At 38.6% G+C, this 72,089-nt stretch overlaps 1 protein-coding gene across 1 annotated transcript; it reads left to right on the forward strand.

Annotated features, from left to right (window-relative positions):
• The first annotated feature begins 11,787 nt into the window (after positions 1–11,787).
• LOC149223034 (glyceraldehyde-3-phosphate dehydrogenase A, chloroplastic-like) lies at positions 11,788–39,973 on the forward strand. Its single transcript, XM_089387763.1, has 6 exons — positions 11,788–12,140; positions 12,537–12,766; positions 37,587–37,687; positions 37,784–38,085; positions 38,899–39,143; positions 39,347–39,973. The coding sequence occupies exons 1-6, from the start codon at positions 11,788–11,790 to the stop codon at positions 39,850–39,852; spliced, it is 1,737 nt and encodes a 578-aa protein (XP_089243889.1). The 3' UTR covers positions 39,853–39,973.
• Positions 39,974–72,089: the final 32,116 nt, after the last annotated feature.

A 72,089-nucleotide genomic window follows, 5' to 3' on the forward strand; every position in this document is an offset into this window, starting at 1 on the left:
GACTCAAGACATGTATAGAAGAAAAGAATAGGATCATTGATACTCTACAATCTCAAATTGATGAAAAAGAAAAATATCTTGAAAAGTTAGAAGGTGAAATTGTTGGTCTTAGAAAAGAGATCGAGAAAACAAAGGCTATTAATCTTAATTTTGTCAAAGGATCTGAAACTCTGGATGAGATCATCAGTGTACAACGTTCTCCACTAAACAAGACAGGTTTGGGGTATAATAGAGAAACTTCTCAAGCATCCACCTCAAAGAGTTATCTTGATGCAGCAAGAATGAATGAGAAAAAGCACAATGGAGATCACCAGGTAAATCAGGGACGAATTACATCAAGAACAAACAAAGACTATCAGGTAAACCAGGGGCAATCCGTCTTAAGAATGAACAAAAGCTACAACCATCCACAGGTAAAATCATCTCAATTTGCTTCAAGAATGGATGACAATAGAAATTACAATCATTTGGCTGGAAGATTTGATAACCGCAAAAGTTTCTTCAATGGACAATGCTTCTCTTGCCATAACTTTGGTCACAAAGCAGCGCAATGTGTTGCATATAAAACAATCATGACTAGAGAAGCTCAAAAACAAAGAAGTATGATCGGGATTACAAAAAGGACCTATAACAACTTTTCGGCTCTTGAAAATGAAGTTGAATGTTCTATTTGCAATAACTTTGGTCATGAAGATTCTGAATGCACGAGCAGGTTTCAGCAGACAAAGGAACAAGCCTCAAGCACCAAAACATGGAGAATAAAGGAACCACAAACAGAAAGATGTGGGATAGCATTTTATGCAGAGGGACAGGAAAATCTATGGTACATTGACAGTGGATGTTCGAAGCATATGACAGGTGATAAAGAAAAACTTGAATCATATTCTGCTTTAGAAAAGGGGAAGAAAGTTTCTTTTGGAAATGATACTCCTGCAGCTATAAAAGGAAAATGCACTGCTCGGTTAAAAGAAAAGGTCAAATCTGGAAATGTTTTGTATGTTGATGGATTGAAGCATAATCTTCTGAGTGTCAGCCAGATGTGTGATCATGGAACTGAGGTGATATTTAGATCAAATGGATGTCTTGTTCGTGATCTTGATACAGGTGAAACAGTGATCAAAGGTAAAAGAACTCCAAATAATCTATACATATTTGAAGAAGGACAACAACAATTCTATCTGAGCAAGGATGATGAGCACTGGTTATGGCACCGAAGGTTGGGGCATCTAAGCTTTTCACAAATAAGGAAAGCATGCAAATATCAGGCAGTTCGCGGTCTTCCAAATATCAAAATTCCAGACAACACCATATGGAAATCATGTCAGTTTGGAAAGCAAACCGGAACTAACTTTTCGGAGAAGGAAGGATCAGCTAGCATGCCTCTTGAGCTAGTACATACAGATGTATGTGGTCCATTCAGGAAAAGGACACCTCGAGGAGAAGAATACTTGATATTATTCATTGAAGATTTCTCCAGGTTTGTCTGGTTAGGACTTATGAAGCACAAAGATGAAGCATTCGAAAAATTCAAATCCTTTAAAGCCTTGGTTGAAAATGAATCAGGATACAAAATTAAGTGCCTCAGATCCGACAGAGGTGGGGAGTTTACCTCAAATGAATTTTTCGATTTCTGTGAAGAACATGGGATAAGAAGAGAATTCTCTATAGCTAGAACTCCTCAGCAAAATGGAGTGGTGGAAAGAATGAACAGAACAGTCCAACAAATGGCTCGTGCTATGCTTGATGAGTCTGGAACTCCCGCAACTTTCTGGGGTGAAGCAGCATATGCTGCGGTTGTTATTCTCAACAAAACAAATGTCCGGGTGAACAACACTCAAACCCCTCATGAGCTCTGGTATGGTGAGACTCCTTCGGTAAAGCACTTCAAAATCTTTGGGAGCAAATGCTATATTAAGAATACTGATGAGCAACTTGGCAAACTTGAACCTAGAGCAGATGAAGGCATTCTTCTTGGTTATTCTCCACACAGCAAAGCATACAAGTGTTACAATAAAAGACTTGGAAGAATTGTTGACAGCATTGATGTAGTGGTTGATGAGAAGGGATACATTCCTAGGCAAGTAAATCATGAAGATATCGAAGAAGATGAAGACTACCCTCAAAGACAGAATGATGAAGAAGAAGAACCTCAAGAAGAACCATAGGAGAAGATAAGGATAGAAGAGAAGACTCCATCCAGATATGTTCAGAAGAATCATCCAGAATCTCAGATTTTGGGGCAAAAAGAAGCAGGTGTACAAACAAGAAGAACAATTGCAGAAGCTTCAAGCTATTTGGCATTACTCTCTTCCACTGAACCACAAAATGTGAAAGAGGCATGCAAAGATGAATGTTGGGTCAAAGCAATGGATGAAGAACTTGAGCAGATCGAAAAGAACAACACTTGGGAGCTGGTTCCTAGACCAAAGGATAAGAATGTTATAGGGACAAAATGGGTCTTCAAAAATAAATTGAATGAAAATGGAGAAGTAATTAGAAACAAGGCCAGACTTGTTTGTAAAGCGCAACAAGAAGGAATAGATTTTGAAGAAACTTTTGCTCCTATTGCAAGACTTGAGGCCATCCGAATGTTCCTTGCTCTCTCAAGCTTTCAAAACTTCAAAGTATTTCAAATGGACGTGAAATCAGCCTTTTTTAATGGAGACTTGGAAGAAGAAGTATACATTGAGCAGCCAGATGGTTTCATTCTCGGAAATGATCCAAATCTTGTATGCAGATTGAAAAAGGCTCTCTATGGTCTCAAACAAGCTCCAAGGGCTTGGTACTATCGTTTGGACAAATATCTTCATCAACAAGGTTTTTCAAAAGGATCAGCAGATAGCAATCTTTATATAAAAGTTGAAAATGACAAATTGCTAATACTTGTTGTGTATGTAGATGACATTATCTTTGGCAGCAATGAAAAAGCTATGAGTCAAAGCTTTGCCTTGGTAATGCAGAAAGAATTCGAAATGTCCTTGCTGGGAGAACTGACATATTTTCTTGGTTTGCAAATCTAACAAAAAGAAGGAGGGATCTTTTTGTCTCAAACCAAGTATCTCAAGCAGATTTTGAAGAAATATGGCATGGAACACTACAACAAAACCAACGATTAGCGTCCCTTTTTACTTTTTTTTTTGCATCTAGAGCCCATTTTTGGTGCTATTTGCATCCATTTATCAAATATGGTGCAAAACTTGACACAAAATTTGCATCAAGTTTTGCACCAAATCTTACACCAAGTTTAGCACCAGGTATTGCAATAGGTTTTGCACCACGTTTTGCACCAAATTTTATGCCAAGTTTTGTGTCATCCTTTACACCAGGTTTTGTTCCAGGTTTTGCATCAAGTTTGGCACCTAATTTTGTTTGACATACTTTTGCATCCTCATTTGCATCCACTTTTTGCACCTACACTTGCATCAACTTTTGCATCCTTTTTTGCATCCTTTTTTAAATCATTTTTTGCATCCATTTTTTCATCCATTTGTGCATCCCTTTTGCGCCAAGTTTTACATCGAGTTTTGTTTCTAGCTTTGCATATAATTTTGCATCTACTTTTGTTGCATCCACTTTTCCATCTTGTTTGGCATCCATATTTACATCCTCTTTTGCATCTATTATTGTACCCACTATTGCATCTAATATTTTTGTGCCACAATTAGCGCCTAGTTTGGCACCTCCTTTTGCACCCACTTTTGATTATAATTTTGCATCCACGTTTGCATCCTCATTTGCGTCTAGGTTTTCATCAACTACTACATCTATTTTTGCATCCCTTTTTGTATCCAATTTTGGACTAGGATTTGCATCGGGTTTTGTGTCTCGTTTTGCATCTACTTTTGCATCGACTTCTATTGCATCCACTTTTGCACACAATTTTGCATCCACTGTTGCACCCATTTTAAATTTCACTTTTTGCATCCCTTTTTACATCTTCATTTGCATCATACTTTGATTCTTTTTTTTCATCTATCATTACATCCACTTTTGTTATGCCACAATTTGCACCATGTTTTGCACTCACTGTTGTATCCACGTTTGCTTCCAATTTTGCATTCATGTTCACATCCTATTTTGCATAAAATATTGCATCTATTTTTGCATCCACTTTTGTGTCAGGTTTATGCATTGGGTTTTGCATCTCGTTTTGTATCTACTTTTGCATCTACTTACATTGTATCCATTTTTTGCATCCAATTTTGTTTTGCCTGTTGCATCAATGTTTGCTTCCACTTTTACATCCATTTTTGCATCTTATTTTGCATATTTTTTGTCTATTGTTACATCCACTTTTGTTGCACCATATCTTGCGCCTACCATTGCAACCACATTTGCTTCCACGTTTGCATCCCCTATTGCATCCAATTTTGTTTCATCCATTTTTGCATCTGCTTTTGTGTCCGTCGTTGCATCCACATTTGTTTCACCACAACTTGTGCCAAGTTTTACACCTACCATTGGACCCATGTTTGCTTCCACTTTTGCCTTCATGTTTGCATCCAAGTTTGCATTGACAACTGCATCTACTTTTGCATCCACTTTTGTGTCAGGTTTTTCATGTTGTTGTGCATCTACTTATGTTGTATCCACTTTTCATCCAATTTTACTTCTATTGTTGCCCCCATTTCTATGTTCGCTTTTGCATCCCTTTTCCAACACTCATCATATTTTCTGCATTGATGATATTCCTTATGGCATTGACAATTATGAACAATTGATGACAATGTCAATAATATTGACAATGATGAAAATGAAGATGATGGCGATGACATGAATTGTGATTATGATGATAAAGACGATAGTGGTTACAATGACAATGATGATGATGGCAATGATTATGATGATGACGATGCTAATGACGTTGGCGAATCTTCCCAATTTTAGATGTTGTCATTGTCATAATCATAAGCATTATCTTTGGTGTCACCATCATCATTTTCATCTAGGTCATCATCAAAAACAATAATGGCATGAATGATGATGATGATTACAACAATGTCGATAGAAATTACATTAATGATGATGATGGGGATGATAAAAATGACAATGACGATGATAATGGTGGTGATGATGATCATCATCGATCATCTCTCAAAAATAGAGTTGTTATTTCTCTTACGTATATCAATGTGTCCTAAACAACCCTTTTCTAGCACTGATCACATTTTTTGGGTTGATGATATTTCTTACAACATCTACAATTATGAACAATTGCAAACAATGTCCATAATGATGATGATGATGGCATGAATGGTGATTATGATGATAATGTAATGATGGCAATAACAATGACAAGGATGATGGTGATGATGATGACAATGATTATGATAATGAGAATGACCTTACAATCTTATGGATTCGTGAACAATTACTAGTTTCAATACCATCTTCTGAATACGTATTACTATCATACTTTTTAGATTTTTTGTCTCTCTTGAGGTATCTTACTATAATGGTGTTGTCAACACTAGAAAGATATCTTGTTGTAATGGTGGTTCTAATGTTAGCACTAGCAAAGTTTTTGTTAAGTTTTGGTTAAAAAAAACCAATTTATGCAATTATTTTGACAATCTATATAAAAAAGTAAATAACATCCAATTATTTTGACTGTAGTCCCGTTGATTATCATGAATTCACCAGTCTGAAGACCATCTTCTACATACATATTATTATTAAACTTTTTGCATTATATCCCTCTTATATCTTGTTGTAATGGTAGTATTAGCACTAGAAAATATCTTGTTGTAATGGTGATGTTAGTATTAGCACCAAAAAAATCACTAAATTTTGGTAAAAAAAAGTTTATCATTTATTTATTTTTAATTTGGGAAATTTTTGTTTTTATATTTTTTGTTTTTAATTCTATTTTTATGCAGTAATATTTTTTTTGGTTGAATTTTGGTAGTAACTAGTTTTTGGTCTAATCATATGTATTAACCATGTTCTTTATGCTACAAGTCTAATTGTTGGGACAAAATTGCTCTTTCAAATAAGTTGCAAAAAGCATATAAATGGCACACTCCATCCATTGCAAGTCCTAACCTAATACTGCGAGGTTCATCCTTGAATTTTCTTGGCCATTTTTCCTCTATATGTTTCATTGCTTTGGAGTCCATAGGAATTCGCATGAATCCATCTTTACTCCTATTCTTTGCATGCCAATCCATCAATTGTGCAAGAGATTTACAACGAAACATCCTTTATAGTCTAGGAATAATTGGCATGTGTTGTAAAACCTTATTTGGAACTGTAGAATCTTGTACATCCGTACGATATCTTTTCTCTTTGCAAACAAGGCATTCTTCATTGTCTTTATATTCATCTCTATATAAGATGCAATCATTTTTACATGCATGAATTTGCTTATATTCAATCCCCAACTTGACTAACAATTGACGCGCTTCTCTACAAGTTGATGGCAACACATTATCTTCAGGGAATATTTTATCCTTTAGAGCCCTGCAAGTTTTTTTTTCAAACCTACACGTTAGAAATGTCATTTATAACGTTGTTTATATACCATAATGTAAAATCCACCTCAAATTAAATTAAATGAAGTTAGTACTTATATTCTAATTGAGGACACAAATTGACAGTGCAAAACTAGAAAAATAATTCAAATAATTACTAGAGTAAGGTAGTGAAGCTCTTGTCTGACCAACCAAATAATGACTTGATTTCCAATAATATTAATGTGCATGAAAGCTTGGATATTCTACTTGCACCCGATTTGAACACCACTGTCTTTGCTGCTTGCTTAATTGATGCATTGATGTTGATATCATCATAATTATGTTGGCGGTAGTTTCCCTCTATATCAGCATCATCATTATTATGCATAGGATCATCACCCTCATCATTGTTTCCATCCCCAAAGAAACTTGTGAGCATTTCGTTCAATCCTTCTTCATGCATTACATTTTCATCGACATCTCTACTCTGAGTAGTGGATGGCATGTCATCAATGTATGCTAATTTCATCAATTCCTCAAATTTTTCACGTGGTAGTGCTCTCTTCAATGCTTCTCTTCTTCTCCTAGTATGGTTTAAAGGATGAATTGGATCATCTCGTTGAATTCTTAATGGTCTAGTTGGATCTTGATCATTAATAGGTGTATCATCAACATCGTTTACCTATAATTAAATGCAACCATTATGTAATGTTAGATAGCAATTACTGTATAGAACATGGATCCATTTCAAAGATATACGCAATAAATTACTCAACAAAACAACATTATACATATATACAATAAATTAAAAATATTATTTTATCCTAGGGCAGAGGAATTGTAGACATTCTATTAGCTAGCCACTTCTAACAGAAGAAATTTGTGATTATCTGAGACAGTTATTGTATCCTTTAACATTGGAAAATACCTTGGAACCTTTTGCCTCCCATTAGACATAGTTACTGGTTGGTTCTTTAGGCTTTGTCTCTAGAAAATCTGTCACAGCTGGCATCATATAGTGAAGGTCAAGCACCTGGGGAATGCAGTGAGGAGAAGCTTAGTTTTAAATGATGTTTAGTAAAGTCACATCTCACTAGTTAATGGTGAAGCTCAAGAAGATGAATTGAGTGATTCCAAAACTAGCGAAGGATTTCATGACTCTGTATATCAAAGAAAGGATCATTATGAACTTGCTTCAATGGCTGAAACTCAGGATGTTGAAGAAACTATATTTCAAAAGCAAAATGATGGCTCTCCTGATGCAGTTTGCATGAAAGTGAGAAATCCTGAATAGGTAGATATGTCCAACGAACTTCAAGGAACATATGAGAACATTCAAGCTTCAGAGGATGAAGTGCATCAAGACAACTTTTCAGACAATGGAAATGAGTTTTATAACCTCAATGAGTTGTATGGTTCAACTCCTCAAAAGGAGGAAGATATAATTGAGCAGATCACCAAGAATGTTCAAATTCCCTTAACAGATGGTGATCAAGTAGAACGTGGATCTTACAATGTAGCTCTGGAAAAGAATGCAGTTGAAGATGAAGCATATCAAGAAAGCATTAGTATTGTTGATGGCATAACTGATGCAAGTCCTATTAAAAAAAATTGTTTGATATGGACAACCATGGAAAACATGAGGGATTCATTGCCCCTGACAAAATTGAGGGAAAAGAGGATGACGAGGAAGAACAATCTATACAGAACGGAGCTGAAGAGACACAACCCAGCTACTAATGATTTGCTGCAATAATTTTAGAACAAATTAAATGAGCGAAGCTTCCAGATAATAATGATATGTTCCCTTGTTCAGGTATAACTAATTCTATTCTTGAAACAAAAGCAGACATTTCAATCGATTTTGTAGACTGCAAGAATGTGTTCTCTCATCAAGATATGTATGATTTTGTTCCAGATAAAAGATGGATTGTCTCAGTAATGATAGTACTGATGTGTTGTTCCCTCTGATGTAATGACTGGTTACAAATTTTGTAGGTTTTTTTACATGACTCTCGCCACAGGAAGTCTCTCGCTCTAAATCTTTATTGTTCTTAAGGGACCTTGTTATTGCTCTCAGTTACAGTCTCCCATCTCTTGTATACTACATTGTACACTGTTCATCCATTCATCAATGATCACATTGACATAGAGACATTGTTCCTCTGCGACATAGTAGGCTTCACTGCACATATGTGTCTCACTATCCTCTGTATATATATAGATGTGTCTTTGGCTCTACACAGTTCATATGGCTCATGATGTATAAGACTTTGTTCCGCTGCATTATGTATAAAATTAACACACAGGTTGACTAACACGTTCCTCTATAGCAAAGTCAGTTTGAATGAATCTACATTGCTTCTCTGCGACATATGTTGGCACTGATGCATAGTTAATATGGAATCGATACTCCATATATATGTAATCTAACCAATAGCATCAAATGGTATCATCTTATATGACCATGGAAATAACTCCTAATGAAGACTGTAATCTTACAGAGACCAGCATAAATAAACATGTTGAATTTAAGATCCATAAGGCATTGTTCAGTATTTTTTAAGTGACAAGACACCATTGTTGAGAATTCGATGTTTATATGTAATCTAACCAATAGAATCAAATGGCATCATCTTATATGACCATGGAAAGAACTCCTAATGAAGATTGTAATCTTACAGAGACCAGCATAAATAAACTCGTTGAATTTAAGATCCACAAGGCACTGTTGAGTTTCTTTTTAAGTGACATAGAGATCAGTGGTAAGATCGAGTCTGACACCAACGACACATTTGTGAGAGGTTCCTAGCCATGTAGTGAAGAAAAACTCCTTGCTACCTCGTGTTGTATGCTCAAATCTGATGGCTTTCATACAAATCCATAAAGAAATCAATGAGTTATTTTGCCATAGTGAAGGATATATATACACGCACACACACATGCTGACTGGGAATGTGAAGAAGGCATGCCATTAATCAATGAGGAGAATGATCCATCAAAAGAAGCTGGAAAATTGAATCCGTCCTAAGAGTATAGAGGACCCCATAAGCACTGTGTGAACCCACAAACTGAGCACTACTTCCTCGCCAAAGGCATCTGCATTTTTGGAGAATCTCTTGACCCCCCATTTTTGTCTCTTAGAGCAAGAGGATTAATGGGTTTTCTTGTTTGATAAGACTTTTCACTTCTACAATCCTTTTTTAGTCTAATTCCTTATAGTTCTAGGAGATTATCTTCATTATTTACTATGAGATTTGACCCCCCATGAACAAGGGGAGGGCTGCTTCATTTTCAAGTTGTTTTTGTCCCTTTGGAGAAGGAAACATCCATTCTTTGTTGAATCCCTAATTATACGTCCTTGTCTACTCAATCCTTCATCAAATATTTGTTTGATTCCCTTCCAGCTTTCTTAGAAACACAACTTTTTCCTTTCTCTTGTTCACATTCCTCTTCATATCTTTCATCCATAAAACTTGCTAGAAAGGGTCCCTGGTTTGTTTGCTGAGTTTTGGGAGAGATAAATACTTCTTCCTCTTCTGATTCAAGTTCTTCCTCATTTCATTCCTAGGTTGGAATATTGTCTAATAGTGGCATCTCCTCATTTTCTTTTCCATGGTTTTTTTTTAATGAATTCATATAAGTTATCTTGGATGATGACATCTTGAATTTCTCCTTCTTTAACATGCTCTAGAGTCTCATATCGGTTACCAAGTTGGGATGGATTCTTACTTTTACTTGAGGAAGAAGATTGAGCTCCTTTAGGGGAAATGGTCTTTTTGGGGGATTGGGGGGGGGGGGTGTGGGTGGCAGAATTTTATTCCCCCACTATTTTTCTCTTGGCCTCTAGCTGCTACATTTTGATCACTTGCTCTTCTTCTCTGGTTTTTGCCATTGATCTCCCTCTTTTTCCTAGTTCTGTTGCTCCTCAAATTGTTTACACTTCCTCACAAAATGCCCATATTCATGGTAGAGTTTGTTTTCACAAGGCAATAGGTCATAATCCATCTCTTGGATGAAGGGATAATTATCTAAGGATAAAAGAACAATGGAAGGAAAACCTTTATTGAGAGCCACTTCAACGCAAATTGAGCATAGGCAAGCATTCCTTTACATTGTTTAACTTGATATATATAGTTTCCCAACACATTCCCAATAGATTTGAAGGTTCCATTGTTCCAACAATGATGAGGGAGATAAAGAAACTTAACCCAATCTGAAACAATTGAGGGAACGCCATTCTATAAATTAAAGTTTGGAATCTAACGATCCAAGTATAACCCTCGAGTGCCCAAGAAGTATGGACAATTGTAGACTATTAGATCTACCTTATTTTCAAAGAGGAAGATGAAAAATCCATAGCCACAAAATGAGACAGAGAGTTGGCCTTTAATGAGAGGCTTCCAATTTTTGTCGATCCATGAATTTAGTGATTTGGGGGAGGGCCAAATGCCCTTAAACTAGCCAACCAGCCCCTATTTGCCAGTTTGAGATTCACCAAATGCGATTGAGCAATGTGCACTAATATCTTGGGAATTTCTTCAAGCTTTTTGACAAATTGATTGAGCTTAGCCCAATAATCTTGTGAATTGCCCAAAACTAACACATTGAAAGTTGCAATGTCAAGATGCCCTACCAAGCTTGAAGCCAAAAAAAAGTCATATTTGCAACAAATATTTAACAAAGCAACAAACCTTAACACTGAAAGTGCAAATAAATTCCAAAATTAAAGTAATTAAAATTTAAACATCACACTTCTTTTGCTCAATCATTCATATTCAATGTTAGGATTGCTCAATCATTCATATTCAACGTTAAGAGTGGGCCTAATAGTTAAGAGCATGTATTTCCTCCTAAAAAATCACAAGCTCAAAACCAGAAAAAAATAGAATATGTATGTCTTTATAAATTTTTAACTGTGATGTTAAAATTAGATAATAATAATAATAATATATTTAAGGTTATATGATTTTTTCACTACTATTAATTAGTAACCAGTATTAATTAGTAATAAGTATAAGAAAGAAACTTTGCCCAGCAATCGGTCGTTGAGCTAGATTTTACCTTTCTTCATAATAAAGAAAGTCCGCCGAGCAATGGTGTCTTTTCATTGATCCTTGCCCTGGTTGGGTTGATCCGCGTGTGGGTGTGTTTGTGACGTCGATGGGCTCTTGCGAATCTGACGGCTGAGATTCATTTGGCGCCAAAGTCATAGGAATTTGAATTTTCAGGTGGATGCGTGACCATAAAAGGGGTGAGCCGGAAGATTTCAAAGCATTACATTGAATTGAATCTGTTGTTGAAGAAGAGGTAAAGAAGAAAAGCAGGAAAGATGTCTGGTCGTGGAAAAGGAGGGAAGGGTTTGGGAAAGGGAGGAGCAAAGAGGCACCGTAAGGTGTTGAGGGATAACATTCAGGGTATCACAAAGCCTGCCATCAGACGGCTGGCTAGGAGAGGCGGAGTCAAGCGCATAAGCGGTCTCATCTATGAAGAGACGAGGGGAGTTCTCAAGATCTTTCTCGAGAATGTTATCAGGGATGTCGTCACCTACACTGAACACGCCCGGAGGAAGACAGTGACCGCCATGGATGTCGTTTACTCCTTGAAGAGGCAGGGCAGGACCCTCTACGGCTTCGGCATATGCTACCCTGTGAACAAAAACTCGGGTGTGATTGGATGCTTCGCGTAGAAGAAACATTCAATTCCGACTGCAGACTTCTTGTAGATCCGTTGCTGTATTCAGAGTGTCCGCTACCCTGCGAAATGAGAAAACTCTCGTGCGATTTAGTTTCCGTCTCTATAGTATTGAGTTTCATACCTGAAGAATCACTGGTGTTCCGTGACAATAAGGCGCTTGCTCTAAAGGAGGAGGACATATTGTCAAATTGAAATTGAAACCCCCTTGCTGGGAGCCGGAGATAAGAAGGTGATCAGAGTTGAGTAATCCTGTTGTTGCCGGACACATTGCCTTTCCCTTTAAGTTTCTCAGCGAAACTTAGTATTAATGTTTTAGACGTTGGACCACGGATGGTGACATTATTTAATATTATCAAGGTTGGAATATTCTCATTTTCATATAAGGCACCGTAAGGTGTTGAGGGATAACATTCAGGGTATCACAAAGCCTGCCATCAGACGGCTGGCTAGGAGAGGCGGAGTCAAGCGCATAAGCGGTCTCATCTATGAAGAGACGAGGGGAGTTCTCAAGATCTTTCTCGAGAATGTTATCAGGGATGTCGTCACCTACACTGAACATGCCCGGAGGAAGACAGTGACCGCCATGGATGTCGTTTACTCCTTGAAGAGGCAGGGTAGGACCCTCTACGGCTTCTGCGGTTGATTGAATCAATTCTTCAAATGGATTCATCAACTAGGTCTGTTGAATTTTAGTTGTTTTGATTAAAAATAATACTGATTTTATTAGTATTATGTTGTTATTTTATACATGTTTTGAAAATTGTTAATGACACATTGTTATTTTTTTGGATGGATGTTGTCAATTTCTCTTAAATTTTTTTACAAATGATTTTGAATTGTGATATCTGCTTTAATGATATTTAGAAACTATCATATATTTCACTATGAATCTATAAAGGGGGTCATATATGTAAAGAAAAATATACTCTATATAAGAAGTCAAATGTGGATGTAACCATGGATGCAAAATTGAAAGTAAAATTGGATGTTAAACTAGGAATTAATACAAAATGCAAACAATTGACATACAAAGTGTTTTAAATTAGAAGTGAAAAATTGTGCAATAGTTGACACAAAGAAGGGAACAAAACATGGCATACAAAAGGATATCAAATTGGGCAAAAACAAGGACACATAAATGGGCACCAAATTAGATGCAAAAAAAGACAGCAACTAGATGTAAAATAAGATGCAAAGTTGATCGTTAAAAAGAAGCAAAAAATGTTACAAATTAATATGCCAAATGATGATGCAAATAATGGTGTAAATTTGGGATGCAAACTTGGGCGCAAAAAAGGAAAAAAAAAAAAGATGTAAGAAAAGACATAAAACAAGATGCAAAATGGGGTTGAAAAAAGGTGAAACCAAGGATGCCATATTGGATGTAAAAAATGATTCCTAATCAAATGCAAATTTAGGCTCAAACTCAGACACAAAATTATATGCAAATGTGGACACAAAATGAGGCAAAAAAAGATGCAAATTTGGATGGTGAAAATGATGTAAAACTAGACACCAAAAAAATGCAAAATTGGATGAAAAAGTGGGTGTAAATAATGGTGCAACATTGGACACAAGTAGACACAAAAAATGGTGCAAAAAGGGGCATAAAATAGCTTAAAATTGGATGCAAAACTTGGTGCAAAAACAAATACAAAAGTAGACGTAAAAAATGGCTCTAAATTGAATGTACCATTAGACACAAAATAAGATGCAAAGGTGGACACAACACATGACTCAACATAAGATGCAAATATAAATGCAAATTTGGATGCTCGAAATGATGTAACATTAGATGCAAGAGATGGTGTTAAAAATGATGCAAAATTGGATGAAACAAATGACGCAAAATATGGTGCAAAATGAGATGGGAAAAATGGAGACAAATCAAACGTAAATGTGGATGTAAAAAATGGTCCAAAAAAAGATGCAAAAATGGGCACAAAAATGGATGCAAAATTTGGTGCTAAATCAAATTCAATAGATGGTGCAAAGATAGGCACCAAAGCTGGTGCAAAAATAGAAGCAAAAAATAGTGTAAGCCTAGATACAAAATCTGGCGTAAGACTAGATGCAAACACTGACACAAAATGGATGCATAAAAAGACGTTAAATTGGATTCAAAATACAGTGTAAACTTGATGCAAATGATGGCGCAAAAATGGAAGCAAAGAATGACACAAAATAGGAAGCAAAAGAGAATGAAAAATAGATGCAAAAAATGACACAAAACTAGAAGCAAAACCTGTCATAAAATAAGATGCAAATATTGGTTCAAAATTTGACGCAAAAAATGATGCATAGTTTGGTGTAAAAAATGATGCAAAATCTACCGTGAAAAAGGATGCAAAATCAGGTGCAAAAAAGGACGCTTTAAAAATTGTACAATAGAGCCAGATTTAGCGCCAGGTTGCTCATCACAATTACAAAAAAATTGCACTAAAATCTGGCGCTAAATCTGGTGCAAATCGCTGGTTTTGTTGTAGTGGAAGATGCAAAACCAGTATGTACACCCATGGTCACAGGATGTAGCCTCAGTGCAAATGATGAATCAGCAACAGTGCATCAACCAACCTACAGATCTATGATTGGAAGTCTACTTTATTTGACAGGTACCGGACCAAACATAATGCATGCAGTAGGAATAGTTGGAAGATTTCAGGCAAATCCAAAGGAAACTCATCTTCAGGCAGTAAAGAGAATCTTCAAATATCTTCAAGGAACTCAAAACTATGGATTATGGCATCCTAGAGATACAGATCTCACACTTCATGCTTATACAGATGTAGATTGGGCCGGAAGCGTGGATGACAGGAAGAGCACAAGTGGTGGTGCATTCTTTATGGGTTCCAGATTAGTATCTTGGTTTAGCAAGAAACAGAGTTCGATTGCCTTGTCTACAGCTGAAGCGGAATATGTTGCTACTGCATCTTGCTGCACTCAACTCCTTTGGATGATGCAGACCTTGCAGGATTTTCAAATCAGTTGTATACCACCCATCTCCATCTTATGTGATAATACAAGTGCAATCAACATTTCAAAGAACCCAGTCATGCATTCAAAGACCAAGCACATACCGATCAAGTATCATTTTCTCCAGGAACAAGTACTTGAACAAAAGGTCAAGTTGGAGTATGTTCCTTCTAAGGAACAAGTTGCTGATATACTCACCAAACCATTGCCCAGGGAGACCTTTGAATACCTCAGGCAAAAGCTGGGGGTTGTTGATGCATCATCTTGTTGTTGAATCTCTTCTGATGGTTGGTTGTACGCAAGGCTCATCTGGGGTATATGCGTACATGTGCTGGGTTGCGGATTGATCGAATATCGAATGGCACAGGTTCAGGGGGAGCATATAATGCATTGTTGGCATTATGGAGGAAGTACAGAAGGAGATCATGGATGCTGGTCTGAATATTGCTGCAATATGTCTCTATCTCTTTCATGGTCATTTATGGTGTTTGGTGGATTATGGTTCTTCTTTGCAGATCTGGTTTATAGTCAGGGGGAGCATGTTCTTAGGGGAGCATAACCCTTTGCCCTTGATGTCAAAGGGGGAGAATGACGTTGAAGATCTTGAGGTTGCCATCAAGTCCAAAGGGGGAGATTGTTGGCATTATGATTCTGGTATGGCTCTATGTTACAGGTGTTGTACTTGATGGCAACTCTCTTAAGTGGCAATGCTCTGTTCAGGCTCTCAAAATGTTGGAAAATAAGAGGTACGCAGGTACACTGTACAAAAGCTGCGGACCCGCGGGAATATCATAGATAAAGTGTGTACATACCCGTAGGTTACCCGTTCATGAGGTGCGGACCCCAGTTCACTCACTTCAAGGCAGAGAAGCGAGCTCACGTGGGGTTTCTTATATTTGGCCCATGGTATTTAGCCCGCCGTTCTTAATTCTATGGTTTTGGCCCGTGGTATAGGATCTAATTTAGCCCCGGTTTGGATCCCTTGTATTGGTTATTGATGGTTTTGTCCCATGGTGTGAATAAGGGCTTGACTATAAATAGGGAAGGAGATCACTTGGCTAATGTATCTTTTGCAAATTGAATATCTTAAGATCTGAAATATTGGGTTTCCACCTTATATCTGGTGTTCTTTGGTGTGACTATCTGTTTTTCTTGTTCATGCTCATTATTTTATGGTACTGACATGCAAAAATAATTCAAAGTATAAATAAGGAAGATTTATTAAAAGAACTTGATAATACTGATTCACCCCCCCTCTCAGTATTATTTCCAACAATGCAAATACCATAGTTACCAAATTCAATATGATATGGGGAAAAACAAAGGGAATGCATAAAAACTGGTATTGAATAATTTGACACTATACATCTCATCAAACTAAAACATTATATAAATTTTTCAAAATTCAGGTCTTAATAGGCTAATCCTAATTCCTTGCCTCATTCAAGGCCACCATAAAGGGATCAAAATCATGCCCACTTTCACGCCCCTTGGTAAATTCTGAAATAGCCTTTTGAGAATCCTCGGTCCCTCCTTGAGGTGACTATGGCCAATGCAGCCACTGCAAAATTGAGGAAACATTAATGTTTTCTACATCGTTGTTGGACTCTCTTGTTAAAGGAAATATAATCCTAGAACCAAAGTTTCAAGGTTCTAAAGAGAATGAAATAGTTTTATAGTCCATTACAAAAACCAATGAAAAGATTAAATTTAAAAAATTAAAATTTGGAGATCAAAATTTTTGCACAGGCTAGTAGTACATGAGAGGATAATGGTACTAGACCCACAAAAAAATGAAAGTAAAATGAAAAATTAAAAGAGGTAAAACCAAGACAAGGAAATCCCAAATAAAGTAGAGATATCCTACACAAGAAGAAAACCTTGAATAACCTCATCGGGTAGCTCAAGTGGTCATAAGCCAGATGTGAGATCTCTCCCCCAAAGTTGAGCAGGTCATGAGTTCTACTCTCTTGATCCCCCGGCATTAGGATCCATAATCAGGGCCAATGATTTACCCCATTTACCATCTATAGCTCATAAGGAAGTACTCAAAAGCACTTTCCGTGAAGTGTTTTGCTTGGAAAAAAGGAATCAAACCCTAATTCAAAGATGAAATTTGAAAAAGAATGTGATTGTAGAATCTTTAGAACATAGTGAGGAAGACAACCAATGGTGTCAATATCTAGCAGCAAAGAGCATGTGATAGTTGTGGTTCCAACAACCAAGAAGAAATTTGCAAAAACTTAGAATTAATGATTAGGACATCTACAAACATCAACTACCTGATACATCACAAGCTACTGAGCTAGAAGTAGGAAACACAGAAGCTGAGTTTGTCCATCACAAAAGAGCTCATCAATTGCCAACAATAATGATGCCTTTTGTCTTTACAAACTATACACTCAACTCAAAATCTTTCCATGAGCATTCACAATATTTATCTCCCTGCCACCAAATTTTTACATTGATTACACATACCATCCAAAGTAAATTGCACCAAATAATTCGATTGTATGATTTTTTTCCAAATTTTAAATTATTTGGCCCAATTCAGCGAGATTTTGTAATTATGGCAAATACTCACATAAAGGTAGAAGAATGAAAGTTGTATCAAAAGAAGATTTTCAAATTGTGCATGACCTGATGTACACTCTACATTCCATTACCTATATATAAGAGTCTAGAGCTACAATAGGTGGAGGTAAGTCAAGAGATCAGTGGAGTAGGTGGATTGTTAGATGAGTGATCTTTGACCAAGCCACCTTTACAATGATGTACATAAAATATTAAGTACAAGATTACAAACAATACAATTTTTTGACTTATTCTTTGTTAATTTGGGGAAAATACTGTAGAGGACTCCATGGGAGGTCATGTGTTTACAGGTGCTGCACATGGAGGTTTTGTGTAGCATAATTTTGCACCTTCGATGGAGATATTGTGATGAGTTGCTTTTGTAGTTTTCAAAATTCAAGAGCTCCACGGAGAGTGTTTTTATTGGTGTCATTTGAAGCCATACCTTTTCACAGTTTGATTGAGGATGACTGAAGGGTTTCAAAGTTGTTTTGGTAGCATGTATGTAGAAGGGGAGTTTAGGCTAGTTTCATAGCCTACTTGATATTGGTAGCATTTTTGTGGAAGGCCTCATTGCTACTATGCATCTACTACATTGTGGTTGTTTACTTTTTCTTGTTCTGTCAAAGGTTGGTTGTTCTTGTACAAAATCATTGTTCTGGGATTGTGATGACAATTTCAATGGGCTAAAGAGGATAATGCCCTACCATTGGGCTTACAGATATCTATTACAATGGAGCACTGGTACAAAATTAGCTTAAATATGGCCTCAGGGTGTATTTTTCTTCGCACATTTCATTGGCATTTTATGGTAGGTCAGTTTATGTTTCTTCAAACAAGTACATATTACTTCCTTTCAAGTTGCCTGAGAACTGTAGGGGTACCCTTGCACCTGTATATTTATTCTCCCTTTCTCATCATTTCTTCAGAAAGGGGGTTTGACAATATTTTCATGATTCTGGTCAATTGTGTGCTTCAAAGGAATCTGTTTCTGATAGGATCTTGTTTAAAGTTGGGGGCCCTGCAGGCCCTTGCTTAAATTTGTTTAAGATACAAAGAGAATATTATAGAAAGGGATGTCAATATATTTCAAAAAAAATATGAACCAGAAATTAGACAAAACTATTATCATTGTAGTTGTTACGTGTTTTTGAGAAGCAAGAGAGCCCCATAGGTCGGATTTGGTAACTAAGTTATCATAATAATGTCTCATTTCCAAAATAAAAATAATTAGGAATAATTTCCAACAGAAAATTGATAGGAATCTTGATATAGATAGGAAAGATTTCTTTCGACTGGCATCATCTTAAGTCTAGACACACTTCTATTCTAATACCTTGTGGTGCCACTTTTTTGTTCTATTTCAAATATGAGTGCTAGTAAGAAGTTAGAACCTTTGTGGACATGATTATTTTGTTTCTCAGCATTGAGAACACTGACCTGACAAGGATGAAACTGCACCTAAAGAAAAAGGACTAGCAGCAAGTCGCAACTATAACAACAACAATATTTAAAAGGTTTACATTTTCCAGCAAAAGTATGTACTACTTAACATTCACATTGTTAGCATGAGGTTAGGATTAAATATATAGATGGTAATCTTTCCATTAGTGACTTATTAGCGTGAGTAGTTATTGTCCATTAATTGCATGCTTCGCAGGAGAAATTAACACTATAAGGCTTTTAATTTTAGAAGGGACTGTGTTTTTTTGTCTGTGTTTTTTTTCCACTACGACAAGAAGGATACATGTGGACAACATGAAGATAACCATAAAACAAGCCCTGAAGATAACTAAATTAGGCATGATGGTTAATAACGAAGGTATTTATCTTTATAAAGGCAAAAGCAAGGCACCTAAAGGCTAAAACTAAGCACATGTTTCTCACAAAATCAACCATTGTAAACTCAGGGGGACACAGTTGACGGTAGTGTAATATTATAGAACCAAGGGGCACTGATGTGGGTATTTAACTGCTAAAGAGAAAGAACGGTAGTATCATTGCTTTAAGAGCTGTTTATCAAAGAATGATGGCCTCATTAACTGCAATATTTGCACGCTATAGTTTTTCAATTTCACATACTGGAATTGATATTTTAAGGTTAGTGTCAAACTTTTATAATATTTAGGGGAATGACTCACCTAGAAAGAAGCTTTTTATGTTCCCACTTGTTCTTGTGCCTCCTGCAAAGTTTGTGTAAGCCATCCTAGCTTCTCTGCTAAACTAGATTGTAAAGAGGCCCCTATTCCTTCATCAGAACCTTGCTGATATGAACCAGATTTTCTTCTTCTTTTAATTAACTTTTGGGACAGCCAAGCTTTTCTCCATCAACCTCTACAAAGTGGCACTTGAGATTAAGAGAACAATGTATCCACATCAAATTTAACAACTCTACTCACCATTGTCTTCTATTGTGTTGGAATATAGAGCATAAGCGCATAACCACTCCATAGTGCAAATGACCAAACTGCTTGTGCCACATCTTACACAATTTGTCATTTTAATGCATTAAAGCACAATGCTTCATCAAATCTACTAGCACACTATAAAGGCCACTCCTCTAGCTAAAACTCACAACCAAGATCATGATTGTGACCTCTAATGATGATTTGTTGATCATCAAACTCAATCACACAATTTAGATCTGTCATGCAAGTAAATGAAATAAGATTCTTATCGAAGTTGAGAACATGCAAGACATCATACAACTCGAGAACATCACCTAAAGGTATGCAAAAATAGAAGGGCCCCATTCCAATAACATGATATGGGGCATCAACACCCTACTCCACCTCTATGCCATCCTTGCATTCTTATAGTTTGCAAAAATACTCCTTGTTAGAGTCCATGTGTCTAGACACTAGATGCTCCATTGTCCACCTACCACCCTATAACACAAATGGTATTAGTAGAAAAGCACAACATGGAGAAAGTTACCTCAAGCTTGGATGCTAACTCATTTACTCGGACTAAATCTTTTGCACTCCTTGCAAACTATGTTTATTGTTGCTTGGAATTCTTCTTCTCGAAACATGGAGATGCATAGTGGCCCATCTCGTATGAAAAAAATCTTTCTTTCCCTAATTTGAAGAATCAAATTCTTTTGTGTTCCTCTTCTGACTCTTCTTGGATCATCCTTTCTTACCTCTTCTCCTCACCTTTCCAATGAGGACTAGGTTTTGGATCTTCTCCAATCTGGATGCAATTGTCTATTGTCTTGTCTCCTTTTGGATGAAATAAACGTCAATATCAAGAACAAGTAAACTTAAGAAAGACCCTTTCATAGTCATTGTACACCATCGACCCACACACTAAACATTGTTTGCAAACAAAAATGAATGAGACAACAATCATTCTGAGGTGGACAATTCCAACATGTGTAATGCTTTCCACATTCAAATTTCAGATTGAGAATAGATTGCAAGCAAATCAATGAATTAATTAATTGTGAATTGAATTAACAATGAAGTGTTTATGGAAAGCATGAGAGTTTAGTCCAAGCAAAGTTGCTTCAGTAGTTTTGTCATATATGGTCAAGAATTCACTGCGGTTGATTTGTGCCAACACTACATACAAAACTATATAACTATGTATATCCCACTTCCATAGGTTGATGTAAAAACCAAGAGCCTAGCCCTCTATAATATTCTCTTTTACCATAATATATATTATACTATTCACGGTATACTTCATAGTTCTAAACAAAGATAGTCGATCATCTATGATGTTAGCAAGACCAAAACTTATCAGGGGAGGAAAGTGCATTCGTAAAAGTTGACAACCATTCACAATACAACGTTGGCTGGTAAAAGACACTCTCCAGATCCATATCAGACTCTCTCTATCCAAGCCACGTACTATTGCAAATGACATAAATATTTACTCCAATGTCTAACATAATTTTTTTCTATAAGCATTTTCAACCGGTGATTCACACTACACTATTCTACTATCATGAAAAGGCTAGCTGCTTCCATTCAATAAATTTTGCATGGATTTAGGAAATTACGATTTAAGACTATCCACCCACTAAATTTTCATTATCCTCATCTCTCACTTTAGAAGAATCATACCTTGACAACCATGGTTCCTACGTGTCAGATTAACTGATCTATCCGGGATTGCTCGCCCTCCCTAACATTGAAGGTTACCTTGTTGATGGGCATAATAACCTAGGGCTCAGCATTAATGGTATAATGTGCACTCCACCCTTATAGAAGCTCTAACTATGTGGGTTTTGTGGGCCAAATGGGATAACCATCAAGGGTTGGGAAGAGTTATGGAAGCACTATCACTGTTGCAACATCTGTTGCAGCCTTTGTGAGATTAAATGTTTAAGGGTGGGTCTCCCACCACTGTGAGAAAGATGTTGTAGAGACATAAGTGAATGCAACATTATCAGGGGGCAAGTGAATTCGTAAAAGTTTCTAGCCATCCGCAGTACAACATTGGCTAGTAAAATACACTTTCCAGATCCATATCAGACTCTCTCTATCCAAGCCACGTACCTAAACAAGAATCCAACTACTCAACTTGCGTGAGTGGGAGTTAGAGACTCATGCCTCCATGACTATGCTAAAAGGGGAATAGCTAGAAATGGCCTTTGCACTAGCCACATTGCAAATTCTAGTTGGGCACATAGTGGCTTGTACAAAAAACCTCCCTGTAGAGGCCCTGTAGCGACCTTTATGCTGACATGAAAAAATAATCATGGACGCAAATCATCTTCTTTGTTTGACAGTCAATTGCTGCAGTCAGTATCTTTGAATTGTATAAAAGATATCATGTTTCATTCTAAGGTAGTATCAGCCAAAAGTAATGTGTGAACAAGTAAGGCAAAGCTTTATGAACGCCATGGTTGCAGTAGTCTCAAGTTATTGCTGATCAAGGTTTTTCACAATAATTTTGGAATATTTTTTGCAGTAATGTAAACATTATAGACGAAGTAAAATTAAAACCCTTCGATAAGAACCGAACTTAGGAGATGACAACTAAACTTGCCAAAATCATAAAAGTTGTTAGCCATCCACAATACAACATTGGCTGGTAAATACACATTCCAGATCCATATCAAACTCTATCTATCCAAGCCACATCCTGTTGCAAATGACAGAAATATTTACTTTAGTGTCTAACATAATTCTTTTCTATAAGCATTTTCAACTACATGGTTCTACTATAATGAAAAGGCTAGCAGATTTCATTCAATAAATTTTGCATAAATTTGAGAATTTATGCCTACAACGACATAAGTTGTTGGTTCAGGAACCATCCAGCAAAATCTGCTCCGTTTAAAATATAATTTGGCGGTATTTGCACAACAAGCAATTCATAGACATGTGCTATTAATTATCATCGGAATATAACAAGCAATTCATAGACGTGTGCTGTTAATTATCATTGGAATTTCTCTGATCTATGACTACTGATTACGACTAGAGATCATGGGCACTGCCACTATTTTGTGCATCTATCCTTTCCAATTATTAAAATTAATAGAAACCCTCATGATGGATCGAAATGGTAATAGCCCTAAGGACGGGCTCCCCATTTTCTTAAAAACCTTGTTTTTATATCTCATGTTTGACCAAAATGTAAGGAAATTAGCATTCGGAGTTCACAATTTCTAATGGATCAAGAGAGGGGAAATAAAATCTTACGTACCCGACATCGTCCTGATAGAGGCAATTGATGAGAATGTCACCTCGAAGATTCAAGAAGTAAATTGCAGAGGCAGCCACCGGCATTGTGATTTGCCCAATTCCACAACCTCAAATCTTCAAAATTCAGCAATGGCTCTTCCTCTTCTTTTTCTTTAGAGTAAACCAATCATTTACCTTTGCAGCTACAGCCAAATCAACAATATACACTTTGTTTCGACCATGTTATTCATCCATGGCTCACAAAATATGTTCTTCCTCCTCAATCTTCTTCTCTGCGGCTACTTTCATTCTCTTGTTTCTTCTTCTTCTTGGCTGCTCCTTTCATTCCTTCATATGACCTCTCTCATATGTCACCCTCCTCCTTTTGGGCTCCTTTCATTAAGTTAGCAATGCGGTGGTTGACGTTTCAAAACATAGGCCCACCACATTTTGTGTCTGTTTGGGTGTTCATTCTCAGTTATCATAAGTGCATAAATCATTTATAAATACACAACAAGAGGGAGTCATCTATGGTTCCAGATGAAATTTATAACCCCACCTTTCTTCTTGTTTGAGATGGTTATTTTCATTGGGGTTAGGTACATGAAATGGCTTATAAGTAAAGGGGTTTTGGTTATGTTGTTTTTAGGGAATTTTGGGAAAGCATCAAATAATTAAGTAGAAGTTTATGGCTTGCATCAAGTTTTTTTTTTTTTGTTTTTTTTTGTTTTGTTTTTTTTTTTAATGTTTTAGAAAAATAATAATAATAATAATGAAAGTGAAATACATCAAATTTTTATTTATTATATATAAAAGGGTTTTTGTTAAGATAATAACAGACTAAATATATTTTTCTCCATAATTCAAATGCTTTTTCAATTTGATGACTTTAAGGTCTTCCATGTCTTTCATAATAGTAACTTTGAGATTCACGAGTTAGTGAATTATGGATCTAAGTTATCAGAAGGGGGGCCCTTGGTAAATAAGTCTTTCATAGCCATTAAACTTGGACGCTTGATACTTGGACAAGCATCAGGGAGACCATCCAAAGTTTAGATAAGCATCAGGGTGGCCATCCAAAGTTTAGGTGAGTGGCAGACCCATGTCATGCAGGTGAAGTGATGGCGGGGGTGCAGGCGTTAGGGATAGTCTCCCTAATCTGCCAGTAAGCTCTTCAACGTCTTCGTCAATCTCTTTTTCTTTAGGCCTGAGCGCATCAGTCATCAAACTTGTATTTCATTTAAAAAACAAACCCACCGTTGAGCCTTACCGTCAAACCGTGGCCTTTGACGGAATTCCTAAAAGAGATACTCCATTGGAGCCTATGCGCACAACATATATATATCTACTTTACACACATATATCCACGGCACTTTTATTATCAACAAAGGCTCATATATATATATATAATACATCGACCTTACCAAAGACAACGGTATTACCATATGCTAGACTCGTTTATAAATATATCACACCAGTTGCATGCGTTGGCTTTAGTCATGGATGAAGGCTCTTAAGTCATGGACCGAAACCCACTTATATATATACCTCTGCTTGCTGTAGTTAAAGTCGAAATGCACATAGAATTCAAAATTTCTATCTTTGCACTTTATGCTTGGTCCATTATATATAATTCGGTGATCGCTTCCACAATGGTTCTCAATGGACCCGATGCATAATTATATAGCCTTAATACATCGCTAGTTCCGCTTGTCGCTGGTCGGTTCAATTGACAAGTCCTCTACCTCCGATTTGTGGACCCGGCAACAAATATATGCTATAGTTCATATCAACTCGCTAAATCTGGAATTCGCTTTGTTCATGCCATGCTCAGTTCGGACTAGAATGCGTTGTAATTACAGTTCAACAAGCTTCTCGACCACGCTATGTCTCGCTCGGATAGAAGGCTTTATGAGCTGTATGCAACTCAACGAACAATGAAATAAATTTCACTTCAATACTAAAATCTCTTGCCGATATGGTGCTGCGCATTCGCTCCTTAAGGAAATTATAAGCGCTCTGGCTATCTCAAGAAGATACATACGCCATAGTAACTAAGAATCAAGCAGTATCGCTGTGAGTGAAAGGAAAAGAGCATTCATTTATTAATAGACAGTATTGTCGTATAAAAATCAGAGTCGTTCAACAGTATTAAGACACCACAAAAATAACTATGCAAGCAATCACAGAGTCATTAAATTAGAGACATCGAGAGAACGAAAATACCCACAGTGAAACTAAGGCACTCGCCCCTCTCCTCTGTCTGATGAGAGCTTTGCTGCCATTTTATTTATAATTAAGGATAGGCCCTCTCGTCCTTATCCAATACAAGAAAAGCATGCTTTACAGGTGATTTAAAGCTTGAAAGCTCAGTTACAATTAGCATGATTTATTGCTAGATTTATTCTAATTTTAACTAGGAAAGCATAGAAATTGCAGGCTAAAGGACCCCACTCCCTTGCCTGTAAATTTTTTTGGATTTTTGGAATAATTTGGAAGATTCTTCCCCTCTGAGTCACATGCTCCCGCATCAGACTCCTGAGGACAAAATTCTTCATGGGCTCCTGTCCATGAGTTCATCTACAGATTTGCCCAATTTCTGTAGAATGTCTTCTGTAACCCAAGTAGCTTCAGTAATCGGCTGTCCCTTCCATTTCACCAGATACTGGAAATACTCCCGTGCTCTTGTCTTCTTATACAATTTCTTGTCCAGAATTCTTTCTGGCTGTAAATTCTTGGCTGTGGGTAACTGTTTCACCCAGTCAATCTCTGGTGTTTCTTGATCCTGTGCTGTATCATCTGCAGCTTCATTCTCATACTTGTACAGGTCTGCAACATTAAAAATTGGTGATATTCCCACACCAGGTGGTAATTCAATCTCATAAGCATTTGCAGAGAATTTCCTCAGTATTCTGCATGGTCCAATTTTCTTGGATTTTAATTTGTTATATTCTCCCTTTGGAAATCTCTCCTTTCTGAGGTGTGCTAAAACCAAGTCTCCAACTTCGAAGTTCATTTCTCTTCTCCTCATGTCTGCTCTGGTTTTATATTTGATGCTGCTGTCCTGTAGCTGCTGTTTCACCTGCTCATGTATTGCCTGCATTCTTGAAGCAAAGTCTTCACCTTCTGCACTTCTTAATTCTTCTTTTCCCAGATTTCTTAATTCAGATATTCCCCTTGGGTGCATTCCATAAACAATATGGAATGGGCTCTGTCCTGTGCTTCTGTTCGGTGAATCATTGTATGCATATTCAACTTGTGGTAACACTTGATCCCACTGCTTTGGATGCTCTGCAGTAAAACTCCTCAAAATATTGCCTAAACTTCTATTCACAACCTCAGTCTGTCCATCAGTCTATGGATGATAGGCAGAACTGAAATTTAATTTAGTTCCCAGCTTCTTCCATAGTGTTCTCCAGAAATGTCCAACAAATTTTGAATCCCTGTCTGACACAATACTTTTGGGCAATCCATGTAACCTTACAATTTCTTTGAAAAACAAGTTAGCAATATGAGAAGCATCACTAGTTTTATAACATGGAATAAAGTGTGCCATTTTTGAAAATTTGTCCACTACCACAAAAATTGAATCATAGCCTCTTTGAGTCTTTGGCAATCCTAGCACAAAATCCATACTTATCATATCCCAAGGCCTATCTGGAATTGGCAATGGAATATACAACCCTGTGTTCTGGCTCCTTCCTTTTGCATACTGACAGACTTTACAATTCCTTACATACTTCTCTACTTCAGATTTCATTTTCGGCCAGAAGTAAAATCTGTTGAGCTGTTCAAAGGTCTTCTCTCTACCAAAATGTCCTGCAAGTCCTCCACTATGCTTCTCTTTGATTAAATTTTCTCTCATTGAACAACTGGGTATGCACAGCTGATTTTTTCTAAATAACAGTCCATCTTGTATAAAATAATCCAGCCACTTGCTTCTGTCTGCTAAAACAGGATTCTTACAAGCTTCATATGCCTCCTTAAAATCTGAATCGGTCTCATATAATTCCTTAAGAAAATCAAAACCCAACACTTGGATTTGGCTTTCTTGCAGCAATATATTCCTCCTACTTAAGGCATCTGCAACTTTGTTTGACTGTCCAGTTATATGTTTCAACACAAAATGAAAGCCTTGAAGATATTCTACCCATTTAGCATGTCTCTGGCTGAGTTTTGGCTGCTGCATTATAAACTGCAATGCATGATTATCTGAGTAAAGAATAAATTCCTTCGACATTAGATAATGCCTCCACTTCTTTAGTGCCTGTACCACTGCATAAAACTCTTTATCATAAGAAGAATACTTCCTTTTTGCCTCATTTAGCTTTTCACTGAAGTAAGCTATTGGTCTATCTTCTTGGCTCAAAACTCCTCCAATTGCTTCTGCACTGGCATCACACTTAACTTGAAAAGTTTTGTTAAAATCAGGAAGAACCAAAACAGGCTTTTCAGTTATTTTCCTCTTCAACAGCTGAAAATTTCTCTCTGCTTCAGCAGTCCACTTGAATGGCTGTTTATCTTTCTTTATGGTCTCAATAATAGGTGCATTAATCTTACTAAAATTCTTAATAAATTTTCTGTAAAAACTAGCAAGACCATGAAAACTCCTTACCTCAAAAATACTCTTGGGTGAAGGCCACTCCACAATTGCTTTGATCTTTTCTGGATCCATCTTCAATCCTTCAGCTGAGATAACAAATCCCAACTACACTAGCTCCTCTTTCAAAAATAAACACTTCTTCAGATTCAACAATAATTTTTCTTGTTGCAGCTTTTGTAGAACATAATTTAAATGCCTCAAGTGTTCTTCCTTGGATCTGCTATAGACTAATATATCATCCAGATATACGATTACAAATTTACCAATGAATTCTTTGAGGACTTCATTCATAAGCCTCATGAATGTACTTGGTGCATTGGACAGCCCAAAAGGCATTACTCTCCATTCATATAATCCTTCATTGGTCTTAAAAGCGGTTTTCCATTCATCCCCTTCTCTTATCCTTATCTGATGATAACCACTTTTAAGATCTAACTTCGAAAAATATTTTGCGCCAGATAAACAATCTAGTAAATCTTCAATTCTGGGTAATGGAAATCTATACTTGATTGTGATCTTATTAATGTCTCTTGAATCTGTACACATTCTCCAGCCTCCATCTTTCTTCGGGCTCAGCACTGTTGGCACCACACAAGGACTCAGGCTTTCTTTAATCAACCCCTTGTCAAGTAATTCTTGCACCTGTTTTTTAACTTCTTCATTATCTGCAGGAGTCATTCTATATGCTGCTTGATTAGGTAGACTTGCTCCAGGAATCAAGTCTATATGATGACTGATTTTCCGAATTGGCGGTAATTCATTGGGCAAATCATCAACCATAATATCACAATAATTCTCCAGCATTTCTTGAATTTCAATGGGTAATTCAGAAATTTTAGTAGAAGTCAATATTACCTTGGGCTTACAAATCACAGCAAAATTTACCTCATTTTCTCCAATTTGTTTCAAGTATTCCTTCCCTCTAGGCAACAGAGTTTTTGGATCAGTCTTCTGTCCCGGTACATCTTCTTCTTGCAAAGGCAACAATGTATGATTAACACCATCTTTCCCAAACTTGTAGGTGTTTCGCTTCCTGTCATGTATGGCTCCTCTGTCATATTGCCAAGGCCTCCTGAGCAATATGTGGCACACGTCCATAGGCATCACATCACAAACAATTTTATCTTTGTACTTGCCCACTTGAAATTCCACTTCACACTGTTCACTTACCAACAGTTGATGCCCCTTTTGTAACCATGACACCTTATAAGGTGTTGGATGCTTCATTGTCTTCAACTTCAATTTCTCCACTACCTCTGTAGAGACCAAATTATCAGTGCTGCCACTATCAATGATCATCTGGCAACATTTCCCTTGGACTTTGCACACTGTCCTGAATAAATTTTTCCTTTGTGGCGGTTCAGCAGCCACCTCTTTCACTGGCTTCAGTAGAACTTTATTTACCACCAGAGATTCTCCCCTTTCTGGTGTGTTTTCTTCTTCTACTACCGCTACCGCTGGTGCTTCTACTTCAGCTGGAGCAACAATTGCATTTCTCTGCTTTGTGTCAGCATTCTCTGGGCATTCAAAAGCTCTGTGTCCCAGTTTGTTACACCTGTAACATCTTATTTCTATGCCTCTTCCTCTGCCTCCTCTTCCTCTGGAAAAACTCCCTCTGCCTCTTGCATCACCCTCTCTGGGTGCATGCTAGGTTGAGCTACTTCTAGCTCCATCTCTAGGTGCCGTAGATCTACCTCTACCACCTTGACTTCCTTTTCCTCTGAAAGTCCCTCTCCCTTTGGCAGACTGCTTCCTTATGAGCTTTTCCTCCGCTTTCAGTGCTATCTGATAAGCTTCCTCTACTGTTTTGGGAGACAACAGGCTGATTTCATCCTGAATGTCCATTCTGAGGCCATTCATATATCTAACCACCTTCTCATCTGTGTCTTGGGCTTCTCCAGCTCTTATACTTACTTTATAAAACTCTTCTGTATACTCTTTTACTGTTAAACCTCTCTGTCTAAGATTTTGCATTTGTCTAAAAAATGTTTGCTGATAATTACTTAGCAAGAACTTACCTCTTAACTTTGCTATCATTCGGCTCCAGTTCTTGATTGGCTGCTTACCAAGTCTCTTCCTTTCCGCCTGCACACCATCCCACCAAAGTGCTGCATGCCCTTTTAATTTGGTGATAGCAAACTTCACTTTCTTCTCATCCTCTGTTTCTTCGTAATCGAAGAATTTCTCCATGCTGTTAATCCAGTCGATCAATTCTTCTGGATTTAATCCTCCTTGATATACTGGTACTAATTGGTTCCATGGCCTGGCGGTGGATTTCAACACTGACTGGAAGAATCTCATCTCAGGAGTAACTTGTACAACTTCCTCTTCTTCAGCAGCTTCCATTTCAGGCTCATTGACATCTCCATCATCTATATTTTGATCTGAAGTTAAAGCATCCACTCTAGCTCGCAGCTCCTCCACTGATTCCAATAATTCAGCATTTGCAGCAGGTCGTCCTCTTCCACCATGTCCTCGTCCTCTTCCGACTCTGAAGGCCATCCTTCTTCTGCTCCTGAGATTCAATTCAATGTCAGTTGTGGGCTCTGATACCACTAATGATGGCGGGGGTGCAGGCGTTAGGGACAGTCTCCCTAATATGCCAGTAAGCTCTTCAACGTCTTCGTCAATCTCTTTTTCTTCAGGCCTGAGCGCATCAGTCATCAAACTTATATTTCATTTAAAAAACAAACCCACCGTTGAGCCTTACTGTCAAACCGTGGCCTTTGACGGAATTCTTAAAAGAGATACTCCATTGGAGCCTATGCGCACAACATATATATATCTACTTTACACACATATATCCACGGCACTTTTATTATCAACAAAGGCTCGTATATATATATAATACATCGACCTTATCAAAGACAATGGTATTACCATATGCTAGACTCGTTTATAAATATATCACACCGGTTGCATGCGTTGGCTTTAGTCATGGATGAAGGCTCTTAAGTCATGGACCGAAACCCACTTATATATATACCTCCACTTGCTGTAGTTAAAGTCGAAATGCACATAGAAGTCACAATTTCTATCTCCACACTTTATGCTTGGTCCATTATATATAATTCGGTGATCGCTTCCACAATGGTTCTCAATGGACCCGATGCGTAATTATATAGCCTTAATACATCGCTAGTTCTGCTTGTCGCTGGTCGGTTCAATTGACAAGTCCTCTACCTCCGATTTGTGGACCCGGCGACAAATATATGCTATAGTTCATATCAACTCGCTAAATCCGGAATTCGATTTGTTCATGCCATGCTCAGTTCGGACCAGAATGCGTTGTAATTACAGTTCAACAATCTTCTCGACCACGCTATGTCTCACTCGGATAGAAGGCTTTATGAGCCGTATGCAACTCAACGAACAGTGAAATAAATTTCACTTCAATACTAAAATCTCTTACCGATATGGTGCTGCGCATTCGCTCCTTAAAGAAATTATAAGCGCTCTGGCTATCTGAAGAAGATACATACGCCATAGTAAATAAGAGTCAAGCAGTATCGCTGTGAGTGAAAGGAAAAGAGCATTCATTTATTAATAGACAGTATTGTCATATAAAAATCAGAGTCATTCAACAGTATTAAGACACCATAAAAATAACTATGCAAGCAACCACAGAGTCATTAAATTAGAGACATCGAGAGAACAAAAATTCCCACAGTGAAACTAAGGCACTCGCCCCTCTCCTCTGTCTGATGAGAGCTTTGCTGCCATTTTATTTATAATTAAGGATAGGCCCTCTCGTCCTTATCCAATACAAGAAAAGCATGCTTTACAGGTGATTTAAAGCTTGAAAGCTCAGTTACAATTAGCATGATTTATTGCTAGATTTATTCTAATTTTAACTAGGAAAGCATAGAAATTGCAGGCTAAAGGACCCCACTCCCTTGCCTGTAAATTTTTTTGGATTTTTGGAATAATTTGGAAGATTCTTCCCCTCTGAGTCACATGCTCCCGCATCATGAAGTGATATGGTAATATAAAAATAATTGAAAGCCTATTACCCCCCATCTTGTCAATTACGTTAATCTTTTTGGGTGCGTCATGTCTACAAGGGAGATGTTTGCTCTTGCGCTTGTTAGTAACGGAGTTTGGAGGGATTGTATCTCTGTGTATAGGATTAGGTGGGCGCATATTTTTTCTAATAATGGTGAAGCGAGGTGACGTTGAAATTGTAACTAGGTTAGGTCTTCATATTTATGATATTGTAAAAAGTAAAAAAGAATGTATTTCAGTCAAAAGACAGTTATTTTATCATGTCCCTTTTCGACATGTAAAAGAAAGAAATTTGAATTTCTAAGTATGATTTTGTGCCTCCAAGTTGATCAAGTAGGCGCTCATGAAGACAAGTCAACCTACTCAAAGAACATGTCCCTTCACAAGAACAAACAACTCTATATTGGCATTTATATTTCATCACTTGGAAACTAGTTTGTATCTCTTTTGTGAAGGACAAGATTCAGATCTATTTGAGGCACTTATCTTCTTTAGTATGTGAATTATTTTAGGGACAATCTTCTGTGATAATAACATGCCACCCGAAATTTACCCGCTTTCACAAGCCATTTCGGGTAAATGTGAACTGACTTGCCACTATGACATGACTCGACTTTCTAGTTAAGGAAGTGGAGCCTACAAATGAGACTTATTGACCTTCCTTAGGAACCACAGATCACTCAGAGGTTGAAGAACCACCCTAGGTGACCAATCCCTGAGCTAGAACCCTTTTTCTCTGGCATAGGCCTATAATTGCAACCTTGACACTGCTTGAATGTGGTTGTGAGCCTCCAACCGCACTCACAAGCCTTTCTCCATGCGGTTATGACCTTAGATCCCTAATTTTGTGCCTGAAGTCCTGAGATCTGAGCCACTTTTCTAGGCTAGTCTCCATACCATTGCCTGATTTGGTTGTAGAATTTTCTTGGCATCACCCAATTTGTGGTTTGGTTGTAGAATTTTCTTCTTGGCATCGCCCCAATTTCCAGTAATAGGACTAGTTAGGGGCTTTGTCCATTCCTTGGAAAAACAAAACTAGGTTGTATTCTCCCTGGATTTTAGGGTGCAAGGGTTGGCAGTTTGATTCATTGAATTTGCATTGCATTTGACCTGCATTTGACCAGCATCTAAGGTCTCTTATAGCCTCTGGCCCTCATTGGCACTAGGTTCAGTGGACTCTTTCCGAATGAGATATATAAAATGGAGGAGCTGGTAAAATTGGACCTCTCAGCCAATGATTTCTCTAGGGACATTCCTGGATTCAGACAATTGCCTAAGCTTGAGGTATTGTTCTTGCACTCTAACCTGCTAAATGGTACTAACCCACTGAATGGTATTGTTCTCTCCTTCCTTGGAAATTTCTCTTTGTTGAAAAACTTAACGCTAGCCTACAACCCTCTAGATCAAGGGGTAATCCCACATGAACTCGGGAACTTGTCAACGTTGCAGTACTTGTGGATGAAAAATTGCAGTTTAGTAAGAGAAATTCTAGAGTCATTAGGGGATATAAGAGATATGGTACACTTGGACCTCTCACATAATCATTTATCTGGAAGGATCCCCAACACGTTGATGGCCTTTTCAAAGATGACAGATTTATTTCTATATAAGAATAATTTATATGGACCAATTCCAGACAATATCAACAATCTTAAGAGTCTTGTGAATTTGGATCTGTGAATGAATGAGCTAAATGGAAGCATCCCCAATGGGATTGGAGATTTGACAAACCTAGAGACACTACAGTTATACAACAACAAACTCTCTAGGTGTATACCCTCTGGGCTTGATAAGCTTACTAATTTAGTCCATCTCAAGCTTTTTACCAACAAGCGCACAAGAATATTGTAGTTGAGGGAGTATGGCCTCAGCTACACTCTCCATGGTTGTTGTGGCCAACTGTAGTAGCACTCATGCATCTTTGCAGGTATACTCTACTTCCCATGCCACTCACCATCCATATCATTCAAAATTACAAGCCCTCACCATCCATATCATTCAAAATTACAAGCTGACACCATATGGATGTCTGCCTATTCTTGCATTATTCTCTGCTAGCTAATAATTTGTTCATGCAGGTTTTTCTAAGATACAGTGTTGTTTTATTTCATTGCAGTTGCCATAATGCTAATGCACCATTAGAATTCTGTGTGCTGATGCAAAATTTCTTAACCAAATGAAAGAATGATGAGTGAATATTACTTGGCAATTCATTAATTTAGATGGGTTTTTACTACATGAAGTATTGGATGGTGGTACTGAGCTTATTGTAGTCAGTTTGATTATTATTCAGTTCAAACAAGTATATTTGTTTATGTTTGTTAGTTGCATTTGGATTTGGGGTTGAAGTTGTAATTGATGTGTCATGTGCTATTGTTAATGGGCAGGCTTCAGGGAAGTGATTCTCCGAATACTCAGGTCTCAAGAGCTCCAGTGGCTTCCCTTGCCTAAGGAAATACAACGAGGACTTGGTTTCAGTAGTTGCATTCCAAACTAATGTGGTGAGGATATGTTCACACTTTTGATAATATCCCATATATGATTGTGAGTCACCACCACCGTTGTTGGTCTAATTAGTGGATTTCTTGGTCTGATAATGGAAAAGTGGCATTGTGATAGTAAAGCAAGTTATAGAAAATTAGGAGCTTCCCACTGTGGAATTTTTCTCCATGACTGGACATCACACTGTTGTATGTGTAGGTGATCACACTATTGATTGTCTTAGTAGTTCTCTTCCACAATGGCCACTTTGGTGTCTCTGGATATTGTTTTGTTGTATAATTGTGATAGTTGTGAGTGTAGAGATCATTTTTCTCTGTGTGGATGCCATATTTCCATCCTTTTATCACATTTGTTGAGTTTATGTTCGAGCCCTTAGGTCATACAAGAAATTATCCATCGGAGACTGGAGCAAGAAAAATCCTTGTGGTACACTCCCTCTTATTGGGAGAACCCTCTTGCCACAAACTTTGCTTTATTCTTCTAGATGCTACCATCTATTGCCATAATCATTTCCTTGGTAGCCTTCACAATGTACCTACAAACCTCATTTAGGAGGCCATGGAAGAAACAATTATAACCAAGCAAAATCATAAAGAGAATAGAGATAATAATAATATTCAAGGGAGAAAGATAGGAAGTACTTATCTCTTGATTTAAAAAAAAGAAACTGTTGAGGGTTGTAGGGAATTGTCAACTCCTTCTTGATCCTTGCCTCCTTGCAGAAATCAATGAAGTCCATCTGCAATATCATCAAGCTTGGATTCCTTATCTTCTTCTGAAGTGGATGCTCATCCTCATCCTTAACATTCAGCTGCTAATGCATGCTGCTTTCCATTCTTGCATGATATATAAGAGATAGGGTTTCTTCATCCTACAAATTAGGCTTAGCAAGCCATTCATCAAGTTATCTAGCCACACCAAAGGCTTAACAACAAGCTAGCATCAACACCAAGTCCACCCTTGGATCTCCCGCTTGCATTCCACATGCTATTCCACATGTTATCAAGGAGATAAACCAAGTAAGCATCTCACAAACTCCACTTGCATCCAACACTCCAAGTATTGCTCTAAGGTTTAATTCCACAAGCCCTGAGACTTTCAACAAGTATAAAGACTTCAAGACAAATAAAAAATTCTTCTTATCCCTGATCATAACAACCACTTATCACCTATTTGTTTTCCCTTTTGTTCATTATTGATTAGCCTACTTTTACAGCCTCAAACTTGTTCAACCTTGGCCTAACATAGGCCTACAAGTTTATCTTTGACCTTCGACCGCCTTCCTTTCCTCAACCCTTTAGGTTGTAGCCTTTTTCTTTGCATCACTTTCCTAGTTGTTGCACAACCAACTCAACCAGCCTTCTTAGCAGTCTCCAATAGGTTTTGGTACCCTTGTTGATGCCCTAAACTGCCTTGCAACCACCTTCTCTTCCTCACTCTATGTGTTTATACTTCAAACACAACCCAACAACTTCCCTTCTGCTTGTGGCCAGACACCTTGTGGCTATTAGCCCTCAACCAGGTTGAACAGACTCAATACAAGCCTCACAGATGCCTTCTTTCAGCTCTGTCCAACCTTCAGTTTCCCTAATTCAAGTCTATCTAGCTTCATGGATCCCCTATTTTAGACTTGTAGAACCTTCCTAGGCTTGCCACCCTATGGCCAGGCCTGCAGCCCTTGGCCTTCTTTATGCAGCCCCAGACCTAACCAGACCTCGGTTAACTCATTTGGATAGACCTTTGACTTAGCTATTCCGGAACAAATCTCCTTGTTCGTTCCTTAATTTGACCTCTTCTAGCTTGTTGCCTGTGGCTCCTTCTAGGGCTCTCTTGCTCCACAAATGAAGTCCCTCTCCCTTGTCTCTTAGGCTGACTTTAGTGGCTTCTCTCTCAACAAAGCTTTGGTTCCATGTTGAATTTTCTACAAGATACATAATAGAAACCAATATTTTGATCTGATAATTACTACCTAATGATCTTCAAACAATTTATCTAATGCCACTAATATCATTGAGCAATTATACATAGAATATTTCAACAATAAATATAGAAAAAACAACAATGATCATAAAGAGACATCCATGCACAATAGAGACAACAAGTTTTCCATGGGAAACCCAAACTTGAGAGAAAACCCAACAACACTTCTTCTAAGGAGAAATTATTCTTCAACAAGGTTTACAATTCCAAATTGTCTAGAAATTTGGGCCAATAATCCAAGTCCAAACTTCATTCAAATTCATCCTCTATCTACTCCCATGTGTGATTGTTATAGAAGAGAGATGATGATGGTGAGTGATCAAATGAAATGTCACATCATGTATATATATACAAGTTGAATGGGTGCATTTACCCCTAAGGACACATTCCTTCATGAGCTAGGCCAACTTGTCTTTTTTGAGCCTACATGAAGCCTAATAAAAAAATGAAATTTTATTTTTACTTTCATAAATCTTCTAGGCCGACTTAGGAGGCCTCTTGGCATGCGAGAATACCTCCCGATGCTACACAAAAATCAACACATTCTGCTATGGTACTAATGATTGCATGGCATTGTGTCACTTAACAAAATGATTGGTAGTAGTTGCTTTGGTTTATATGGAGGTCGGTTTGCTCTCTGAATTGTCATAGGGGCCTAATTGAAGTTCATTTTGTTGTGTGTTTGTTGCATGGTTCATCAGAGTTCTGTGCATGAAGGTTAATTGTTAAATTGTATCATGATCATTGTATTGAGGTTTAGATGTCACTAGGTTTATTAACAATATGATTGTCAGCCTCGCTTATGTTGGTACACTTTGTACTGAGAATTATTCATGATACTCGTATGTGTAGAAATACGGATTGTCTAGACTCTAATTATTTTATGTTTTGGAGTTTTTGGTGACAATTTGGCAAAACAATTTTTGGTCAGAAAGTGGTTTTTTTGTTATTTAAGATCCATTTTTAATATAAGAATGGATTTAGTGCCCTGAAAAACCCAGGGGCACTCAATTTGTGCTGAGTTTACCGATCAAACTTGTAATTCCAACAAATTACTATCAGATTTCAGGCAAATTTGACCAAACAAATATTAAGGCTTTTGATCATTCTGTTGGTGTATGCTGATTTAATGTATTTATATGATTGATGCCCTAGTCCATGCAGGGGTTAGACACTTCGAGCTTGTTATAGTATTGCAAGCAGATATTACTTGTTTAATGATTGTCCTTGGTGTATATGGATCTCACTTTGCAAATGTTGTTTCATCACATTAAATGTGTGTATCGGATTTTCATGGTAAACAACAAACTGATCTGGTTTTTTGTCCTCTTGCCCTTGTTCTTTCATTCCAGGTAGGATCATCTGGACAAAAAAGGGGCGTAGTGGAGGCAAAGATAAAAATTGCAATCAATGGGTTTGGAAGGATTGGTCGCAATTTTCTGCGATGTTGGCACGGTCGAAAGGACTCCCCTTTGGATGTGGTTGTCATCAATGACACCGGAGGTGTTAAACAGGCCTCACATTTGCTCAAATATGATTCTATTCTTGGAACCTTTGACACAGATGTGCAGGTAGCAGGAAATGATGGCATTTCTATAGATGGAAAGGTCATCAAAGTTGTATCAGATCGGAACCTTGTAAATCTGCCATGGAAGTAAGTACATGAAACTAATCATTTGTATAGGATTATAGGTTAATGCTACAGATCTTCTTACACTTAAGTATTGGATCAGATTCCTAATGTTTACAGTTGGGTTTAGCAGATATTGAAATTCTTTGGGATAATTATCGATTCATTCAAAAATAAATAATTAGAGCATTGTGAAATTGACATGTTCAACACTTAACAGACTCCCTTGGGTCTCAATTAGATTACTCAAATGCACTAACTTTAATCAACATGGTCAATTCTTTATTTTCTATGTATAGTATTTTGGTTGCTTAGGTGAACTTGGCTTGACGACTGAAAGAAATCAAAATAGAGAATGAAAGACCTGATTTAACAAAATATAAGCATGTGCATTGCAAATTTGCTAAGCCCGTGCATTGCAAATTTTCTGATTAGCATATTTTAAGGGTATTGTTTAACTATTTCAAGTTTTGGAGTTTTTGGTCAAACAACTTTTTGTCAAATTGTGATATTTTGTTATTTAAAATGTGTTTTGGCTTGCATACATGGATTCGACACTTGAAAAACCCATAGAACACTCGAATTCTGGAAATATCGCAATTCAAACTTACAATTTCAACAAATTCCTACTTAATTATGAACAAATTCCACTGAAAAATATGCCCAAAACAACTCCAAAACCTATAACAAATAGACTACTAGTACAGGGAACAATAATCGCCGCAATTTTTTTTTTTTGTTAAATCTGTATAATACTGGGTAGCCTTCTAGGATTATTATATAGAGATAATTGATGCTTCTCAGCTCATGACGAAATGCTTCATATTGTATTTGTAGGGACTATGGGATTGATTTGGTCATAGAAGGCACTAGCGTGTTTGTTGACAGGGAAGGTGCTGGTAAGCATCTCCAGGCTGGGGCAAAGAAGGTTTTGATCACAGCTCCTGGAAAGGGAGATATTCCTACATATGTTTGTGGTGTGAACGAGGAAAAATATAATCCTGCAGAAGAAATTATTAGCAATGCCTCCTACACTACTAATTGTGTGGCTCCTTTCGTTAAAGTTCTGGACCAGAAATTCGGTGAGTGTCATCTAGTTAAATAGAACGAACAATATATTCATTGTTTCCCCTATTTCATGTTGAAATCTAACATATCATTTTCTACTATCGATCACCATAGTTTATTTGGATTTAAAATGGCATTGTTTAGTTCCTATTTGAGGACATTGCTTTGTTCTTGTTCAATATGCTTGCCAATGTACACCTAAATTTGTTTAGTGCAGGAATCATCAAGGGCACCATGACAACAACTCATTCATATACTGGTGATCAGAGACTTCTCGATGCTAGTCATAGAGATCTTAGGTGTGCCAGAGCTGCAGCCTTGAACATTGTCCCAACATCAATAGGAGCAGCAAAGGCAGTGGCACTAGTTCTCCCAAGTCTGAAAGGGAAACTGAATGGAATTTCTCTGAGAGTGCCAACACCCAATGTATCAGTTGTTGACTTGGTTTTTCAGGTGGAGAAGAAGACATTTGCAGAGGAGGTGAATGCATCATTTCGAGAAAGTGCAGATAAAGAGCTTAATGGCATCCTTGCAGTGTGTGATGAGCCTCTAGTGTCAATAGATTTCAGGTGTTCAGATGTCTCCTCAACTGTGGATTCATCACTCACAATGGTGATGGGAGATGATATGGTGAAAGTGGTTGCTTGGTATGACAATGAATGTGGTTATTCACAGAGGGTTGTTGATTTGGCTGACATCGTTGCCAACAATTGGAAGTCTTAGACAATTAATTTCTCCTTGCTCAACCTAAGTTGCTACATAAAAAATATGGTTGTTTTTGTTTTCCATTATTATTTGCTATGAAATGAGCCACTTAGTCTAATCTATGTAATGTATGTTTTATGTTGTTTATTTCATGACAACATTATGAACAATTTTTCAAATTATATTACAATTTTTTGGTTTTTGCAAGGTGCTTTGCATAATTCTTTTTCCCCTCTATTGGTAAGGGATGCCTTATTCAACTTACTGACATCATAGTTTCAAGCTCATAGTGTGTATTTATTAAGTTTATTTTTTGAATTACATTATGAATCATAGAAATTTTAGATAAAAAAATTATTCAAATTGTTAATTTTTTTCGAGAAATTGTGTATCATGATTAAAACCACTCATCTTGGTAAGTGGTATTGGGACTTGGAGGACAAGATAACCTCCTTGCAACTCATTCATTTGTGATTCTTCACAACCATCAATTTTCACTCAATATCCATCATTTGATAAAGTGCAAGGGCAAGTTATGTGCGAAGAGGGAAAGGATGTGGGATTGGCCTTGCTTGTCACCTTAGCCTATGAAGAGGGGATAGGTAGATGAGTGATAGAGGATGTGGGACCCTTTTCCCATTTTTAAAAAGTTGGTGGGTGGTTTTCAAGGATAAGTGGGCCCCCAAAAAAAGTGTACACACTATGATAAAAGGAAAACAAAATACGAGGGAAGGAATAAAGAGGAGTGGAGAGAGAGAGAGAGAGAGAGAGAGAGAGAGAGAGAGAGAGAGAGAGAGAGAGAGAGAGAGAGAGAGAGAGAGAGAGAGGGTACTGATTGTGACAAAAATGGCATTCACTGTGTCTCGTTGCTTCCAAATGCTTTGATAATTGTGAAGAAAATGATCAAGCAATAAAGAGGAGTGGAGAGAGAGAGAGAGAGAGAGAGAGAGAGAGAGAGGGGGGGGGTACTGATTGTGACAAAAATGGCATTCACTGTGTCTCGCTGCTTCCAAATGCTTTGATAATTGTGAAGAAAATGATCAAGCAATAAAGAGGAGTGGAGAGAGAGAGAGAGAGAGAGAGAGAGAGAGAGAGAGAGAGAGAGAGAGAGGGTACTGATTGTGACAAAAATGGCATTCACTGTGTTTCGCTGCTTCCAAATGCTTTGATAATTGTGAAGAAAATGATCAAGCAACCTTTGCAAGGCCCTAGTAGCATCTTCAAGTTCCTCATAGTCACAAGATGATGAACTCATTCTTGCAATGTAACTTTTCACGTCATTTTTCATGCAATGGTATAGAGAGAGGGAGAGAGAGAGAGAGAGAGAGAGAGAGAGAGAGAGAGGGTACTGATTGTGACAAAAATGGCATTCACTGTGTCTCGCTGCTTCCAAATGCTTTGATAATTGTGAAGAAAATGATCAAGCAATAAAGAGGAGTGGAGAGAGAGAGAGAGAGAGAGAGGGTACTGATTGTGACAAAAATGGCATTCACTGTGTCTCGCTGCTTCCAAATGCTTTGATAATTGTGAAGAAAATGATCAAGCAATAAAGAGGAGTGGAGAGAGAGAGAGAGAGAGAGAGAGAGAGAGGGTACTGATTGTGACAAAAATGGCATTCACTGTGTCTCGCTGCTTCCAAATTCTTTGATAATTGTGAAGAAAATGATCAAGCAACCTTTGCAAGGCCCTAGTAGCATCTTCAAGTTCCTCATAGTCACAAGATGATGAACTCATTCTTGCAATGTATCTTCTCACGTCATTTTTCATGCAATGGTATCATCTATAGGGCACTCTTCACACAAATATACACATATCCTCCATATGACAGTTACAAAGTAGGATTCTTACAAATCTTGCGAGGAAAAAAATTGGTTTTTGCTTTAGGGCTCCCCATTTAATACCCAACAGAATTGAGGGTACCAGTCTACAAAAAAGTAGATTCACCTCTGAAATGATGGAAAGGGTTGCTCCCTTGCAATAATTTCTCAAGTGAACATTTTGGAGATTAACTTGCCACTATGGGTGTCACTACATAAATGCAAGTTTTTTCAGAATAAAATAGGCATTCCAGTTTTTGTCTTCATAAATTAGAAAGTACTGCTGAGCATGTATTCCTTAACCTCTTCCTAGTTTGCAGTGTAAATCTTGTTTTACAAACATTACCTACCACCTCCATATATGCCCAACCAATATTTGAAAATGTTTCATAAAATTCCTCAAATCGAAGGTGTTAATTTAACTCCCACAATGACTTTGTATACCCTATCATTTAACTCCACCAAACTACAGCTCAATGTCATTTGAAATAAAAGTTATTTTAACTGTTCTCACTTTTGCTGCATTATCCCACCTACCATCTGCAACATGAATGCTTGATAGAAGTTCATAAAATTTAGACTTTAGATGCTTTAAGTTGCAAAGGTTTTCCACTTTAACTCACCTACCTAACAAATGCAATGAACTCAGGATGCATCAAACAAGGACCTACACAATAGGATCATTTTATAGTATTATCTTTCTTAATAAAGTCTTGAGTCTATCTAAAATAATATGCATGACCAATATGATCAACTATGCAAAAATAATATTTCTGGCACAAGACTTCTGACTTGTGCTCTATCAATGTTTTTCCAGCTCTATCCATGAGTTCTGGATGACTGCAAGTACACAAAAGTAAAAGAGATTAATTTGGTAAAAGAGATAAAGAAATAAATACTTACATCCTTATACTTGTTACAATAGATATAAATTCAAGATCAAGTGTAAGAAAATTATAAATCCATGCAGATGTTAATATGATATTAGCACTAACTACAGTCAATAATCTGAATTAAATTAATTCTTTGTTAGAAAGGAAAGAGGGAAGTGTTGTTAAGATTATGAAATAAATTAAGAGAACAATAAAAATGTATCCGAAAAGGAGGCATTACTTTCAAACACAAAAGTGTCTATCTAGGTTGAGAAACAAACACCTAGCTATAGAACTCCACAAAGGAGGTCGTTGAGGATTCTGAAATACATTAAGATCATAATAAAGATGTAACTGAAAAGAAGACATATCCTTAAAATATAAAATTAGCTATCTAGGTTGAAGCACAAACACCTAACTATATAACAACACAAAGGATACCGTTGAAGTATGTCAAGTGGAGGGATGGAATATTGGGAGCAAAAGATCAGATTAATGAAACATATCAAAAGTTTATGTTGAGCTTAAAAGATTTAAATTGTTGAAGGGTATGGATAGCCTACAATAATATTCCTACCATTGACCTTTGGAGAGTTCATTTCACATAGCAATCAATCAGAGTCTTTATGGTTGCTTAAAAGTAACCAAATGGTGTTATAACAAGCATATATGTTGATGAAAGACAAATAATCAACTAGAAGAGCTTGAATGTTTGTTTATTAACTGTAACCTACCTCCAAGTTCAAAATGGGTAAGAACCAAACTTTTCTCAAGCCATATTTATTCTTTGTGCCAACAAAAGCAGGGTGCTTGATAACCCAGGGTGGGGGAGATCCCCATGTGTGGGTGTGTCACTAATACAACAAAATGAACAAAAAAAAGACCTGATGTATTATTTATTTAAAGAATTCTACATAAAATAAAAATGAAATGACATCATATTTATTTCAATTTCTATATTTAAATTTTAAGCAATTATAAACTAACATAAATCCATCTTATCCTTAGATCTATTAAACATTGATAGGGATAAAAAAAGGCAAGGTGCAAACCTCAAACATCTTTTCTCACACCAATGGATATTGTTTGAACTAAAATTAGGGGTTTGTAGCTATACCTGTACAACTTGTTACAACAAAAAAATGGGAGAATTATATCTCCAATACTCATATCCATCCATCTCCATCTCAAGATAGGCAGGATGATGATTTTTTTTTTCACAAATTCCATTCTCTAACATAGCTACTTGGAAACTATTTTACAAACTAATTGGATAACAAGATACATAGATAGATCATACCTAATTTTTCAATAGGCCTCAAAGGAAGTACCCAAAATCAGCAAGAAAGGATTGTAATCCCAATTCTTTATTCCATTTAAATTCTTGTTCTCGCATTTCTTTCACATATTTCCTCCCTCTCATGACTGGCATAGAGCTTAATGTTTGTTTAACTACACTTGCATAAGTGAGAGTTCAAATGTCTGCCTTTATTACCCCTAGGTTGAGGGAACATCTTCCCTCACTATCTCTAATCATTATTCCTCCCATGGATTATGAATTTGTTGTTTCACCATTTGCCCTTGTATTTCTTCTCCATTTTTTCATTTTTCTCCTTTTTTATTTTTTGCACTTATCTTCTTCTTGTCAATTTTCTAAGGACTTCTTGTGGCTCATTTCCCACTCCTCGCTCATATATTTATATTCCAATACATGAGAAATATCTTTATATTCCATATGAGGAATATACATATTTCAGTCCTCGAGGGATTGCTTAGACAACAAGGCTCATAGCCATTACAAGAAATACTCATTATGAGTTCAACACATTGTGACATGTAGGATTTCTCCCTACCACCTGCACTAAAACTAATTGACTTTCCATGAGAAATATCTTTATATTCCATATAAGGAATATACTTGTTTTGGTTCTTGATGGATTGCTTAACAAGGCTTGAAGCCATCACAAGAAATACTCGGTATGAACTTTGTTAGCCCTTTACAAAGCCTTTATTATTCAGTGAAGGATTCACCAAGATCTTACAAGATTTTTTAATTCAGTGAAATAGCTGCCATGATTTTACAAGATAATATAATTTGGTGAGATATTCGCCAAAAATACTATATATACATATTATATTATTGATAAAATCGCCTTCCATTTTTCCTTTGTATCATGTGGATTCACCCATTTATTATACATATAAATTTAGGGGGGTTCTTAAAAATTTCCTTGGCTAGCTGTGATGCCAAGGAAGGAGTGACAAGGTATGCTAAGCATGGGTAAGGCATGTCAAGGAATATTAGGGCATGTTAAGAAGTTCTAGAGTGTGCTAGGTAGTTTTGAGGTGTGCTAACATGTGCCAAATAGTGCCATGGCATGCATGATGCCAGGTGCTAAGACATGCTAGGATGTGCAAGGTGCTAGAGTATGCCAATATGCGTCAAGAATTTTCAAGGCAACAAAAGGAATAACCAAGTTAAAATGTATGGAAATGAACACATAATAGGGTTAATAAGTCGAGACTTTATCTTTTTCAAAAGGGGCATGCCAGGCACACTAATAATATGCTCCAATACATGCCAAGTGCCAATGTGTGCCAAGTACTAATGTTTGTCAATGCAATATTATGCCAAGGTGTTCCAAGACATGTTAGGGACTACAAGGCATGCCAACACATGATAGGGGAGTGCTATGCTATTATAGGTCATGCCAACATGTGCTTCGGCGTCCTACTCATGGCAAGATGTTCTAGGTACAAAGATGTTCCAGGTATAAAGATGTTCCAAGACATGTGAGGTGCCAATCAATGTTAATGTATTGTTCCAAAGCATGTTAAGGTGTTCCATGAGCATTGAAGAGTGCTAGGTCTCTCTCATTAATATAATTGATAGAGCTTGATTATGTATTAAATAATATAGTTCCTACACACACTAGTGGAACTTTATTTAAAGGAAATTTTCTAGATAATAAACCTAATAGAGATGAATCATGTGTTGACTCATAGGAAAACTATATTCTTATGACTTGAGGGAAATGATACACAGTAATTAGTTCTTAACAAATTGAATGACTATAACCACTATGAACTTGGTAACATAATGAAAAAGACTCCACAACAATTGTATTAAATCGTTATCTTTTGAAAAAAAATATAGTAACAGGTACATAGGATCATCAAAAACTCATTGGAATGATCAATGATGACACACATCTTTTGACAGTCACAAAAAGTAACCAAAAAGAGCATTGGTGAGGGTCAGTAAAAGATTATCACTAGAAGTGTCACCAAAGAGAGAATTAGTGGTGGGCCTTTAACGACCCTCACCAAAAGTGTCACGAAAGAGAGAATTAGTGACGGGCCTTTAACGGCCCTCACCAAAAGTGTCATTGAAAATGGCTTTGGTGACAAACCCTTAAAGGACAATCACTATATACACTTACAATAACATTTTTTTAAAGGTCGTCACCATATGCAACATTGGTGACAGACCTTAAAGGTTCGTCACAGGAAGGAAGCATCATCAAAAACTCATTGGAATGATCAATGATGACGAACATTTTTTTACAGTCACCAAAAGTAACCAAAAAGAGCATTTGTTAGGGTCAATAAAATATCATCACTAGAAGTGTCACCAAAGAGAGAATTAGTGATGGGCCTTGAACAACCCTCACCAAAAGTGTCACCAAAGAGAGAATTAGTGACAGGCCTTTAACGACCCTCACCAAAAGTTTCATTGAAAATGGCTTTGGTGACAAACCTTAAAGGACCATCACTATATACACTTACAAAATTTTTTTTTTAAAGACTGTCACCATATGTGACATTGGTGACGGACCTTAAAGGAATGTCATAGGCATGACCCTCACTAATGATCTATTTTCTTGTAGTGCCTGCTGAGCTACAAACAACATTTTTAAATTTTTTTTTTGTTTTTTGTTTTTATTTTTATTTTTTATATCTTTTGTTTTTTGTTTTTGTTTTTGAAAACAACTAGTTTACCTCCAAGAGGTTTTCATCCTAGTTTCTCTCCCTGGGTGCCTCAAAAAAGGTTTTCACCCAATGATCTTTTTATCTCTTTTTTTTTTTTGACACCTTTGGGGCGCCTCAAGAGGTTTTCAACCCAACAGTGGGACTCAGGTGCCTCATGGAGGTTTTCACATGAGTCTCTTTATTTTTCTCTTTTTTTTCTTTTTTCAGTGACTTGATGGGGTAGAGGCTGAGACTTGCTCCACCACCATCACTGTCTTACTGATGCCATTAATGAATTCTTGCTTTGATAAGGGATTCTTGTAGACCTTCAATCTGTGCCCATTGACAAGTAAAGGAATAGCCTCTACATCAATAGTTATCATCTGAAATGAACCATTATCATGACATTTTTCTATGACATAAGGCCCTAACCATCTAGTCCTTAAATTGCCTTTAAAATGATTGTATCTGGAATCATACAACAAAGCCCAATCACCTTCTTGAAATTGTTTTTCCTTTATGTTCTTGTCATGCCAGATCTTCCTTTGAACTTGAGTCACCTCTATGTGGAGGAGGGCCTACATTCTAAACTCATCTAACCCATTTAGCAGGAGAAATGTCTCTTGTTGTGTCCTGGTGAGATCTAGACCTAGTTGTGCTACCATTCTTAAGGTGTTGTATTCAAACTCAATAGATAGCAGGGCCTTCATCCCATAGACCAACTCATAAGGAGTGAATCCAGTGGTGGTATTCCAGGTGGTACTGTAGGCCCAAGTGGCCTCAACTAATCCATCTACCGAGTCCTTTCTGTTGCTGCTAATCACTTTGGTCAGAATTCTCTCCAGCACTTTGTTGGTCACCTCCACTTGCCCATTAGCTTGTGGGTGGTAAGGAGTGGATGTTCTATGTTTGATCTTGTGCTGGCTTAACAAATTTTCAATCATGTGAGATGTAAACTGGTTGCCTTGATCAGTGACCAGTTCTCTAGGGTACCCAAACTTATAAAATACATTTTCCCTTAAGAACTCAACCACTTTCTCCTATGTTGCTGCTTTGATGGCCTTCGCTTCAACCCACTTGGTTAAATAGTCAGTGCACATAATGATGTACTTCTTTTGCCTGGATGGAGGGTCAATGGGTATAATGAAATCCATGCCCCACTTGTCAAATGGCTCGAAAGTCACATGAGTCTACAGAGGCATTTCATCCCTTGGGGTAGGTTTTCCCATCCTCTGGCACTGATCACATTGAGTAGTATACCTTCTCACATCATAATGAAGTTTGGGCCAATAATAACCAACTTGTAGCACCTTCAATGCTATTCTGTTGGCTGCAAAGTGACCTCCACAAGGCCCATCATGACAAGTCAGAAGGATGTCAAAGACTTCCTCCTCCCTAACATATCTTCTCAGAATTTGATCTGAGCCTAGTTTGAAGAGGTTGCCCTCAATCTAGGTGAATGGGGCACTCTTACTCACAATCTTTATTTTATATTTGGAGGACAAGTTTGGTGGAAACTGTGCAGACACCAAGTAGTTTTCTATGTCAGTAAACCATGGAGAGAGAACTAAAATGGCAAATAAGTGTTCATCTGGTAACTGATCATCAACCATTCCTTCCTCCCTTGCAGGAAAAGTTAATCTTGATAAAAAATCTGCAACAACATTCTCCTTGCTAGGCTTATCAATAATAGTTAGATCAAACTAATGTAATAAAACTAACCATCTAATAATCCAGGCATTTACATCTGGTTTATTCATCAAGTATTTAATTGCAGCATGGTCAGTATGTAAAAATGTTTGGTAACATGTAATGTAATGCCTAAATTTGTTCAATGAATGCACAAAAGATAGGAGCTCCTTCTCAGTCACTGTATAGTTCAGTTCAATCTTTGACATATTCTTACTGATGAAGTAAATGGCATAAGGTAACTCATCATCCATCTGGCCTAGAGCCGCTCCTATGGCTTTATGAGAGCCATCAACATGTATATGGAAAGGAAGGGCCCAATTTGGGCCTCAGAGAATAGGTACAGTGGTCAACTTATCCTTCAGGGTGTCTAGGGTCTCTTGATAGCTTTTTGACCATAAAAATTCAGTCTTTGGCCAATAACCCAAATAAAGGAGAAGTTAACTTTCTAAAGTCTTTTATAAATCTTCGATAGTATCCAACTAAACCCAGAAAACTTCTGACATCCCTATGTTTTTGCGGAGGTGGGACCCCTTGGATGATGGATATTTTATTTGGGTCCACCTGCAGTGCTTTATGGGATATTGAATGACCTAGAATAGTCCCTGCAATCATTGAGAACTCACATTTTTTGGGACTAAGGGACAAGTTCATTTCAATGCATTTGTTCAACATCTTGCCTAAGTTGGACAAAGCCTCCTGGAAATCACACCCATCGGGTGTAAAATCATCCATATAAATTTCTACTACATCATGGACTAGCTCGACAAAGATACTAAGGACTCCCCTCTGGAAAGTGGCAGGGGCATTGTATAGGCCAAAAGGGAGCCTATAAGTGAAAGTACCCCAAGAACAAGTGAAGGTGGTTTTATCTTAGTCTTTTGTGCTAATCTGGATATGATTGTACCTCCTGAACCCATCTAGGAAAGAGAAAAACTTCTTTCCTGCCAGGCCATATAGCACTTGATCAATGAAAAGTAGAGGGAAATGGTCCTTCATTGTTGATTTGTTTAACTCTCTGTAATCAACACAAATCCTCCACTTCCAATTTTTCTTTGGAACCAACACCGAAGGAGAAACCCTTTCGCCGTTCAAGATAGGGTAAATGAATCCTGCATCCAAAAGCTTTTGCAGTTCTTCTTTGACTATATCCTTGAGAGATGGATTCATTCTCCTTTGGGGTTGTGTTGACGGTGCTGGACCCGCCAACATTCATGGGATCACCCTGGTATGAAGTCCCAAATGGACCTCACACTGTTTGGTGTGGGAGTCCCATTCAGTATGATGGCCCGATTGTCATTGTCTTAAGGGTTTTCCTCAACTCTTGCTTGATAGGAGAGTGTTTCACTTTGTCTTCGAGAAGTGAGGTTCACATGCCTGGTGAGTGTGAGTGTACTTGTGTCAATGGTTCTTTCACTATGAGGAGAAGAGAGTGAAGGTGAGTTCCAGGTTGAAAGAGATCAGTCCCAACTTGGCTAGGAACACACAACACAAAAGGACATGCACAACTTCCAGCGGAGAAGTCGACTCAGATGCAGTTGTCAGAACATACAAGGTAATATAACACATATAACACTCATGGATCAGTCTGAGACAAGTGCGACTGTTGTTGCAGCAAGGTTCATGTGAAAGGTCTTTCTGATGTCCGGCAGAGCAATTGACATGGATGGGACAACATTAACAACATATACAACACATTTCCATTAATAGGTTATGCATTACAACAAATGAATTATTTCAGATGTAGAACACATGGTTAAAGAAACATCCATTACAAGTATTAAATACCAGTCTTACAAAAAATACAATACATGTACGAAAACATGTTGGCTTGTTAACAGGATTATGAATTAAGTGAAAATTCCAAGACACATTGTTACACCATACATCACTAACCCCGTGAGAGAGGCGTTGGAGCCACTACTTACTCCTCAAAGAAAATATTATAGACTCTCTTGGCTATGTGGGAGGAGCTAAGGTGAAAAGTCCTTTCATGTACAAATCAGGGGGGCATTTATAGCCAAAGGTGAAACTAAACTTTTTGGTTGTTCGACTACCCTCATGACCATTCGACTTCCATGACTTTCTGACTTACATGACTCTATGTTAAACAAGTGGGTCTCTTGGAATTCCATGTTACATCACATTGATTGACAACAAGCCCATAGTGGAGATGTGGGAAACATGACTCATGACTTGAACTGACATGAATTGACATGAAAATGCTAGTACATTCATGCTACTACTTTAGTGCATGTTGAGCTACAGTGTTGCTGAGTGATGGATGTCTTGATGGTGTATCATAGCTTCACCTTCGCATGGCAAAGTGCATGGAGTCTTCGATGGTCCTTGGTTCACTTGATGAAGCTCTAGCATGTTGTTCCTTGCTTTCATGTTGGAAGGCTTGACAGGTTCACTTGTTCGCGAAGGTGCATGTTTGTCACTTTCGTCTGCTTCGTATGCTTCGTTCATTCGTTTGCTTCACATGCTTCGTTCATTCATCTGCTTCGCATGCTTCATTCATTCGTATACTTCACATCCTGTCCATCTGCATGTGCTCTCTTCGTTCATCCCGTTCATCATCTTGACATGTTTGTTGGTGTACCTGTACCTGTAGTCACTCATGATGATACAACATCAAATCCAAAACCTCCTAGTCTACCATGACACATGATCATTTTGATGCAGGTGACCAGGAGAAACAGTAGGGCTATGATGCAGGATGATGGGTCTAGGCAACTGCTGATGAAAATTGCACAAGAGTCACTAAAGGATGGAGACGGACAATCTGAGTTGATAGTGACTAACTGCAAGGTCTGGCTCAGCTAGGAGGCTACATTGCACAAATTTCGGCAGGGATAGTCTAGGCTACTGGAAGGCAAGGAAGGCATGCTCTGCGCATTTTTTGGAACAAATATTCAGCAAGGGCTAGACAGCCAAATTTGCGTAAATTTCCAGAGGAACGAGAAGGGATGCATGAGGGGTTAGAAGGTAGGTATTGTGCAATTTTTCTGGGGAACTTCCCAACAGACTGGTAGCTAGATCTGTGCAATTCCCATAAGGAACTTCCAGTTGGCTGTTGGGGTCAGTGGGAGCTAGATCTATGCAATTCCCAGAGGGAACTGCCAGTTGGCTGCTGGGGTGACTTGCAGCTAGAGTAGCGTAATTACCAGAGGGAGCTGCTCAGTCACTGGCAACAGAAACTGTGCAATTCTTGGAGGGAACAGGCAATCTGCCGCTGGTTGGGAAAACTGCATTAAGGCTAGGAGGCTAGCCTACTGATCATCTCTGTGCAATTTATGAGCTGAGCTAACTAATGCACAATGGGAGGCTTGCTCATGAGCACTGCGTAATTTTTGAGATGAACAATCATTCAACTATCTAGGTGGCCAACACGAGTGCTGATTGAATTGCTTGCGGACATCACAACTTGAAAGAACTATCTTGGTGCTTCTGTGTTGTTCTGGTTGACAGTCGATCAAGTGAAAAGCAGGGTGATGGTGCGGATGTCAGTGAGGATTTTGGTCGTCAGAACTTAAACAAAAATGACTAAGTGTGTGAACAACCAAAAGATGCACAAGTGATCATACGGACACAAACTCACATGATTTGACAATGAAACGACCAAACCATTAGGACATACATGTCTAACATGACTAACCAACAGTGCAAGCGACAAGTGCGACACTCATGATTGATCATTCATGATCAAGATGACGCTTGAGTGACAGTGAATATGACTCCGTGTGTGAGTGTGACAGATTCCTTCACGGCAAACACAACAAACACATACAAAGCAAAGACTTCGAGCATAACCAGAAAACAGTCACAAGCATGACTTAAAGATCAACATGCAGAGACTTGAGTGCAATAAAAAATCAAGGCGAATGTAAAGACTCACACGAGCTCACAGAGTGAATCGAGTGTATGTAGTCATCAAGTGAAACTATCCAAGGGAGGCTCCGAAATTGGTGTAGGCCAAAATTTTGGAGGGTGGTTGTAGCCACCACAACATGTTGTCAGACTGGTTTGCAACCTTCTTTTATATAAATGTGGTGAGTACACATTGAGGGGTGCACTGGTTACCCTCAGGGGTCACTGTGGAACGGTTTACAAGTTGCAAGACTGTTGTGGTCTTTCTTAATGAACCTTGGAGATTGAGTTTGAGCATGGTGTCCTTAGTCATTACATTAATGGTAGCCCCAAGATCAATCAAAGCATATGGTACAATGGTGCCACTGATGTGCACATCTACTACAGGGCTTCCAGGGTCCAAATACTTTGGGAAAATTACCTACCCCAGCATTAAGTCAGACAACTGTGCAATGAAATTAATGGTAGGGGTGTCTCCTTTTAAGCCTCCCTCAATGTTTTAAACACTTCTATTTAATCAACTTATTGTAAATAGGTACATTTTTTATGGCTTGGAGAAGTGGAATTTTGACACATAGATTTTTCAATTCACCCAGAAGTTCTTTTTCTTCTGGGGTAGGCTAGACTGGATGAGTTAATCTCTCAAGAAATGGTGGTAGATTCACTCTAGACATGCTTTCCTCTCTTTCCTCCTCACTCTCCCTAGGTGGAGGTGGAGGTTGGTTGTATGGGAGTATTCTCCCAGATCTTAGGTTGATTTCCTGCATCTCCACAACATAAGTAGGATAGGATGTCTCTCCACTGAAAACTTGTTGGGCTTTTCTATTTTTCAGGTTCAGATTTGACTGGGTAGGAATCTGAGGTTGTTTAGGTGGATTAGGGTGTAAAAGTTGTGGTTGAGTAGGAGGTGAAGGAAATAAAGTTGGGGCATTGTTGAATGGGGGCCTCCACCCCTGGGGTGGTGCATTCCACTAAGGCTGTGGAAAATTATATGGATGAAATGACTGGCTAGTCGGATGGGAACGGTACTGAGGTGCAAAAGGCAAAGGAGGAGGTGTAGACCAGGAGGGATGAGCAGGGTGCCCCCAAGAGGGAATGGATGTGTTCTGGTTAGGGTTGTAATATGCATGGGATGAAATTTTCATGCCCTACTGGTATGGCCAAGGTCCATGAGGTCTCCTTTGATTTATGTAGTAGAGTTGTTCAGTCACCCCTTCAGTTCCCCGATACACAACTTTTAGTCTAGGTAGAGAAGGGCACTTGTTTGTGGAGTGGTTTTATTCATAGACTGAGCAGATTTCGATTAGGTTTAATGGAAATTCATTCCTAGGGTTCCTCCTTGTGCATCTAGGGTAGAAGATGGCTAATTCTTTTTTAGCTTCCTCCTGCTTTCTCTTGATGTGCATAGTGTCCATCTGTAAGGCAAGGTTTTGTAGCATTTCACTCTTGAAATTTTCCAGCATGTTTCCAATTTCACCTTTTATAGATGTGTTGGAAGAGGATGGGTTGGCCATTGGTTGACTACCCCTACCCTTTTTCCTAGAAGCCCTAGAGTGATTCCTAAAGACAGTCTTGATATCTTCATAGGTTAGCTAGTAGATGTCCCATCCTACTGGTAGGTTTAGGGTATCCAGAAGATCTTTGTTGGAATTATGGCTAAAGTGTTGTCCTTGATGGCAACCCATTCAGGTGATAGATCACAATACTTCAAGTCAGCAGCAGAGATTGATGATCAGCTATCAAATATTGAAGAAAATAAGGGGTACGCAGGTACACCTTACATAAGGTGCGTACACGTAGGTCGGTGTTACATAAAGTGCGTACATACCCGCAGTTATCCCGTTCAAGAGGTGCATACCCCCAGTGCACACATTTCAAGGCAAAGAAATTCACATGTGGGGCTTTCTTATGTTTTACTCTTGGTATTTAGCCGACGGTATTGTGTTATTATGGTGTCGGCCCGTGGTATTGATCCATGATTTGAGGAAGAACTTTCCTATATAAAGCAAAGGAGATCATTTGGCTTAAGCATGTTTTGGGTTGAATATCTTATGAGGGCTAGATCTGGTCTAGATCTAAATAAGGCGAATCTACTGATGGACTGAGATCTCTTCGGCGCATGTTCAGATCTGTAGATCTGACTGTCTGGGTTATTTCTGAAGTCTTGAAATCATCTATGCCCGAAGGTACGCAGGTACAGTAAGAGAAAAGTGCGTACATACGCAAGAACGAAGCGTTTTAGGTGCGCCGATACGCAGGCACAAAAGGGTTGCAGGTGCGCCGGTACGCAGGCACAGAAGGGTTGTAGGTGCGCCGGTACGCAAGCACAGAAGGGTTGCAGGTACGCCGGTACGCAGGCACAGAAGGGTTGCAGGTGCGTCGGTACGCAGGCACAGAAGGGTTGCAGGTGCAGAGGTCCGCAGGCAGTTCAATGGACTCAGAGCGGGGTAAGCAGGCGAGCAGTTGAGCAAGGTGCGTACGTAAGCAGGCGAACAGTTGAGCAGGGTGCGTATGTAAGCAGGTGAACAGTTGAGCAGGGTGCGTACGTAAGCAGGCGAGCAGTTGAGCAGGGTGCTTACTGTAAGCAGGCAGTACATGGGTGAAGCTGCTTACTTCTCTTAAAATCTCTGTTTATCATTGCTGTGTTCTGGGTTTGGTTCTATTATTGTTGATCTGGTTACTACAGTTGACTGGGTGATTCTCCTATACTTGATGATCATTTGATGCTTATGGATCCAGTTTGAAAATTTATGAAAAGTGGTCCTTGTAAGAAAAGAAGTAGGGGGTTGTAGCTCCCTTCCAGGAGAGACTGGAAAACGAGAGAGAGTTGTAGCTCTCTGCAGGTTGCAGCCTGCGTACTGGTAAAGGACTGCACCAGTACAAAACCATTGTAAAAGGAGTTTCTAATTTCAAAGAAGATAGAGACATATTGCAGCAGGTGGTTTTCACCCACATTGGGTTTCCACCTTACATCTTGTGTTCTTTGGTGTGACTATCTGTTTTCTTTGTTCATGCTCATTATTTTATGGTACTGACATGCAAAACTAATTCAAAGAACAAATAAGGAAGATTTATTAAAAGAATTAGATAATACTGATTCACCCCCCCTCTCAGTATTATTTCCAACAATTGGTATCAGAGCAGGTCCTTCAGAGAAGCTTGATCGCTTGAAGGTAGATCGTTCATCATGAGCAACTACGAGAGAGAAGCATCAATCAGGCCACCAGTTTTTGATGGGACAAACTTCAATTATTGGAAGGTAAGAGTTACTGCCTATCTTCAATCTCTTGGTACAGAAGTTTGGGACATCGTAGAGACAGGCTACGCTTTTCCTTCAGCTACTCCTACAGATGCAGCCAAGAAAAAGAAGTATGAAACAAATGTGAAAGCAGTCAGTACTCTATTAGGATGTATATCTCAATCAGAATTCATGAAGGTAATGCACTATAAATCCGCAAAAGAGATATGGGACAAAATTGTCACGAGCTATGAAGGAGATGAACAGGTAAAGCGTGCTAAACTTCAAACTCTCAGAATTCAGTATGAGACTCTCAAAATGTATAATGATGAAAGTGTGGCTAACTATTTTCTTCGGGTAGATGAGGTTGTTAATTGTATGAAAAATTTGGGTGAAGAAATAAAAGAGGCTATTGTGGTTGAAAAGGTTCTAAGATCATTGTCCCCCAAGTTTGAATCTAAAGTATCTGCAATAGAAGAAAAGGAAAATCTACGAATTCTTACTATGTCTCAGCTACATGGAATTCTAACTGCTTATGAAATGAGAAAGGGAGGTCCATCAAACAGAAGAGAAGCTGCTTTCAAGGCATCAGGCAAAGGAGATTATTATGAAGCAAGCCACATCCCAGAAGAAGAGGAAGAAGAATCAAATTTTGTTAGAAATCTTCAAAGGGGTTCTGGAAGGTTCAGAGGTAAGTTACCTTTTAAATGCTTTGCTTGTGGAAGAGTAGGTCATTATGCTGCAAAATGTCCTTATAAGGATAAAGGAAAGGAACCTGCTAGATGGAACAAGAAACAGAACGCAAATAAGAAAAGCTACTACACTCATGAAGATAGTGATGGTCTATCAAACAGTGATGAAGATGAACAAGGTAATGAATATAAGTTGTTAATGGCATTTGAAGATGATGATTATATGGATGCTATAGATGTGGATAACCTTTATGATGAAATTACTAGACTCAAGAGATGTATAGAAGAAAAGAACATGATCATTGATACTCTACAATTTCAAATTGATGAAAAAGAAAAACATCTTGAAAAATTAGAAGGTGAAATTGTTGGTCTTAGAAAAGAGATTGAGAAAACAAAAGCTATTAATCTCAAGTTTGTCAAAGGATCTGAAACTTTGGATGAGATTATCAATGTGCAGCGGTCTCCACTAAATAAGACAGGTCTGGGCTATACTGGAGAAACTTCTCAAGCATCCACCTCAAAAAGTTATCTTGATGCAGCAAGAAGAAATGAGCAAAAGCACAATGAAGATCATCAGGTAAAGCAGGGACGAATTACAAACAGAAACTATCAGGGGCAATCCATCTTAAGGGTGAACAAAAGCTACAACCAGCCACAGGTAAAATCTTCTCAATTTGGTTCAAGAATAGATGACAATAGAAATTACAATCAATTGGCTGGTAGATTCGATAACCGCAGAAGTTTCTTCAATGGACAATGCTTTTCTTTCCATAACTTTGGTCACAAAGCAGCTCAATGTGTTGCATATAAAACAATCATGACTAGGGAAGCTCAAAAACAAAGAAGTACGACCGGGATTACAAAAAGGACCTATAACAACTTTTCGGTTCTTGAAAATGAAGTTGAATGTTCTATTTGCAATAACTTTGGTCATGAAGACTCTGAATGCAGGAGCAAGTTTCAGCAGAAAAAGGAACAAGCCTCAAGCACCAAAACATGGAGAATAAAGGAACCACAAACAGAAAGATGTGGGATAGCATTTTATGCAGAGGGACAGGAAAATCTATGGTACATTGACAGTGGATGTTCGAAGCATATGACAGGTGATAAAGAAAAACTTGAGTCATTTTCTGCTCTAGAAAAAGGAAAGAAAGTCTCTTTTGGAAATGATACTCCTGCAACTATAAAAGGAAAAGGCATTGCTCAGTTAAAAGAAAAGGTCAAGGCTGGAAATGTTTTGTATGTTGATGGATTGAAGCATAATCTTCTAAGTGTCAGCCAGATGTGTGATCAAAGAACCGAGGTTATATTCAGATCAAATGGATGTCTTGTTCGTGATCTTGATACAGGTAAAACAGTGATCAAAGGCAAAAGAACTCCAAATAATCTGTACATATTTGAAGAAGGACAACAACAATGCTATCTAAGCAAGGATGATGAGCACTGGTTATGGCATCGGAGGTTGGGACATCTAAGCTTTTCACAAATAAGGAAAGCATGCAAATATCAGGCAGTTCGCGATCTTCCAGATATCAAAATTCCTGACAACACCATATGCAAATAATGTCAGTTTGGAAAACAAACCAGAACTAAGTTTCCAGAGAAAGAAGGATCAGCTAGCGTGCCTCTTGAGCTAGTACATACAGATACATGCGATCCTTTCAGGAAAAGAACACCTCGAGGAGAAGAATACTTGATATTATTCATTGACGATTTCTCCAGGTTTGTCTGGTTAGGACTTATGAAGCACAAAGATGAAGCATTCGAAAAATTCAAATCCTTCAAAGCCTTGGTTGAAAATGATTTAGGTCACAAAATTAAGTGCCTCAGATCCGACAGAGGTGGGGAATTTACTTCAAATGATTTTTTTGATTTCTGTGAAGAACATGGGATAAGAAGAGAATTCTCTACAGCAAGAACTCCTCAGCAAAATGGAGTTGTGGAAAGAATGAACATAACAGTCCAACAAATGGCTCGTGCTATGCTTGATGCGTCAGGAACTCCCGCAACTTTCTGGGGTGAAGCTGCACATGCTGCGGTTGTTATTCTCAACAAAACAAATGTCCGGGTGAACAACACTCAAACTCCTCATGAGCTCTGGAGTGGTAGGACTCCTTCGGTAAAGCACTTCAAAATCTTTGGGAGAAAATGCTATATCAAGAATACTGATGAGCAGCTTGGCAAACTTGAACCTAGAGCATATGAAGGCATTCTTCTTGGTTACTCTCCACATAGCAAAGCATACAAATGCTACAATAAAAGACTTGGCAGAATTGTTGACAGCATTGATGTAGTGGTTGATGAGAAGGGATACATTCCTAGGCAAGTACATCATGAAGACATCGAAGAAGATGAAGGCTACCCCCAATGACAGAATGATGAATAAGAAGAACCTCAAGAAGAAACTCAAGAAGAACCAAAGGAGCAAACAAGAATAGAAGAAAAGACTCCATCCAGATATGTCCAGAAGAATCATCCAGAATCTCAGATTATGGGGCAGAAAGAAGCAGGTGTACAAACAAGAAGAACAGTTGCAGAAGCTTCAAGCTATTTGGCACTACTCTCCTCTACTGAACCACAAAATGTGAAAGAGGCATGCAAAGATGAATGTTGGGTGAAAGCAATGGATGAAGAACTTGAGCAGATCGAAAAGAACAACACTTGGGAGCTGGTTCCTAGACCAAAGGATAAGAATGTTATCAGAACAAAATGGGTCTTCAAAAATAAATTGAATGAAAATGGAGAAGTAATTAGAAACAAAGCCAAACTTGTTTGTAAAGGATATGCGCAGCAAGAAGGAATAGACTTTGAAGAAACCTTTGCTCCTGTTGCAAGACTTGAGGCCATCCGAATGTTCCTTGCTCTCTCAAGTTTTCAAAACTTCAAAGTATTTCAAATGGACGTGAAATCAGCCTTTCTGAATGGAGACTTGGAAGAAGAAGTATACATTGAACAACCAGATGGGTTCATTCTTGGAAATGATCCAAATCTTGTATGCAGATTGAAAAAGGCTCTCTATGGTCTCAAACAAGCTCCAAGGGCTTGGTACTACCATTTGGACAAATATCTTCATCAACAAGGTTTTTCAAAAGGATCAGCAGATAGCAATCTTTATATAAAAGTTGAAAATGACAAATTGCTAATACTTGTTGTGTATGTAGATGACATTATTTTTGGGAGCAATGAAGAAGCTATGAGTCAAATCTTTGCCTTGGTCATGCAGAAAGAATTTGAAATGTCCTTGCTAGGAGAACTGACATATTTCCTTGGTTTGCAAATCCAACAAAAAGAAGGAGGAATCTTTTTATCTCAAACCAAGTATCTCAAACAGATTTTGAAGAAATATGGTATGGAAGATGCAAAACCAGTATGTACACCCATGGTCACAGGATGTAGCCTCAGTGAAAATGATGAATCTGCAGCAGTACATCAACCAACCTACAGATCTATGATTGGAAGTTTACTTTATTTGACAGGTACCCGACCGGACATCATGCATGCAGTTGGAATAGTTGGAAGATTTCAGGCAAATCCGAAGGAGACTCATCTTCAGGCAGTGAAGAGAATTTTCAAATATCTTCAAGGGACTCAAAATTATGGCTTATGGTATCCTAGAGATACAGATCTTACACTTCATGCTTATACAGATGCAGATTGGGCCGGAAGCGTGGATGACAGGAAAAGCACAAGTGGTGGTGCGTTCTTTATGGGTTCCAGACTGGTATCTTGGTTCAGCAAGAAACAGAGTTCAATTGCCTTGTCTACAGCTGAAGCGGAATATGTTGTTGCTGCATCTTGTTGCACCCAACTCCTTTGGATGATGCAGACTTTGCAGGATTTTCAAATCACTTGTACACCACCAATCCCCATCTTATGTGATAACACAAGTGCAATCAGCATCTCAAAGAATCCTGTTATGCATTCAAAAACCAAGCACATACCAATCAAGTACCATTTTCTCCGGGAACAAGTGCTTGAACAGAAGGTCAAGTTGGAGTATGTTCCTTCTAAGGAACAAGTTGCTGATATTCTCACCAAACCATTGCCCAGGGACACTTTTGAATACCTCAGGCAAAAGCTGGGGGTTGTTGATGCATCATCTTATTGCTGAACCTCTTCTGATTGATGGTACAGGTTTAGGGGGAGCATATAATGCATTGTTGGCATTATGGAGGATGTGCAGAAGGAGATCTTGGAAGTAGCTGCAATATGTCTCTATCTCTTTCATGGTGGATTATGGTTCGTCGCTGCAGATCTGGTTCATATTCAGGGGGAGCATGTTCTTAGGGGGAGCATAACCCTTTGCCCTTGATGTCAAAGGGGGAGAATGAAGCTGAAGTTTTGAGGTTGCCATCAAGTCCAAAGGGGGAGATTGTTGGCATTATGGCTAAAGTGTTGTCCTTGATGGCAACCCATTCAGGTGATAGATCACAATACTTCAAGTCAGCAGCAGAGATTGATGATCAGCTATCAAATATTGAAGAAAATAAGGGGTACGCAGGTACACCTTACATAAGGTGTGTACACGCAGGTCGGTGTTACATAAAGTGCGTACATACCCGCAGTTATCCCATTCAGGAGGTGCGTACCCCCAGTGCACACATTTCAAGGCAAAGAAATTCACATGTGGGGCTTTCTTATGTTTTACTCTTGGTATTTAGCCGACGGTATTGTGTTATTATGGTGTCGGCCCGTGGTATTGATCCATGATTTGAGGAAGAACTTTCCTATATAAAGCAAAGGAGATCATTTGGCTTAAGCGATGTTTTGGGTTGAATATCTTATGAGGGCTAGATCTAGTCTAGATCTAAATAAGGCGAATCTACTGATGGACTGAGATCTCTTCGGCGCATGTTCAGATCTGTAGATCTGACTGTCTGGGTTATTTCTTAAGTCTTGAAATCATCTATGCCTGAAGGTACGCAGGTACAATAAGAGAAAAGTGCGTACATACGCAGGAACAAAGCGTTTTAGGTGCGCCGGTACGTAGGCACAGAAGGGTTGCAGGTGCGCCGGTACGCAAGCACAGAAGGGTTGCAGGTGCGCCGGTACGCAGGCACAAAAGGGTTGCAGGTGTGCCGGTATGCAGGCACAGAAGGGTTGCAGGTGCGCCGGTACGCAGGCACAGAAGGGTTGCAGGTGCGGAGGTCCGCAGGCAGTTCAATGGACTCAGAGCGGGGTAAGCAGGCGAGCAGTTGAGCAGGGTGCGTACGTAAGCAGGCGAACAGTTGAGTAGGGTGCGTACGTAAGCAGGCGAACAGTTGAGCAGGGTGCGTACGTAAGCAGACGAGCAGTTGAGCATGGTGCTTACTGTAAGCAGGTAGTACATGGGTGAAGCTGCTTACTTCTCTTAAAATCTCTGTTTATCATTGCTGTGTTCTGGGTTTGGTTCTATTATTGTTGATCTGGTTACTACAGTTGACTGGGTGATTCTCCTATACTTGATGATCATTTGATGCTTATGGATCCAGTTTGAAAATTTATGAAAAGTGGTCCTTGTAAGAAAAGAAGTAGGGGGTTGTAGCTCCCTTCCAGGAGAGACTGGAAAACGAGAGAGAGTTGTAGCTCTCTGCAGGTTGCAGCCTGCGTACTGGTAAAGGACTACACCAGTACAAAACCATTGTAAGAGGAGTTTCTAATTTGAAAGAAGATAGAGGCATATTGCAGCAGGTGGTTTTCACCCACATTGGGTTTCCACCTTACATCTTGTGTTCTTTGGTGTGACTATCTGTTTTCTTTGTTCATGCTCATTATTTTATGGTACTGACATGCAAAACTAATTCAAAGAACAAATAAGGAAGATTTATTAAAAGAATTAGATAATACTGATTCACCCCCCCTCTCAGTATTATTTCCAACAATCTTCCCTTACCCCTCAAAGTAGGACTAGATTCAGTGACTCAGGATCAAGTGCGCACTTGGACCTTCTATAGATAAGCTGGAATTTTTCTTTGTAATCCTCTAGGGATTCATCATGCCCTATGGTCATCCTAAAAATTTCTTCTTTAGTGTCTTTGGACTTGCAGTAGTCTCGATCCTTGATGTTGAACGCTTGCTGCATCTAAGCTATCCCCAGGTAAACCCATGAACCAGCGCACAGATGAATCCTTGAGAGTGGATGAGAATAGTATCAATTTCTGCTCATCATTGGTGTAATCATAAGTTCTACATATGACAACAAACTCAAACAAGAAAGTGTCTGGATATTTTGAGGTCAGGCCATGGAAATAAGGAAGAGAAGAGGGGCTTATGTTTTTCATCTTGGTATCCCCATTAGTTACTCTGATGGGAAAGGCACCCTTCATTCTTTCTTTATCTCCTCTGTCATTTCTATTTTCAGCCATTAGGTCAGATGGAATGGGTTCTCCTTCTTCTTCTCCCCCTGTAGGCTCTTCAAATATCTCTAGTTGTTCACCTAAGGGGTCCTCCAATTCATAGCCACCGAAGAAGAGGGAAGTTTGACTATTTGAAGTGGTGGGAGTATTTGGTAGAAATTTTCCTAAGTTTTTCCTATTCCTATGAGGCATGAAATAAGTTTTTTGATTTGTTTTCTGTTTTTTTTTTAAGATTTAAGACTAGTTGCATAATTGAAATCGCAAACTGAATGGAAACTAACTTCTTGAATGAAATCTCACTTGCAGAATGGAAAAGAAAGAAAACTAACTTACAATTACTTTTACAAAAATGGAGCTAATAGAAAAATGTCAGAGATAAGAAATGGAAGAAAGAAAGTAGAAATCACATATTACTCAGATGCATCCCCGACAACGGCGCAAAAAAGTGATGAGCACCAGTATTACAACAAGAATGCTGCAACTCTTGGGGCTACCAAATTTACTTTAGCAACTCAGGGTTCGTACAAACTTGGAGGTGACAGTGCTATATACACAAGAAAATGTGATGGGTCTGCTCTTTGTCACTGCTAAGCTGGCGATAGAGCACTATGATTTTTCAAACCAGACTTCTATTGATTCAGAAGAAGCTTGATTACTAATGAGAAAAAAGGAGATTTACACTAAAGGAAATCTTGTCTCTTATAGTAAGGAAAAGACTGAAATAAAATGCTTAAACACACCATTCATCTAACTAACTACTAAGAGGCTTTGCTTCTAAAGAATGCTAAGTTAACACATGTGTAATCCTATTGTCCTAGGAATGCAATTTGAAACATCCAAACATTCTACTGCTGGGCCTGCAAATGAACATAATAACTCCTTTTCCTTTTTGTCTTTTTTTTTGTGTGTGAAAATGTGAATGCTAACTTCTCTTGGTGATGTGGTAGGTGGCTTAGGGATGATGGTGAATGGTCATATGGCTTGGGAGGCAAGTAGGGTTATTCTTCTATCTTCCTAAGTGCTTTTTCCACAATTCAGCCTCAAAACAAGCCACTACAGGTTGACCTACAGGATGTACTAATGCCTCCTACAAGATGTCCTAATGCTCCTATAGGATCCAGCTGAGAGCAAAAGGAGGGATTTGGGCTTAGGGAAGGTGAATGGTGGGAGGAATGAGGCAAAGGAGTGGCTAGGACTCCTTCAGAGATCAAAACAGAGTTTTTGAGATGGTTGGATTAACTCAACAATCTTGGAGAAATGTTCTTATGGAATGATGAATTGGGTGAGGGTCCAGGGACTTACTGGAAAAAGTGATGATCATGGATGGATGAGGTTAGGATGGAGTTGCTGGTCATGAAGTCTCTCTATACTATTGAAACTCCTGCACTGTATCAATCACTGACATTTATCCATGAATAATGTAAACAAGAAATATCTTCAATGAACTAAAGAAAAAAAAAATTCATTATCTAGTTGCCTATTTCATGCATGGGAAAACTTGCAGAATAATGTGAAACCCTTATGAGATCTAATGCAAGACTGAAGATATCTGAAATGAAAATGAAATCCTGTTCTTGAAAGTTAGTAAAATGTTGGCCTAAGTAACAGAAAACCCTAAATTCCATGAAAAATCAGAATGCTGTCTTTTTGGGGCTACATACGAGTTATTTCCTCAAACCATGGTCCCTGAAGGGAGGAGTGAGGCCAAATCCACCTACTAACAACTTTTTGATATTCCTTTATCTTCCTAAGCTAATGCTGAACAAATGGAAGAAAACTAATCAAATCCACAACTACTTGCAATGAAATAATGCTAAAGATAATTCAACCAGTAATTTATGAACTCAACTAAGCATACAGATACAAGAAGAGGAGCCTTTGTTGATAGGGTTGAGCCCTAACCCAAGAGCTTCATCCATCTGAGTCAACTTAGTGTTGGACCAAGGAAATGTTCATTCTCATTATCATATCAGAAAATTACATAACAATGTCTTCCACAAGTCTTGAACTCAAAAAATGCTTAGTGCTTTTACATAAAAAATTCGAATTCTAATGAGGCTATAGGCCTCCTTATTTATAAAACTGAAGTCTCCGATGACTTCCTTAAATCTAGGGAGGCTCGGATCCCAATCTCAAGATGAATTGGCTCTTTAACTCTCACTGGCTCAGCTGCCTTTTGATCTTCATGACTCGGTTGCTTGCAACTCCAAGCTAGTGTGATTTTTTGAAGGAATATTCGAATGAGTGAGGAGTAAATGAGGAGGATCTATCTCCTACAATCTCTCCTCCTTGTCTCATTCGAGTTCCTACCCTTAATTAGCAAAATTGCCATGATTTTCTCTCAAAAACCTACAATCAATGCACATTAGTCCACCAGGCATAACATCTCACTTTTACTCATCTCATTAAGCAAAATATAATCAAAATATTTAAGGAATTATGAGGAGTTGATTTAAATAAGCTTGGAGGTGTATTAAGGTCCATATAGTTACCCAATGATGAGGCTCATCATGGAGCACTCTTGGTGGGTGTGGCATACTTGGATTTTTGGAGAAAGAAGGAAAAGGAAGAGCAGGAAAGTGCAAGAGGGCATCGGGATCAACAACTACATCAAATTTTCTTGTAGGTACCGAATTTCATGTATGTTTCCTTCACTAATTTTGGCATGCATGTGGTTTTTTGGTGGTGATCTATCATTGGCATGGAGGATTGCATGGATTAATAGTGGATTGCCTAGCCTTTCCATTTCTTGGATAACTATTGTGATTGTGGGTTCACATTCATTGTTTTCTTTGGTTGGTTCTCATCTTTCCTTAGCTTGGGTTGAGTTACTAGTTCCTAGAGCCTTTGTTGGAAAAATTCTCTAGAGCCCTAGATGGATGGGATAGAGACCAATATGATGATGGTTTTGTGATGTATGACTATGAGGTGGAATCACTATTTGATGGGTTGAGGTGGATGGCCTTTGGAAAACCTGGATGAGTTTTGATTGATGTGTTCTATGAGATCCCATATTCATGCTTGGAATATGGCACATGGGTGAATGGATGAAGAGAGATTTGGCTAAGCCATTCTATGGTCAGGTGGAACATGGAAGTCCCATCCCAAGTTTGGATTTTGCATCACTAATGAAAGGATATTTCTCCTTGTATTTATATGAGAATTTTGATGGATTATATGTGGTCTACATGGCTATACTTTCATGAGTATTTTTGTTTCTATTATGCTGGTTATGTATGTGTTTTATGACAACAACTATGTATGGATTTCACCATGTTTTTAATTGTAATTGAATGATCAATGTATCTATGACCTAATGGATGGAATGGAAGTTAATGTGTTGAGGCATCAATGGTTCTTAGCGATTCTTAGCTAAGTATGAGACCCCTATGCTCAAAACTATTATTTACACATGTAGTTTACATATTTGTGATATGTTTGACAAAATGCTTGTCATGGCTAGTAGGGGTCCAGTTAAGGTTTCATTCAAGAATTTTCTTTAGTACTATCATTTCCATGTTATTTTATTATTTTGAAGGTGTCATGAAATTCTATGAAGTGACCTAGGATCTGGGCTTGAAAAGTGGCTCAAATCTCGAGGACACTAGCATATAATTGACAAATTTAGTCTCTGGACATTGGCAGGCAAGTTCGTGAGAGTGACTTTGGGTTTTTGGACGCTTTCATGCCTATAACATGAGAGCAATTGAGGCTTAAGTTGTCCAAAAGTTCAGTGGGACCCATGGGAGAGCTGTCTGAAGTGTTGGATTAGTTCCTGTGGGGCCTGAAGTCGATGTTGAATGTTTGTATGGTGTGTTTTTGTCGGTTCCACTTCCTTAACGTGACCTAGGAGGTTGAATCATATCATAGTGGTCTCTTGTTGCATGTTTACCCTGGTTAGCTAGTTGCTTGGGTAGATGTGGGAGGAGGGAGTTACATAGTGGTATCAGAGTATGGTTCACCCTTCAGACTGGATGGGCTATGTGTTGGTCATGCATGCATGTCAATTGCAATTGTGTCTCTCACACTTGCATTCCATGTGTTTGTTGCATTTGCATGACGTGGATCATTGTTGTAGTGATGTCATCATGTAGAGTTGATGTGTTAAATTGTGGGATGCATCACATGAGTGTATGAATGGTTACATGTTGAATTATGTCACTTACATGTATCATTATAGTATTTTTGGTTGCAATCTTGCTTTTTGGTTAAATTATTGTATGCTTGGTTGCATGTATCATTCTTACAAGTTTGATTTCAAGTATTTTTCATTCATACTTGATCATATATGTTTATGCATATGTGTGGATGGTTATGGATCGCTTATGCATGATCATGTTTGCATGTGGTCAAGTGTATAGTGATGTAATGATGGTGGTTTTCATGCATGAGGCCATGGTGTGTGTTGTTGTTGTTGAGGTCATGCATTGATGACTGGACCCTAGCTAGAATGACAGTTGCATGGACATATGCTTATGTTTTATGTTTCTACATGATTTCATGATTATGTTATACATGTATCATTTTTATTTGTTGACCTTGCAGACAAGGTATCCTCCTCGAGCTATACTAAGGTACGTTGGTTTATTGTGAGTTAATTTGGCTGACATGATATACCTTGCAAAAAGAAATATCAAATGGCCAACAACATGGTTTACTACAAAGACTCTCCCTATGAATTCGAAGAGCAATATGGTGTTGGGAAATATTTTGATTTGGCAATAACATTGAGAATCTCAAAGGAAGAAATAAGGAGTGGCAAGGAATATAATGATAGAATCATGCAGGCACAAGAGAAACAAGCAGAGGTAAATGCAATGATACTTTAGAGTTTTCTAGATTGGCAGCGACAAGGACCATGTCAGATCAGCTATGAGAAAGAGGATATAACTAACAGGGCATATAGTAGTCAGTCACATGGTGGTCACATGTCAGATAGAGATGACACAGTCAGAGATGGCATATTGTTGGACACTTCAGATAGGAGAGGGGATATACACAGGTATTATTCCAATTTTGATTTTCATAGGCGTCATGATCATCATTGTTATCATCCTTACAGGAGGAGTGATAGGGGATATTTACCGGATGAGTTTAAGAAAGAAAACCCACCAACATTTGATGGAGAGATGAATAAACCATAGGATGTAGAGGCATGGTTGCTTGGCATGAGGAAGTTCTTCAAGTTGCATTATTATTTGTAGAACATGAAAGCTAGAGTAGCTACATTCAGTCTCAAAGGTAAACCAAACATTTGGTGGGAAGATGTGAAGAACGTCAGATGTATTCATGAGGAGGATATGACTTGGAGTGAGTTTGAGTGGCTATTCAAGAAGAAGTATTTGTCAGAGAGATACTTTGATGATATGGCGAAATAATTTTATGATCTAAAGATGGGTTCCATGACAGATTATGAGTACACTAGCAAATTCTTGGAGTTCCTTAGGTATGTGCCTTATCTTAGAGAGAAAAAGGCCAAGATTCAGAGGTTCATTAGTGGATTCACGATTGCATTTAAAGATAGGATTGCATTCAATGAGCCTAGATCATTAGAGGAGGCCATTCAAAAGCTAAGGCATTGCTATGAACAATCAAATCACAGGTTTGAAACTAAGCTAGACTGGAGAGGTAATGCAAAGAATAAAGGAAAATGGGACAAGAAGAAAGCAATACCTTAGGATTCAGGTAATAAGGAGAATGTTGCACCACCTAAGAGGTTCAATGCATCAGATAGAGGATAGGGACACTGATATGAGGAACAAAATAAGGATCCTATCTGGTGTTGGTGTTGGCTTGATAGGCTCGGACCCAGGTTCAACGTTAGTCAACCAATAAAATTCCTACACTACTGGCCCTTTCGGCATCAATTCATAGAGCGTGGACTGAAGTCTCACCCGAAGCAGTATGGGGGGATGCAGGAACCAAGTTTCCGCACCCTGAGATGGTAGTGATGTCACTTTTAGACCTTCACTCTACCTTCACGCAGATTGATAAGCCCTTTAGGGCTTATCGATACACCTTTCTTAATCGTCCTAGAGTCCTCCGCGAAGGTCTACGACTATCCTTCGCATACCCTAAATAGATAGATCAGGCACTTACGTGCCTCTGTAATTACTCTTACTTATGTATTTACTCAAATTATCTTAGTTTCGTACAGTCTTAACATGTAATTATGATTATCTTCACGTAAACATATATCTTTGCTTGCGTTCATATAACAAAGAGAAACATATAGATTCACGCATCAAAATAGCATTAAAACATAAACCTATTATTCAACATAACATAATCGCATGCAATTAACAGAAGTAAAATACATAGGTAATTCTAGAATATTTATCTTTATTGATAATCCAGATTTCCAGTACAGACTCTGACTACCCTGCACACACAGCTGCAAGGGTTCGCGCACTTAGCTACGGATTTCTACCTTAGGCCTCTGTACACACAGCTGTAGAGCCTCCTTCCTATGCTAAGACTCTTCGCTCTTAGCTATCATAGACCCATTACATCAATGACTCATTCATGATCTACTGAATTGAACTACTAAGAGACTCTTCTAGGACTTCCTTTTATACAATCCCATGGTCCACGAACCATGGGTATATCTCTAAATCCAACAAGACTTACACAAAAGAAGCAAAGAAACCCTTAATTACTCTTTACATCTTCGCGCTTCATGACCAAAAAATGTGGAGACTTTACTTTCTTTCGTACAAAATTTGGGCTTTCTGCCCCAAAATTTGGGCTTTTGACCCTAAAATTGATGCTAAGGGAACTCGTTCCCAATAGGCTCCCAACACACTCATGGTGACTTGCCCTCAAGTCACTCTGCTGGTGCAAAGATCTTGTCGTGAAGACCTCCTAGCTCCACCTATACCATTGCAACTTCGGCGGTGCAATGTGTTGCTGCCTGCTTCATCTGCTTGACCAACTGCTTTGTCGCTAGCCTCGTGCTGTCTGCCTGCATTTTCTGCTGTGTTTCCTATAGACTATCCAATTTTCCTTCAATGATGGCTGTGAGCACATACGCTTCATCTAGCCAAGGCTTCAATCGAGCCTTCAGTACTTCCTCCTTGTGCTGTGTTGCGTCCACCTGTTCTTTAAGCGCCTTTGCTTCCTACATCTTCGCTAACCTTTGTGTAATGGTGATGGTGTGTGCTGTCACTTTAACCTCATCATATCTCTACTACAGCTCCCATGCCTCTGTTTCTAGCCTTTACACATTGGGATCCTCCTATAGGCTGGTGACTACTTCGAGCGACTGCTCGAAGAGCACAGTGCAATCCTTCACTGTGGCATATACAATTGCTACTGCATCTTTGACAGTGGCCGTGCATGACTCTGTAACCTCTAGTGGAGTCGAAGGTCGGGCTCTCAACTCGAGCTATGTAATTTTAAGGTTTAGTTCAAACTGAACCTTAGCCAGCTCTATTCTCACTTCACACACTCTGACAATGAGCTTCTGAATTCTCACATCCACTAGCGCATCTTTAGGAATGTCTAGTTCTGGAATAGTCCTGCATGTCTCAGCCACCACCTTGGTCGTGTGCATTTTCAGGGCGCTCGGGAATAGAGCGCCCTGAAAAATTCTTGTGTACAACCATATAAGCGTTGTTCACCTTCTGCTCACTGATAATGTTCAGGGCGCACTATTCCCGAGCCTGAAGTTCCGCGATCACACCATCTTGCAAGGTGTGAAGGGCTTCACTTGGAAGTGTGGCCAAATTTAGCCCAACCCTCTTGAGGGCGCTGACAGTGGCCCTGTCAGCTTCTGCTTCTGTAGTCAGCACTCCATCTGGTAGCGCTATGGCCCGGGGATCTAGTGTGTGCACCATTTCTGCTACCTCTAAAGTTCCAGGTGCCAAACTAGTTGATGCCATGTTGCTTCGCCCCACACTAGTCTATACTTGTGATGCCTAGATCTACAGCTCACACAAACCCATTTGAATGGCACCCAAGGCCTATTTTTGCTGTTGCTCGAACTACTACAACAGTTTTGCGGTCGCATCCCTCACTGTATCACCAATGTCATTCAAATCACCTTTTGTCAAGGTGATTGGGTCGAGGGACATTTTGCTGGCCTTAGAATTCTTCTGTGGCCCTAATTTCTCCTGCTCCTTGTTGCGCTTAACCCAGAATGGAGTAGTCTCCAGGTCTACTCCTCCCTGTTCGGATCACTGCTCTTCCTCTTCTGTCTCTGGGGAAGGAGATTTTTGACTCCCATCAGAATCAGATCCTCCTTTTCTTCCTGCCCTTCTGTTTGCTTTTTGGCAGTGCGCTCTACTTTGGCTTTGTCCTCAGCCTCTTTCTTCCTTTTTTTGGCCAACTGTTCCATCTTTAGTCTAGCCTCTGCCTTCTTACGCTTCGTTGTAGACTTGCTAGACCCAACTATCAAGTCTGAGGCGGTGAGCCACTCTCCTGACTAGCGGTCGAGGACCACCACGATTGCGTCGTCTGCGGCTAGGTATGGAAGGTCATAGCACTTTTGATCAGGGTCCTTCTGTGCTTGCATGGAGACATAGTGGAAGTTCGCCTTGAACTCCACATACCATTCCAACTATTCGAAGACAGTTAGTGATAAGCATGGTTTGTAGTTGATGGCCATCTTGATAGTAATTTGCATTAAGATCAAAAATATCTTTATATCCTTGACCATTTGGGGGTCCTTGGTGGCCCAGAGCAAAGTGAATTTCACTGCTTTTGGAAAATCCTGCGTGACCGGAGGAAATTGACTATCCTCCAGTAACTCCCATGCAACTAGTACTATGGATAGTAGAAACCACGCATAGTGAAAATTTTTGCTCTGATCCTGTGCCTCTTTATAGTTCATGAGGAACTCGTTGCAGAGGTAGTGTGCCTAGTTGAATTGTACACCCTCCGCTCACTAGGCTACTAATGATACGATTGGTGCATACACTTCATCTGTGTAACAGTTCCTCATAATTTTCCCAGCTAGGATTTGGGTGGCTACTTTGACCGCAGGGCCAGTTATACTAGAAATGGAGTAGCCATGTGGCTTCTTGGCGAGCTTAAATTTGTCCTTCATTTGCTCAGCGAGGTCGCGCTCACCTGTCTTTCCACAAAATGCCATGGTCGGATTCAATCCTGAATGCGGTAGTTGAGTGATCCTATGGATCATCATGTCAGTGATTGGTATTGGTTCTTCTAACCATAGGCACTCATCGTGCACCAAGTATAGCAACTGTTTGATCATTATCATGGTTATGGGCATGCGGTTGTAATGCAACACCCATAGCATGTTTAGTAGTCCTACCTTGTCCACCCCTTTTATCCACTTCCTTGGCTCCAGCGCGGTCACACCAGAGTCCTTATAGAAGACATGGTGCATGAATTGATTGGTCGCTAAGTGGGGAAGCACTCCGTATCGGCCAAATCCCAATCCTCCAACTTTAAATGGGGGACGCGTGCTAGGTGTGGTCCTTCAAATGCGATCTTGTTTGGAAGCAACAATGTATGCAGTGTGACTTTGCTCTCATCAATGTCCTTTGGGACCTTTGCCTTGCCTCGGTGCGAAGGAATGTATTCAGGCAGTTTAGAGATAGGGTCAGACCCTTCAATGTCAACGTCCTCTGCCCCCATGTCAATGTCTTCCCCACCCATATTGATTTCTTCACTGTCTTCTTCAGGTTCTAGGTCAACTACCTTGCCCTTCTCCTGTGCGGTGGGATTTTCCTTCTACGGGTGTTTTCTGGGTGACACGCGCACCGACGATGTCAATTTATGCTTATCTTTCTTCATTT

Source organism: Pinus tabuliformis, chromosome Q (assembly GCF_031772625.1).
Source record: "Pinus tabuliformis cultivar Carrire ecotype Pingquan chromosome Q, CPIR1, whole genome shotgun sequence".
Lineage (NCBI taxonomy): Eukaryota > Viridiplantae > Streptophyta > Pinopsida > Pinales > Pinaceae > Pinus > Pinus tabuliformis.

What these genes read in the sequence shown, in the direction of transcription:
- LOC149223034 (XM_089387763.1), top strand. Translation starts at nt 11,788, where the DNA reads ATGTCTGGTCGTGGAAAAGGAGGGAAGGGTTTGGGAAAGGGAGGAGCA. An exon ending in ATGGATCTCACTTTGCAAAT is followed by an intron (nt 37,688 to 37,783) that starts GTTGTTTCATCA and finishes CTTTCATTCCAG; the next exon opens with GTAGGATCATCTGGACAAAA. An exon ending in AGTTCTGGACCAGAAATTCG is followed by an intron (nt 39,144 to 39,346) that starts GTGAGTGTCATC and finishes TGTTTAGTGCAG; the next exon opens with GAATCATCAAGGGCACCATG.